At 39.7% G+C, this 67542-nt stretch overlaps 2 protein-coding genes across 2 annotated transcripts; one reads left to right on the plus strand and one right to left on the minus strand.

Annotated features, from left to right (window-relative positions):
• Positions 1–9774: 9774 nt before the first annotated feature.
• Positions 9775–35819, minus strand: mapkap1 (MAPK associated protein 1). Its single transcript, XM_073478372.1, has 12 exons — positions 35669–35819; positions 33187–33680; positions 28464–28553; positions 26615–26763; positions 25710–25882; positions 25403–25579; positions 23887–23996; positions 20209–20316; positions 17510–17650; positions 15210–15347; positions 13028–13125; positions 9775–12338 (listed from the first exon to the last, which is right to left on the minus strand). The coding sequence occupies exons 2-12, from the start codon at positions 33467–33469 to the stop codon at positions 12216–12218; spliced, it is 1590 nt and encodes a 529-aa protein (XP_073334473.1). The 5' UTR covers positions 33470–33680; positions 35669–35819; the 3' UTR covers positions 9775–12215.
• Positions 35820–40386: 4567 nt separating this feature from the next.
• mvb12ba (multivesicular body subunit 12Ba) lies at positions 40387–60027 on the plus strand. Its single transcript, XM_073478547.1, has 10 exons — positions 40387–40476; positions 44897–45019; positions 49019–49126; positions 49343–49439; positions 49670–49799; positions 51333–51476; positions 52628–52722; positions 54517–54572; positions 54903–54962; positions 56715–60027. The coding sequence occupies exons 2-10, from the start codon at positions 44909–44911 to the stop codon at positions 56799–56801; spliced, it is 888 nt and encodes a 295-aa protein (XP_073334648.1). The 5' UTR covers positions 40387–40476; positions 44897–44908; the 3' UTR covers positions 56802–60027.
• The last annotated feature ends 7515 nt before the right edge of the window (positions 60028–67542 follow it).

Genomic DNA, 67542 nt, shown 5'->3' on the forward strand with positions numbered 1-67542 from the left:
GACTGGACAAATGTACAAAGATAAATGACTGCTTGTTATCATGATAGCAAAGTTCTGTACCTTTGTCACATGAGCAAGTTCCATTTGCTTAAGAAGGCTGTGGGAAAAAGTAAAAAGCTCCAGAGAAGATGATGTAGTAAGTAAGTGAAGGTTGGCAGTATTACTTAAGGAGCAGCATTAACACTGAAGGTGATTACAGGGATCAGTATACCTTTTCATACCACTGTACATGGTATGGTATAAATTTAGGTACAAAACCTAAAATTTTCATCTACAGTACCAATCTTCTTTTCTCCTTGTCTGGTTTAGTTTTGTGTTCCCTCCCATCTGTTCCCTTTCCCATCTCTTTCCTGTCTCTCTCTCTCTCTTCAGGGACCTCAGTGGGACTTGATGGAGCCCCAGACTCTGGTCCCTGTTCCATGAATTGACCTCCATCAGTCCTACAACCATGCATGCTCCACCTTTGATTTCTCAAACAATAACTCATTGAACTTCCTCAGACATGGGCTTAGTTACAGATGTGTGTGTGTGTCTGTGTGTTTGTGTTTGTGTGTGTGTGTGTGTGTGTGTGTGTGTGTGTGTGTGTGTGTGCGTGTGCGTGTGTGTGTGTGTGTGTGCGGTGCATGTGTTCACTGAATGTAGGTCATGACAGTGAAAGAATGTAAAGCAGTAAGGGTAAAATAGTGCAGGCCTCATTCCTCTGGCTGGTCATCGAGCCTCTCGGCTCAGCATCTTTTGTGCCTGCTGGCAGTCTGACAGGACTGTGGAGGCTCAGATAAATGCAGCACATTAGTGCACTGTAGTTCATTCAAGAGAACAGCTCAACTGTATGCACAGTCAATGCAAGTGCTCTGAGAACCAACCAGTGAATGTGTGTGTGTTCACACAGAATGTAGGTCATGTGAGTAAAAGGGGTAAGTAGACTGGGCCTCAGAGTTTTGGCTTAGCATCAAGATGGTCCCTTTACTAAACTGTGGGACTGCTGATAGACTGGGCTGGATATGGTTTATTATAATTTTCAATGATTGCAAAGACTTGACTAATTACTCACAGCAAAATATAAACACTTTTGGTTCTGCTCCTGTTAAAGTAAAAGCACTTTCTTTTAAAGCATACATTTGTTAAAATCTGTGTTAGTACTTTATTTATTAATTTCTTACTGCAATAGCTTGATGGGCAGGAATAGCTAAATGTAGCAGTTTATTCATAAAGTTGTCTATATGTAGTAAAGAAATGATACTGCTGAAATAATACTCAAAGACTGACTGAAGTCATGTCCATTATTTTTTTTAATATAATTCAGGATATGCAGTCTCTAGAGGTTGGTGATTTGAACTCGGCACTCCAGAAAAAAACATCCAACGACAGAGAGTGCACTGGAGTGGTCATCAAAGTTGACATTCCAAATCGGAAACTTGGGCAAGATTCAGCAAGCCCGACTTCTTTTTTAATTTTAAGTATGCAGACAACACTGTCTTGATGTCTGGGAGTGCAGTCATGGGTGTACAGTGTGAACAGGAGGGGGCTGAGCACACAGCCATGGGGGGCTCCAGTGCTGAGCACTAACGTAGAGGAGGTGTGACTGTCAATCCAAACTCTCTGGGGTCTGCTTGTGAGGAGGTCCAAAATACAGTTGCAGAGTGTAATATATGGTAATATTTTTTTAAATATAAGGAAATAGGCAATAATTAGTATATTTGTCTGTATATAGAGAATAGATAAGATTTACTTAATAATATATTGCGTTATTAAATATATATATCAGTACATATAATGATGACACTAATTTCATACACACGCCTGTGTCAACCCTTCATGTCACTGTAATATTTAATTACAAGGTGAAAATATTGTCATTACACTGTTTAATTGACACAAATAATACAAAAAAATGACTAAAATGACTTAAAACAAAGGCAGCACTCCTGATTTCTTCAATGATATGCTCTCTCAAAACTGAGAGTTTGTTCTGTAAAGTCACAGATGTTCCTTTAAATACAGCAGCACTGAGCGTTCACTTTCATCATGGTCACGCAGGGCGAGCTCAAACACACCACAGAACTTAACACAGCCTACTATTTCAGACAAGATGTGCCTGTTTTCTTCAACCTCCTCATTGTCTTCTGCAATATTTACTCTACCAAACATGCCAAGATGCACAACATTATCCATGTGGCTCTTAGCTTGTTCATGCTTTTTACTTTTTCTGCAAAGGGCTTTAAATTGGTCATACCTGACTGGATCCATGCTGGTTCAGTTCCAGCTGTTTGAAAAAGGAGGCATGGAAAGCAAAATAAAGCGTCGACCTCACTGCATGCGGTTAGCCACGACTTCTTAGCAAACCAGCCTCATGAAAAAGACGGGGTGTACTGTCTTCCTCTGTCTTGTGCTTGTTGTTTTATTACGATGTCCGGCTGGTCGGGTCCGAGCTTCATTCCAAGCTTTTCCTGCAGTGTTGTCCTCTCAAACAGTTTTGTTTTCAGCGACTAAAGTGAATTTGCTTTCTACATTTCAATCTTTTCTACGCAACTCACTCCATCATACAAGGCTCCTCCAACACTTTACCAACTTCTATGTCATCTGCTCCTATGTCAACCCCTTTTCATGCTGTTTATCTTGGCCTTGGGGTGGTGAAAGTCAGTGTCCAGCAAGCTCCTATCTCTTGTATTACAACACGTGAAGTACACATGTACAACTTATAACGAGGAGCTGTGGCCAAAGATTTCTGCACCTGGGGCTGGAATGCATCACCTCTCAGTAACTTTTTTATTGATGCGCAGCCATTGGTTCATGTTGATCTCCAAAATTTGGTTAAGATAATCTGGATAAACTGCCAGCCTTATGACCAGATCCAATTTTGATAATGGATGATTATGTAAAATCCTGCATTATATTCAATGACATTGTTTTTATAATGATTTGTGTCTACCAAACAGTGTACGGTCTCTGCCATATTGTTTGAAAAAAAAAATCATGGTCATGGCTTTAAAACAGTGAACTAATTGAATTAATTGAATTAATTGCATGTCACAAACTCTGGTCTCCCACATGACATTTTGACATGCTACACAGCCATCCACCACCTACGTCTCCAAAGCTTTCCTCTCTGCTTGCATATAAAGGACAACCTATGTCCTGTTTTGGCACTGAATGTTGGTACTTGACATAATTTGTAAAGTATGGAACTACTGAGTGTCATTCCTAGGCATGCAGGACGGTTAAAATTTGTCTGACTGCTGTTGTTACTTGTCACATCAAACTTTGCTACTATTGTGTGTCCCATACTTATATATAATGTTATCACAATGGATAGAAATGATGGACAAAACCACATAAAAACTGCAACATCCTCAAACAGAACCTTGTCAGTATGCATCGCTGGCTTTTCTGCCAATTCCCTCCAACATCTAATCTTGTTAGTGCTGGTTTGATCAGCTGTAACACACACTCAAACACACACTGGGGTATTCAAAAATGGTGCTTAAATGGCTCATTGTCAAATTTCTACCAAGAATATTTCCCTGCTCGGTCTCTCCTGCTTCCACATGGCCCATTCATGCTGCAGCTTTCTCACTATGGTGGGATCTTTGTGCATGGTGTGCAGCTGCTTTGTACTCTTCTCTGCTTGCCTGTATATTACTCGCCACTCTTTCATATGACACAGATGCTGTATGTTGTGTGTTGCATGTGTGAACAAGCAAATGTGGACAATATCACGATCTGATTCTCTGGATATTGTTCGCAGCGCATATGTGAAAGTGGAGTGGTCATCACTTGTAAAGGATTGGACTAGTGTCTCTGGGTTTATCATCTTTAAGGTTGAGTCCAGTACAAAGCTCTACAGCTCTGGATAAGTGAAATCAGCTAATGAGCTAATGATCAAGATGGGCCAAGAAACCTTGGTGGTCCCTGATCACTGGCTCATTACAAGCCCTTCATTTGCATAATCCTCCTTCATTATACAGCCTCAATTCCTGTGCTGTGACCTTAAAAGACTCTGAGAGGAACGGTTGACTTTAAAGGAAAGTTCAAGTTCAGTCATTATCTACTCAGCCCCATGCTGATAGACAGTTGGGTTAAATAATTCTGTAGACTCCGGAAACATCTGAAAGTGAACACGATGAAACAGTAAAACACAGCAGTAGCTAATGTTGCCACTACACTTTCCACCAACATGGGTGAATAGATATTGACTAAATTTTCATTTTCATCCCTGTAAAAGCCTTGGCTATTACAACTGACTGAGAAAAACTGAGGCTCGGTTAAACCTTCACATATGTTCAGCAGTCAGCTCCAACTTTACCACTATAACAGTATTATTGCTGCCTGAGACACCTAGTTGATTTCTGGTTTGTAGATCTCAGATCAGTTTGCTGACTTTGGATCAGAACCTGTTAACTCAGACATTCTGTGTGTTATTGAGCAGCGTGTCTATACATAATATTACTGTGTGACATTAGATGTGTCTCTCACAAACCCATATATTGGGTTCATACTGGCTTTGCTCACCAGATGGCAATGTCACTGTTTGAGAAAAGAAATGATTTCCAAGATAATAATCAGTGCAGGGCTCCAGTGTCACTGTATCAAAACTGAACCCACTGTTGGAGGCAAGACAAAATATTACATATTCGTGAGTGCATATGTCATAAAGTAGCATAGAGGAACAATATAAATTCCTGGTGAAGATAGAAAGCACTAAACTGAATTACATTAAGTTATATGATAATGACTAATATAACTATGCTTAATAAATACCACAAAGTCAATATAAATATTGTAAATTAATTTAAAACCATATGAACAGGATCCAGGTGGCAGTTTTTGTTGTTTCTCACTGAATGAGTGATTATTTGATATACCTGTCTAATAAATGACAATACAATTATTTCTTGAAGCCAAACTTGCATTTTAAAACCTTCCATCCTTTAACTCCACATTATAAACAACAAAGAAAGGAGGCAAAGACACACCCCTGTAAAATTACCTGCATAGGAAATACAACTATCAGCATGTCAATAGGCTTCTGCACAAGTAGGCCTGTGTGTTCATTTTTCTTTAGAGTATGCCTTTCAAGTTATTAAGCAGAGATACTCATTACATAAAATAATAGTCATTATTACACCATGTCTTAATAGAGACTACATTCTATGATTAGGCCAATCGATTTCACTGTCCATTCTCTTTCCATTATCAACAAGAGTTCATTTCTTTTTTTGATCAACCAATCACAGCTTTTAAAATCATATGTCACATTCAGTCTTGCTCTCAGTCTTTAATTGTTTAGTGCTAATTCAAAACAAAAGTTATCTCATGAAACTTTCCAATTTGAGCATGTGTAGACTATACTCTTTAATTAATTTGTTTACAGACAGCCAACATTTCCCCTATGAGCAAGAAATGAACTGCCTTTTAACAGGCAGAAACCTCGAGCAGAACCGCATTCAGTTCTGGCCAGCAATCCACCTGGACCGGTTGGGTTAAGACTGAAAGTCATTTTACTTTCACATCCTTGTATTTATTCTATTAATCTGTGATGTTGGGCCATATGGGGGCAGGGTGTTGGTGTTGAGGTTAGGTCATTTATTGATACCTCAGAAAGTGCTCTACTTCCCGAGGAGGGAAGGGGGCTAAATTTAGGTGCCAAGTTCTTGTCAGCTTTCACAGAGGAGTGATAGGAAGCATTCTGTCTGTAAGGCTCTGCAGAGGGTGATTAAAACCACCAGAACATCACTGGTACCATCTACAGAGCATCAGTGACATCCGTGAAGTGAGATGTCTGCACAGAGCCCAAAGATACTAAAAGACAAGACCCACCCAGCCTCAGTCTGTTCACCCTGCTGCCATCTGACAACAGATACAGAAGTATCTGCTGCTGTACCTCCAGACTACAGAGCAGCTTCACTCCTCAGGCTGCCAGACTCTGAACTCATCCTCAACACTTCACCATAAGAATATATTGTAGCATAAAGGTTCTACAACTTACATTTTATTGTACAATCCAGTTTTTTTTTTATTTTATGAAGCATTTGTACACCTTAATACAAAGATGTGTAACAAAGATGATATTCAAGTCTTTGTTAGACAGCTGACAGAGGAAACTAGGGCAGAAGTATGACATACTGTACTGGAGGTCTTCAAAGCTCGATCCGAGCCCAGAACATGCCTCAAGGCCTCAGCATACATAACAACAAACAGAGTGTCAAAACTACTGAAACAAAAACAAGTCACACAATCCAAATCTACACACTTCACCACACTTACAGACTCAAGGTCTTATGTTGTGTTCCAGACAACTCGGAACTTGAAAGTTTCTGACCTCCAACGAGAAAAAGTACAATGCAAGGCCACTCAGAGTTGGAATTCCTACTTGTAAACTCAGGGCACATCCATAGACCCTGGCTTCATGAGGGAGCAGTGGTCTGACCTCACACAACAATGGCAGCACCCATGGGGAGGGGGTAGGATGTATTTGTAGACTATTTGTATCAGGCGAGTGAATGGAATATTAAGATAAGTTTGCAAGACGTGTTACCTCATGTGTCATTTTCCCTCCTCTGTTTCGTTTATATGTGTGACGAGGCTGCACTGCTGAGGGTTCATTCTGTGTACATTTGCCAAAGTGACTTCATTTTCTTAGGGTCAGCCAAGTTTTTGGGAACTTTTTGTGTCGTGCACCTGGAACACTTCGATGTTATTCGATTTTTCAACCAGGAAATTCCACCCTCTCACTTCAACACAAATGGGTGTGGTCCATCATCAAGTCCACAGGGGCCTCAAGCCCACAGGGGCCTCAAGCTGTGTTCCTGTCAAGGGAGTCTGATGTTGAAGCAGACCACACTTACCATATGTATTTTTGTAAAAATGTGTTTCTTTGTTCTTTATTTTTCAATAGAAATTTCCTCGAAGGGCTGATGAAATCTGAATGTCCACTGCTTCTTCCTCATCAGATGACTAGTTAGTTACACATACATACACATCCAAGAGTCACAACATGACCAAAGCCCTAAGCTTGGAAGTGGACCTTGATTTGAGATGGTCTAAGAAAAAATATATTACATTGTAAGATTTCTTTCTCAAAACCATATGCTGTAGTCCTGACACATACAACTGCCTTAGAAATTACAGTCGATATTCAGTTTGTTTTTTATGACTTCTGGGACCCTTGATACCAAGTGTTATAAAAATATCTGTTTAAGATGTTCTAAAAATGAGTTTTTTCATTGTTGCAAGTTGGACAGTGGTTTAAAAGGGGGCAGTCGAAGGCCGCATATCCTCCAACTGCTTTTGCATGAGGTCCACAGGATCATGACCTGCTAATTCTGTTCTTAGGGGGAACTAAAGCTGGCCAGGCGACACAGCGTCCTTCAGGACACTCTCCCTCTCATCACTCCCCTGCTCCATGCTCTCTGCACAGCAGGGAAAACACAGTGTGTCTCTCACCAAAATTGAAATAAGAGAAACACATACAGCAATTTAACAGTAAAAAAGAACATGCAAATTATGCAAGTTACTAAAAGTCAAGCAGCACAGTTCATATGTGGACTACGGTGGCCGGGAGGTGCAAACCAAGATTACAAAATGTGAAACACTTTTACAAAGCTTGAGACAAATTTACATTTTAGAAAACATTTTTACATATCATAAAACAAAATTACATTACCATAACACATTTACAAGTCCCGAAACAAATTTACATTTCAGAAAACAAATTAACAAGACACGAAACACTTTTACAAACGCCAAAACAAATTTACAAGCGGCGAAACACTTTCACAAGTCCCGAAACAAATTTACAAATATCAACCATCAACCGGAAAGGGAATGTGCCAACTCCAGGGTTGAACCGGAAGTGATAACGGGGAACAGCCAATACGAGTTTTCCGATAGAGTTCATGGACAGCCAAGATGGACAGCGATCCAGTGATGTTTTGCCTGTTTTGTGGACAACGTTTGAGCCATTTAACGCGGTTTTGTTTTTCATGTGGTTAGTCTTTAGAGTTTTTATGGGGCATGGAACAGACGGACGGACCAGATATGCTGCAGCAGTGCATACGGTATTTTAATGAGGGACACTCGTACGCTGTCATCGTGGATATGATGTCCAGCTTACACGGTGTTCACATCAGCTTGAGGTCTCTGAAAACCAAACTGAATGAAGCCGGGTTATATCGCAGAAAGGATTACTCCTCTACAAACGCCATAACCAGGGCCATCCGACTGGAACTTCGTGGACCTGGACAACTGTTTGGCTACCGCACGATGTGCACTGTGTTTGTTTAGCACTATCCGGCTGTTGAGATGTCCCCTGTGAGTCTGGTCCGTCCGTCTGGTCCATGTCATTTAAAAACTCGAGAGACCGACCACACGAAAAACAAAACCGCGTTAAGCGGCTCATGTGTTTGCCACAAAACGGGCAAAACATCACTCGATTGCTGTCAGAGAATTTCTAATATTGTCGTGGTCGTGGACTGGCTCTGTCGCTGTCATGGGTCGCTGTCCATCTTGGCTGTCCATGAACTCTATCAACGAAAACTCGTATTGGCTGTTCCCCGTTATCACTTCCGGTTCAACCCCGGAGTTGGCACATTCCCTTTCCGGTTGATGGTTGATATTTGTAAATTTGTTTCGGGACTTGTAAAAGTGTTTCGCCGCTTGTAAATTTGTTTTGCCGTTTGTAGAAGTGTTTCATGTCTTGTTAATTTGTTTTCTGAAATGTAAATTTGTTTCGGGAGTTGTAAATGTGTTATGGTAATGTAATTTTGTAAATGATATGTAAAAATGTAAATTTGTCTCAAGCTTTGTAAAAGTGTTTCACATTTTGTAATCTTGGTTTGCACCTCCCGGCCACCGTAGTGGACAGCACTGCTGTGACAGAATCAGTGAAGAGAAAAAGGCAAACCTTAGAATCAGTGGTCGGCCTGTGTGCAATAACGCCCCAGACCCATAGGCGGCGACAGCGCACCAAAAACCTGACGACTGTCAATCAACAGCGAAAAACAGCTGAGCAGAAGCTGCAGTCAGTCCGGTACTATGGAGCACTGCAATATGTGATTACAGAAAGCATACAAAACAGTCTCACTTACTTCCAACGCAGTATGCTCTGATCACTGTCTGCACGGGACGAGCACCATCGTCACCTGTCTGCAAACAACGCGGACAGACTCAGGTGGAGGTGCCAAGTGAGGCAGCCAACCGTGAGGAAGGAGCGAGGTAAAAATACATCCATGGGTAAAACAGAACAGACTGACCGAAGCTCTCACCGACCAGGAGGATAGAAAGCGGCTGACGGTTCACCTGGTATAATGCTCCTGATCACAGGGTCAGAGGGTCACAGGGTCTGAAATGAAAGAAATCATCATTGTAGCTTCAGTTTACTGCAGCTGCACACAACTATGGATTGGGGTACAACATCCGTAAAAAGTAAACTGAAGCTACAATAAGGCTTTATTTCATTTAGTTACCTTTACAGTGTAGTCACTCCATGAAGGGATCACTTCACAGCAAGTATGGATGGAAGCTTTAACAATGGTAACCAACAACACTTTCAACATATAGAACATATGTGAGTGTCGTATTAAGATGGAAATATCCAGAGCCATCCTTTAAAAGGTGTCCTGTTTTTATTTAGTGTTTCCCACGAATATGCATTTTATGTTCTCTGTTAACACACAGACACAGAAGATGTGACAGGATGTCAATCTTGTGAACCAAATCTTGGCGGATCAGCCGGTCTGCCCACCACTACACAAAGAGTCAGAAATCACACAGTGACACGAGAAAGGTTCCGTTTTATTCAGACAATCCTCTGCGATAGAACTTAAACAAGCATAAAACTGACGTGTGAAAACAAATGGCCTGGCCAAAAACTACTTTGTCGTGCCAGTTAGGTGGCAAGTAAGAAACTAACTGGCCAATCAGAGCAGGATACATACAAGATTTACTCCATGCAAACACACTTGTGAGCTTCAGGCTTTCCGTCTCTCTGCATCTTTGTTTCATCATTCACAAAGTAGATTCTGAACATTTCCAGTCCTGCATTGTTTACTTGCATGTTGAATACCTGGCAGTGTTGAGAATTGCTACATTTCCTCGTGTGATACTATTGGTGATTTAAAAAAAAAAAAAAAACTCCACAGGGTACCTTTAAGGCTTTAAGTCACTTCTGCCCAATTGTGGATTTTCTAGCTTCAAAATGGTGCAAAGGTGTGAACCAAAACTCTGAGCCTCACTTTAGTGAGTGATGACACAGATGATAGCCATGTTTTTCTACAGTCACTGTCAGGTTCACTGCTGAACAAGAAAGAGCACGGCTATAAGCAGGAACAAAAGATAAATACAACATACTGTTTAACCAAGGCATTCAAATGTTTTACGGATAAAGTTCTATCTGCGGTCTCACTGACCACCTGTCACACACCCACTGAGATCTGTTCCTCACCATGTCGTTTTGGCTCATTCTGCAGCTGCTGTGAGTCCACAGATTGAACTACTGGGTCTTATGAGTTACCTCCCTGTGTGTTGATTTATCCACAAAGAGAAAACCGACCATTTCTCTTAGTGGGCACTGTCTGTTCAACGCTTTCATATGAAGCATCATTTTGTTGAAAATCCTAAAAATGTGCCATAATCAGACCCTTCCAAACTACCCTGCATCAACACTGTTAATACACAGTTGCCAGTTTATTAGATAAGCCTTGCTGAAACTAATGCTGTCTATTAAAGCAGCTTTGCATTAAATCCTACCTTCATGAAAGTTATGATGTTGAGAATGTTTTAGAGAGGTGTTGATTCAGCTCCACTGTCTACTATTTTGTCTACCCAGTTCATATCACTGAGGGTACGCTAAGTTAGAGCTGCTGAAATTAATCCACTACTCATCTAGTTGTTAACAATTAAATTAATCGCAAACTATTTTGATGATTGATTAAGCAGTTTGAGTAGTTTTCAAGAAAAGAAGTCAAAATTCTGATTCCAGCTTCTTAAATTTGAATATGTTCAGGTTTCCTCGATGACAGTAAAGTGAATATCTCTGGGATGTGGACAAAACAAGACATCTGAGGACATCATCTTGGACTTTGTGGTAGACTGACATTTTATAGACCAAAAAACTAATCGATTAATCGAGAAAATAATCACAATCAAAAACAGATGAATCAGTGATGAAAATAACCATTAGTTGCAGCCCTAGGCTAATGAACAGAAATGGCAGCATAACTCATACATTTTGACAAAACAAACAAAGGTTGATTCAACACCTTTCAAATATGGTTTCAACAAAAACTGGTCATTTATTGCAAGAATGTGAAGTGAGCTGTCTGCACAGAGCCCAAAGATACTAAAAGACAACACCCACCCAGCCACAGTCTGTTCACCCTGCTGCCATCTGACAACAGATACAGAAGTATCTGCTGCTGTACCACCAGACTACAGAGCAGCTTCACTCCTCAGACTGTGAGACTTCCCAATTCATCAACACTCCACCATATAAAATAGATCCTGTGTAGCATAAAGGAACTACAATTTCATTCCATTGTACAACCCAGTGTTGTAATATGACAAATAAATTAACCTTCAACTCTGTTGTATTAGACTTAATTAGTTTTAACTAGATGCACCTAATGAACTGGCAACTGAGTGTAGATGATGTTAAGGATTTGCTATCTGGATTCAAGGCAGAGGAGTATGTTACAAAAATCCAAACTGAGCTATTTTATTTCTATATCATAATAATTTCATCTCCTGAATGTAAAATGTTTATGTACAGTACATTAAAAATGTGAAACTTTTCTTTTCATTTTGTTGTGTTAAATCTCATAAAGATGGAGGACAGAAGCAAATATTTAGCATGTAGCTTTGATTTGTTTGTTGGGTGTACATAACCAACTGGTTGAAGCTGTACAAATCCATCCTGAAGGATGGAGCTTAAATTCAGAGGCAGTGTACGAACAAGAACTGACGATGACTTGTCAGCCAAAACTCTGTCCCACAGCAAGTCTTTGCCTTTGTATAGAGAAACAATAAGGAGCCTTCCGGGTCTTCCTGGTCCATTTCCTGCTTGTCACTCTTTTCCTCTCATCTCCTCCTACTTGACTCTCCTGTGAGCCTCCACTTCTGTTTAGCCTTTAGTCCCGATGTATGGGACTGTCAGGCCTTGTTTATGCGTCTGTCTGTACATGTACAGACAGACAGGTGGCAAAGCAGCTTCAGTCTGTCTACTGGCCAGTCTTTTTCTCCTTCTGGAAACTGAAGCTGGTCCGGCGGCTCAGTTTTCGTTGCTTCTGGGCAAAGTAATCAGCCCGAGAGGTGCTGGCCCGAGACTCTAGGATATAGTTGACCTGAAAAAACAAACAAAATAAAACATTATATGTGTAAAAATATTCATCTGAAACACACAGCTTCAGGCTTTCACCACAGATATAATAAAATAACAAAGACATCAAATCATCAAAATGATCTCCATCACGGTGTCACACTCTGAACCACTATGTTGTTGTAAGCAGACAGAAGGACGTTTCAGTTTGTTTTGAATCAAGTTTCTATTAATGTGTCAAAAACATAGCTCCTCCTGCCACTTGTGTATTAACAGATAATGAATCATTTACTATGTACAAAATATAAAATATGTCATATTTTGAATAGAACTAATCACAGTGTTTGTTTACAATAATCTCTGGGTAGATGACCCCTGCATCACATACTGATTGTCTTTTTTCATCATGTTATTATAAAGTGTATTCATCTCATTCATCTGAAATGCATGTGTGATGCTTTTCTATCTCATTAATGAAAACACTCTGACAAACAAACTAACAAAGGCTGTAAATGAATACATACAATATTTAAGAGGAATTTCTCCTGTTTGTCCGGGACATTGAAATCTCTCGGGACATTTGGATGGAGAAACTCTGCGCAGGTGTATTTATGAGCTAGACATGTTTTTCATGCCCAGACTAAGTCTCAATTGTTAGAACTTCATCCTAAGAAAAGAGAAAGTGGCCACTCACAGACATCAGCCAGAACTCACCTTAAGCACTATTTCATTGACAGTAGCAGCATCAGACTCAAAGTAGAGGGGCTTGTAGTCATGGTTGCTGAGATAAGTGAGCTTAAATATAGCGTGACCTGTAAGACACAGAGGGAAAGCATGTTTAATGAGACAGAAACAGACAACAGAAAAGATGTACTGATCGCGCCTATCAGCCTGTCTCTCCCTTTCTGCACATCTGCAGCGCAGCTGTAGCTCAGGAGGTAGAGCAGGTCATCCAGTTATCGGAAGGTCGCTGGTTCGATTCCCCTGACTGCATGTCGATGTATACTTGAGCAAAATACTGAACCCCAAATTGTTCCTGATGAGCATTTTGCACCTTCTATCAGTGTGTGAATGTGTCGGTCAGTAGACTGGAAAAGCGTTATAGAAATGCAGGTCAGATAGCTGCAGGATATAACATTTCTAAACTGACCCAAAAAGAAAAGCCATCCGGACACATTAAAACTAATTTCTTAATGAGATGAAGTACAAGTTCAATCTTGTAAAGAACCTGTTTATCATGGCAGTCTTGACTTCCAATGATTTCCACAGCTCTCAGTTTTCTGTGATGAACGAGTGGAACACAAACTACTTTGTCACAAAAAACATTCATGAAGTTTGGTTCAATAATTAATTTATTATAGGTCTTCTGAAAATGTGACCAAATCTGCTGGATCAATAATATACATGCAGTAACTTAAACAATCAGTTTAGTTGGTTATAGAAAGTTGTGTGAATCAAATGTTCTTTGTAGCGTGGCCTCTTAACTTCTTCTGTCTGATTCTGATTGATAACAGCTGCTGACTTTTCTGGGCCCATTTTAATAGGGCTTGTTTGATACAGCCAATAGACTCAGCCACAAGCACTACAATGGGAAAGTCCAAGGATTCAAGAAGATCAACTGTACAAACAACTGTTTGTAAGTATAAAGTGCATGGCACAGTTGTGTCACTGCCACGATCAGGAAGAAAACACAAACTATCACCTGCTGCTGAGAGAAAACTGGTCAGGATGGTCAAGAGTCAACCAAAAACCACCAAAAAGCAAGTCTGCAATGAATTAGAAGCTGCTGGAGGACAGGTGTCAGAGTCCAAAGTCAAGTGTGTTTTACATCAACACGAGCTGAGAGGCTGCCGTGTGAGAAAGAAGCCCTTGATCCAGAAAAGCTGGACTGAAGTTTGCTGCTGATCACATGGACAAAGAAAAAACCTTCTGGAGGAAAACTCTGTGGTCACATGGAACAAAAACTAAGTTGTTTGGCCACAATGAGCAGCAATATGTTGGAGGAGAGAAGGTGAGGCCTTTAACCCCAACAACACCATACCTACTGTCCAGCATGGTGCTGGTAGTATTATGCTGTGGTGAAAATGGCCGTGATCACAGAAAAATTAGAGCTGTAGAAATCACTGGAACTGAAGACTGCCATGAAATACATGTTCTTTACGAGTGTATTTAAACTTTTGACTGTGACCATAATAGGAAAAAAGACTGGCATAATACAGTAATTAATATGAAAATACTTTGACTTAAAAAAAAAAGTGAATATTCAGGATGAGATAATATTCATGACTTTATTGGCTCTGTCAGCTTTAACGTGATCAAATGTACCAATAACCTGTTGAACATGTTTAAAACTAGCAAAAACAAATGTCACAGATATTTAAGATGACCTGATCAGGATTTGGGCCAATCCACAAATATTTGAATGGGTCAGCATTGACTAAAATAAACCAATTAAAAAGTATCTGCACACCCAAATATAATTAGTAAGATATGGCCAGAATTCAAAGGTAGCTCCAAAAATATAGGTGTCAGGATATCACCAGATTAACCAATAACTGCTGCTCTTTGTTAGCCATCTGTGGCAGAAGCTAGCTACTGTTAGCAGTTATCAGTTTGAATGAAGTGTGTTTTAACACAGTACATAGACGTCTTTTGACATAATGTAAATGCTGTTGTTTCTTCAACAGGACTTATGTTTTGATGTTTTTGTATTTCAACGTGTAGTTGTTTGTAGCATTTGTCCTAATGTAGCTCTCATTGGAGCCTGTGCTATCAAAGTATGTGGATGTGTGCAAACAGAAAAACAACTGAGGGAGAAAACTGACTGCATCAGCGATGTGGCCTCTACTGTGAATATCATGTACAGATGAGAAAACTAAGTCACTGGTCCACTCACTGGGGCTTCTCTCCTCTACAAGGTCACAGGCACAGAGGTGGTCTGAGTCGATAGAGATGGGTTTCTGTCGAATCCAGAACTTTGTACTGGCCTTCTGATTGGTGACAGGATCAATCTCCACTTTCTCTCCTGAAATGCCTGAAGAAAGAAGTTGTATGTCAGTTCATGAATAGAAACAGATTTCATACACATGATTACCACTAACTGTTGGACTACAGGTATTTCCTATATTCACGTAATGATCATGCTTGATCACAAGACTTTCTTTTGCTATTACCACAGACAAAGTTAAGTGTATTTGCATGTTATGACTGTTTGATCCAGATAGAAGCAGCTGTAAATGCTTGTACACTGGGTGACACAATCACTTTTGATGGACCATCACTTTTTGGCACGACACCTGGCACCTGTTGGTGGGTTAGGAGGAGAAGCGGTCATTCTCTCTCCCTCTCTTGTTTGGGACTCAAAATTAACTGAGGACTAAGATGACACAAAGTAAAAATAGGCGACTGACTTCTTCCACGCTGCCAGGAGACAAGTTCGTCTTTCCGATGGAATCATGATGGCACCGGAAAAGCGATACAGAGCAGGGTTAGCTCAGACTACATCCAGAAGAAATTAAAACTTGTTTTAAAAAGTCTTCATCAATAACAATCTGAATAAGACATGTTTTTTTTCTGGAACTGATAATGGAAGTTGCTAAGAAGTTAGAAATGTCACTTCTGTCTCATCTCTGTTGAGGTTTGCACGTGTGCAGCACCAATTAGGCCACTGGCAATTCTCAGGTAGTGAAAGAGAAGCCACTAACAATGTGAGAGTGGTCACTTTTTAAAAGCTTTTACTTTAGTCTGACTTTCAAACTCTGAACGATGTTTAAGTGTTGCTTGAACATAGAGGGATGTAAAAGTATAATAAACCACAGCCCTCAACTTCAACACAGGTCATAGCATTGCACCTGACGGAGCAAAAATATGCAGTCACCTTGTGACTACTGCAGAGTCATTTGATGAGGGAGTGAATGCTGATTGTACACATTCACATTAAAGACAAAAGCCAGACGTTAACGAGTGTTAGGTTTCTTGTCGACTGTGAAAGAGGTATTAGAGTGGACCTCTACCATCAAGTGTTCTGCCCTGGGGTCTCCTCCCAGTTGGCCATGTCCAGAAAACCTCCAAAGGGAGGCTCCCAGAACCGCCTCAACAGGCTCTTTTTGACGCAAAGGAGCAGCGGCTATACTCCAAGCTCCCTCCAGATGTCCGAGCTCCTCACCCTATCTCTAAGGCCGAGACCACCCTGCAGAGGAAACACATTTCGGCTGGCTGAATTGGCGATCTTGTTCTCATGGTCACTACCCACAGCTTGTGACCATTGGTGAGGGCTAGAACACAGATGGAATGGTATATCGAAAGCTTTGCCTTCCGGCTCAGCTCCCTCTTCATCACTAGGGTCCAGCACAATGCCCGCAGTACGGCTGATGCCGCAACAAACCGCCTGTCCATCTCACGCTCCACTTTCCCATCACTCCTGAACAAGACCCCGAGGTACTTAAACTCCTTTGCTTGTGGCAGGAGTTTATCCCCCAATCGAGAAGCTAGGCCTTAGACTTAGAGGTGCTGACCCTCAGGCCTATGTTGACTTTTTACCTGGTAACTGGTAACTGTTAGCTTTAGCCTTAGTCTTTCAGCATCACTACATTGTGCCGAGTTAACATATTATGTACGTAGCCATTGCGGCATCCTACAACAACTTTATTTCAGTAGTGAGCGACTAATCACATAAAGTAGTGTACAGTCAATCACAGGAGATTTATCATAGTTTCATCTCTTCTCTTCAAAAAGGTCTCAAATACAACCAGTAAAGGGGTTAACTAATGCAGGTTGGACCAACCTTGGGATACGTGACTGACCATTCAGACAACACATACAGTAGGTGAGGTCACTGGCTACTTGACCAGCCAGATAACAGGCAACCTGTTGCCTGGCTTCAGTCTCCTCCACCATTGCTGTGATCTTGTCTTTCAAAAACTTTGATTTTCTCTTTTGCTTAATAGCTGTTCCTGAATAAACCCTCATTTGTGCGGTATTATATAAGGATAAATCACAAGGTAGGTGCTGTCAGTATAAGTTGATTTGAGATTTACAGATCACAGGTGTCTAAATTACAAATGGGATTATTAGAACCTGCTTAAGCAAGGTATTCAAATGCTCAGCATCTTTTATGAATCAAACGGAAGAACACTGTCAAAAGCGACACTGAGACTAAGTTCAAGAGTTTTAGAGCCAACAGTTAGCAGCATGTACCTAGCTGGACATCAGTGGTGAAGCGCAGCTTGTGGATCATACTGATCTTGAAGGACTTATAGTGGTGACTGCTCAACATGTCTTGGACTGTTGTGATGTCAATCGGAGGGTCTTCCTCTGAGCTCTCCTCGCCCCTGGAGCCTGGAAACAGAAGGAAAAAACAATTTTAAAAAAACCCCAAAACAATATAAACTTAAGTCTTGATTTAATACCAAGATCTATAAACATTCTTGATTCAGCCCTCTATGCAGTTTAATTTTTATGTGACAATCAATCTGCCATGTTTATATTAGTGATAGTGGTGCATTTGTTTCATTCCATCAAAACAAATGCACCTAACTTTTCTTGAGCTGCAGTGACACATGACAAAGTGTACGTTACTCCAGTTTGACGAACTGTACACTGGAAGAGGGGGGACAGGTCATCGATATAAATAAATATATTCCATCAGAAACAGCAGAAACAAGACAAAGAAAGAAAAAACTTCTTGGGAACCATATCGCAGCCTCTTCTGTGGAACTAGATACAGGCTGTCGCACTAACACAAATTTGAAAAACCACCTCAAGTTTTTCATTAATAATGATTTTATCATTAAATTGAGGATCTTTGGGGGATTCTTGAGGATCACTTGGGGCTGCAGCAGGCTCTTACCTGGTGGAGGTGGAAATTAATGGTATTGTGGCACAGGCTGCATCTAGCTACAGTTTATCAGTCGGACCTGCCTCGTTTGATCACAATATTATCAGCCCTGTCAATCTTTGAGGGAGAATCAGTGGTTGACATACCCTCTGAAGTGTGTTCTTTCCTTTTCTGGAGGCTTTTCTACATCAGAAGTCATTGGACGTAGTATGTTATGTTGCACTGACTTCAATACAACGACAGCCTGGCCACAAAGCAGAATTTGGTGACGTAATGACCCTTCCTTATATTTTGGGTTCCTTGTCTCAGGAAACAATCAACATCCAAAGTTTTCTAAAGAGGGGTTGGCAGACTTAGTTGATTATTCTTCAGTTTAGCAAATTATTCAGTTGCTGTTTAAATAAAAAGCAGTGTCTTTTACCAGTAGTTAATGATCAGTTTGTTTTTACATTTTGCATGAAGACAATATGGACTGCAATAAATATTTTTCATTACTTAAAGGGACAGTGTGTAATATGTAGTGACATCAAGCAGTACAGACTTGGCAGAAATGTAATATAATATTCATAAGTATGTTTTACTCAGTGTATAATCACCCGAAAATAGGAGTCATTAGGACCTCATATCTTAAGGGAGCGTGTCTCCATCCATGGAGGTCACCATGTTGCACCGCCATGTTTCTACAGTAGCCCAGAACAGACAAACCTGGCACTAGTGAGGGCCTTTTGCGCTGCTGCCAAAAATGACCAGGTTGGAAAACGAAGAAGAAGAGCGAGTGGCTGCTGTTTCCTGCTAAACTTTCTTGCTTTTATCAATCAAATCTTTTATTCTATCTGTCCCCTTTTAATGTCACAGTATGGTAGGTGCATGTATGTATTTGTAACTTTTGTGTTATTTTTACCATTCCTGTCTCTGTTTTTTGTATTGTGTGTTATTGTGAGTTGTGCGATTTATGTGAATTGCTACAGTAAAATTTCCCTTGTGCTTCCACCCAATATGAGAAGTTTGAAACCACATAAAGGATAAAGGATGGATGATCATACTAATTTTGTACAAGAAAAATCAGAGGAGAGTGAATCGTTGCCGAAGAAACGCAAACTCCAAGAAGCTAAACGAGATCGGGACAAGCGACGGCATAAAACAATAATAAACAATGGAGTTGCCTTTCCCGGATGGAAATCTGTGATGATAGAGAAATGTTTGCAGATTGACACCAAAGTGTCCTGCTCTCTCTGCTGGACAGGTAAGAGTAACTTTGAAGATTACAACCAACTGTAATAAATATTTATCCCACTGCTAATGGTGCACGACCTAAATAATGCACAATGTATATTAGCAGTTCATTAGTTTCACTGAAAACACATGCCGGCATGTATAACGTTAAATATTTGTACACTGTAGCCTCCGTTTGTGCCTCTCAGTGAGCTGGTGGTAACGTAGCACTAGCAAGATTTATTTAGATGTATTCCTCGTTTGTTGCAGTGAGACAACATATGGAGCGATAACTAAGATATTTAGAGCTGGGAGTGTGTCAAAGACAGCCAAAGTAATGACTTAGTGTGACAAATAAACTGAGGAGAAGTCTGCTCATTACAGAGTTGATAAATTCTGTGACTACTTTTCACAGTCTACATAATTTCTTTGTATGTTCCAAAGTATTTTTTTTTTGGTTATATCCTATAGTTTCATAGACTAAACAACTAAATACATCTTCACCTCATCACTTGAATTAGTAGAAATACTCTACTCTATTGTGAAAGAGTCCATATTTAGAAAATGTGTTTCTTGTTCATGAGTGCCACTGTAGCTTCTGAAGCTTCTCCAACGTATTCAGAAAGGGTGGGGTGAACAAAGGAGTGTTGCAATCTAGAACCTCACCGCTAGATGTCGCTAAATACTCGATATATTACACACTGGACATTTAAGAGTCATGGAAAAAAATTGTGATCTCATGTCTGAATGGACAAAACCATGAAACTATCATAAGGTGTGAAAACACTGTTTAAACAGTTACATGTACAACTCATGTAGGATAAGAGGTGAAGGGAATGTTACTCACTGTTTTCTCTGACTAGGCAAAACTCCAGGGTGCTCTGTGTCTCCAGTGTCGCGTCCAGGTCTACTGCAACGTTGGGCTCTGTCTGCTTCTCCAGACGATACATGGGTCCTGTTGGAGACAAATGAAGACAGACAGCAACAAACCTTAGCTTCTCGAGTTCAAAGTTTTAGGTGGGTGGAAGGACATTTTAAACATTTAAACTGGGCAGACATATTAAACACAATGCATTTCCATGCTAGCATCAGGTAACAAGCACACATACATATGTTGCAGGGGTCCTCAACATTTTTCAGACCAAGGTCCCTGTAGCTGATAGAGAGATGGAGCAGGGACCCCGTACTACATTCTATAACATTGTGTTGTATATTAAACCTGGCCTACAACCACTGCATGAGAAATCATTGGTAGACTATCGTCAATCTTGTGTAAATTATTATCATTGTTATTTATTTTTGACTTTGCAAAGAATAAGCGGTTACGGATAATGAATGAATGAATGTATAAAATGGACTGACTGAGGACTCAGTCAAAGCAGCAACCATCATTTTACTTTTTGTTTTTTGTTAATCTCCACAGCTTTCTCTGTCAATATAGCACGCACTGAGGGATTTATTGCTGTAACTGACTACATTTACATCAACATTAATTTGGCATGCACAGAAAACATGCACAGAATACGTGTGTTCCCTTCAAGTGCAGATTGATATGAAATTTTGACTCAATGTTAACAGGATTACACAACTTTAGCAAATGTCACGAGTCTGCTGCTTTGATTTGCTTTCTATACAGAAATCAATGCACTTCATATGTGCAGTCACAAGACGGTTTGCTGTATCTCTCAACACAGTCTCAAGAGCATACCAGGAGATACCAGGAGACCGGCCTTTACACGAGGAGAGCTGGACAGGGCCGTAGAAGGGCATCAACCCAGCAGCAGGAGCGGTATCTGCTCTTTTGTGCGAGGAGCACTACCAGAGCCCTACAGAATGCCCTCCAGCAGGCTTCTGGTGTGCATGTTTCTGAACAAACTGTTAGAAACAGACTCCATGAGGGTGGCATGAGGGCCCGACGTCCTCTAATGGCACCAGTGCTCACAGCCCTGTGGGCCCTGGGTTCCTCCTGGTGCAGGACAACACCCTGCCTCATGTGGACAGCGTGTGTATTTAGTTCCTGGATGACAAAGGCATTGATGCCATCGACTGGCCCTCTCGTTCCTCTGACCTAAATCCAATTGAGCACCTATGGGACGTTATGTATCGGTGCATCCAACGCTGCCAGGTACCGCCACAGACTGTCCAGGAGCTCACTGATGCCCTGACCCAGGTCTGGGAGGAGATCCTCCAGGACACCATCCTGACTCATCAGGAGCATGCCCAGACGTTGTTGGGAGTGCATACGGGCATGCATGGGGCCATACACACTACTGAGTCACATTATGAGTTGCCATGATAAAATTCAAGCAAGTAGGATCAGCCTGTTATTTCCATTTTTTACTTTTTATTGGTGTAATTTTGAATCCAGCCCTCAGTGGGTTGATGATTTTGGTTTCCGCTGACCGTTGTTACGTCACTTTGTTCTCAAATAAATTATACAATGTACATCAGTAAATTCATACTTCATACTAAATTCTACTTTTTAGTTCCTTAGTTCTTTCAACATCCCGCAGTCCATATTCTATCAAGTAGAGATGAACAAAGGCTTACACAAAATATGAACTGTACATACATTAGCCACTCACACTCATTTCCCCTGAGCTCTGGCACCTCATTTGCAGTTCAAACACAGCCAATCATTTGAGGCCCAGATGTCACCACAGCCTTATACTAAGCACAAGCACCATTCAGTGCTCCCTTATCCACTGGCACAGCCCACATCGGTTTATATTCCCCTGCAGCCTTCAAGCACATAATATTTCACAGCCTCTTTCAGTCAGGCGGGTCTGCTCCTTTCTTCCTTGTTTCTGCCAGGGCATGATACTATATTGGCACTGTATCTTTAGGTATTTTTTTTACCAATGTTTTCCAGCTGCAGGCAAACATTGAATAACATGCTTTACAAATGACCCAAGCTGATCTTGCAGTGGATTATACAGAGCCCAATGACGGTCATACAATCCAAAGCATTAAGTGGCTGACTTTTATTCCATCATGTGTAGCACACAGAGAAAAAAGTATTATGGCTGTATAGTATAGCTGTTCTAAAGCTGGTATACATAACAAATTACATCACATTAACACTACCTAGCCCATCATTCTTTTATTCTGAAGGTCAGATCCATAACTGAAGTCTACTTGTTCCAATGACTGTGACTTGACTGAGTGCTCCCCTAAATATGTTTCACATCCAGTATTTTTATCTCTATGCTTAGTTGAACACAGTTTATAAATCCATCACTTGGTTTAGCAGTCATAGAACAGATTTCTACCATAAGGGACACTAGGGACTAGATTTTACTATCATTGCATTCATGATATTAATAATGATCAGTTTTATTTTTGGTAGTATTAGTACACCATACTTTACATTATATTGTAATATATTATATCTTATTATTATTATTATTTTATTATTTTTATAGCCTAAACAGTCCCTATACAATATTTGCCTATACTATACTATAATACCGGTGTGTATCTATCGCGAGTTCTGTTGATCTTGTCTGGCGCGGCTTCCATAGTGCAAACGGCTGTGAGGGAGACTCGCGTACACGCGGGAGCGTGCCTCCAGGCAAATATAGTATAGTGTCGCCACTTCAGAACACTTGGATTGCAGCGGACGAGCAGTATGGAGGAATATTACAAAGTTTTTGTGTAGTTTTATGGGCCTTTTTGTCTCGGACACCATTTACGCTCGTTATATGGATTTTTGCTGCAGGAGGGTATCCCCGCAGGTCTCCAGCTGCACTTTGAGGAATAAGAAACTACACCGAACTTCTCATCAGCATGAGGGTGAGTCGATAATGACTGAATTTCGTTCTAGAGTGAACTATTCCTTTAAGTGGTGAGCTGGTGAGGAACCCGTGCATTATTAATATATCAATATATTAATATTATCTTTAAGGGCGGCTGCAGCTCAGGAGGTAGAGTGAGTCGTCCAGTAATCAGAAAGTCACTGGTTCGAATCACTGGCTCCCCCGTCTGCACGTTGCAGTATCCTTGAGCAAGATACTGAACCTCAAATGGCTCCTGATGAGCAGTTGGCACCTTGCATGGTAGCCTCTGCCATCAGTGTATGAATGTGTGTGTGAATGAGTGAATGTGACAGCTGTTGTAAAGTGCTTTGAGCGGTCAGTATCCTGGAAAAGAGCAATAGAAATGCAAGTCCATTTACTTACGGCAACTCTGAGGGGACACACAACCTCATATACAGAAATACATAGTAAACCCACCCCCCATAAACAAAGTCATCACCCATCACAGTGTTTCACTGTGGACATCACAGTCATATACCAATCTCGTAGACATCGCAAAACCCTAATAGGTGTCCATTAGAACTAAAATGAACTTGTAGTCCATAGTGCACAAGAGTGTACCTAAAGCCACAAATGATAGATGAGAGAGAGCCAAAGACCCATAAAGACAACATGTACTTACTCGTTGGTAAGACATCACACATGTCTGGTCTGTCTATAGCTTACATGTGTACATTACAAAGAGTGTGCCATAAAAGTGGCATTACCTGAGCCTTTCTGTGAGCCTTTCCTCTTCTTGAGTGCTTTCTGTAGAATTTCCTTCATAGTTACCTTCAAACTGTCCACAGGGATTAGAGAGAAACCATGAGCAGCGTTTCTAAAATGGAAGAAAGCAGAGGAGGTTAAGGATGCCTCTACCTGGAGATTGTTCTCAATTATCCAGACAAATAAAACTGTGGTAAACAACCCTCCACTGGACCTGGTACAGAAGAACTTCAGACAAGTTCTTCCTAATGCCTTCTTCACCTCTGACTGAATAGACATGTGGGCCCACAGTAAATTAAAAATAATGGAATCTCTTTTTTGTGTTGCTGGGAGCAACCTGGGAGTGTGATCCTGATCCGGTGTGTGTTATGAATATTCAATCTACTCTGTTTAGCTTTGACTACAGCAAATCTCTTTGACTACTCTCTGGAGAGCTTTTGGAGTGATCACAGTCACTATACATTATACTGGTGTAAAATGAAAATTAGGCATTCAACAGAATAGATGTTACTATACAATGTAGTTGGAAATAATATTATTTGCTACTAACTTGCCACAAAGTAAGTAAATGGGATATTTTGTAAGCTGGATTTTGAGTCCCCTAAACAGGATGCAAGAAAAACTATACACCGATCAGCTTCAAGGACTAACGTGAAGTGAATAACATTGGGCCCTGACAGTGCCCTTGACATGAGGAGGGTCAATCTCGACCTCTTTCAATGGGCTTGAAACAGCCACTGATAATGCTCCATCTTCAAAAACCTTCTCTCAACTATTACTACACCAACATGGACAACTAAAGGTGCTCCAGTCAGGATTTTGGGGGCCGAAAAATCAAAAGGATGGTTCTTTACTTTATATAGTCTATAGTTTTTGGTTACTCGTGGCATAACAAAGCCACCATAAAAATGTTGATTAAATAAATGATTACATTTATTTTAAACATTCAATTAAACATAAAATCTAACAAAGAAAGAGATTTCAAACAAACAGAAAACTTATGTGTAAACTGTAATTAACAGAATTAAGACAATAAATAAATAAATAAATCTGATAGAATTTGGGGGACATTCTGTGTCTCAGTTGTCTGAGTCTTTGTCCCTGAAGCCACGACTGCACAACCTGGTCACTGCTTCTATCTTGCTAGTTTCTGAACATCACTTTGTCTGAAGCCCTATGATTGGTTTGTATCTCCATACACAGTTCACATTCTGATAATAGAAAGACTATACTATGAAAATGTTTGGTAGCTACAACACATTTTCATTCATATGTGCCAGTCACAGTGATAAAGGTCGGCAGTATATGATTATTAGACCACTAGGCCTATTCAGGGCCTGTGAAATATTATTTCAGCCCTGATATCAGTAACTCTTTGCAAACCTAGTACATACAGTATAAACACAGCGTACATAACAGTCAGATGGTGTAGTTATATGTTACTGCACACCTGGGAAAATGATGATATAAACTATATTTACATCTTCCCCTCACATTGATGATTATGAGCCTGCTTACATTCTGACAAACAGCGACTGTCTGGAAGCAATGCCAGGTGAAGAGTATTTCTCCACCAGCGCCAGAGTGCTGAAACCAAACTTGTGGATTGGCTCATTGGAGTCCAGTGGAGGAAAGTCAGTGTCAACCTCGCCATCATCCTCAGCAATGTGGAGGCAGTAGGCGTTCACATTCTCACTGTGGTGAGATGTGACAGACAAGTGAGGAGAGAGAAGAGTTTATTAGATGGAAACTGGCATTCAGTGAAACTGGCATTCAGTGAAACTGGCAGTCAGTGAAACTGGCGTTGAAATGTGTTTGTACTCACTTGAGTTTAGGTTCCCGTCCTTCACTTGTGTACTGCCAACAAATGAGCCCAATGAGGTCGTGGACACGGGCATTGGCGATCGTCACTACTGTCATTGGATGTACTTTCTCCTGAGCCATCTGCATCGAGAGGTAGACGTCTATCTTTTTTGTAGCCGTTGTGCCAATGTGGCCCTAAAAGGTGAAGAGATAGTGAGTACGACATGCACAGGAAAACGCTAAATAGAGAGAGAATAAAGGTATAGATAGGGACAGTTTAAGCATAGCATGTCATTCATGTGGATGCTTCTTGACACACACCACCCATCCAAACACTGTTGTGGACTAAGTACACCACCTCATGGCAATAGTACTCCACGGTGGCAGTGCCCCCCAGCAGGACAATGAGCAGAGACAGCCCAAGGAACACAACAAAGAGCCCAAGAGCCTTGATCAGGCCTCCAAATTCCCCAGATCCAAATTCAATCGAACATCTGTGGAATGTGGTGGAACAAGTCCAATCCATAGAGGCCCCACACCCCAACATACAGGACCCAAAGGATCCACTACAAACATCCCGGGGCCACCACAATTGCGCTACTGGCGTGAAGGTGTGCCTTCAACTAATAACACGCTTGTCTCAATCCACGCAGTAGCCTTCTATCAGAGAATCACGGCTAACAAAGTGGCTCCACTAATTTGGTTACAAACAATTAAAGTACTGAGATCTGAATACACTGAGTATCAGAAATGTCTTTTTTTCAGGTTCTTTCAGGACTCACAGACATGAGTTCAGTATCATTTTGAGGGGGAGAAGGCTGCTCGTCACGGGTTGGCTGCAGTCACAAACGATTGTGACTCGAGTTTAAAAAATACATCATACATCATCATTATCAAAGAGATAATACAAAATGTGGAATAATTCACCTTGCCATCAAATTTGGAGTACTCATTGAAGGGGTTGTTGAGTTGCTGGGGACACTGCTCCAGTCTCAGTGAAAGGGTGGACTTGGTACCTGTTGTCCGCGGCCTGTCTTTAAAGTCCCGTTTTTCAAACAGGGACCCCAGATCCTCCACTGGACATTGAGCAGAACAACATGCAACAAACACTGGGTTATACTGAAGTACAATGAACACAGCAATTACTTTTTTTCTTTCTGCTGTTATCCAGCGCAGCAGCAGTTATTAACTGAGTTGCGACACTCCCATAGACTCCTGTTGGAAATGGAGCATGTGGAAGTGAAGCGTGTCATGGGCAGTCGATAGTTCCAAACACTGAATAGTTCCAGCACTGAACCCCATTCATTTTCCATGTTTCCCAAGCACGCTGGCTGGTAACATGATGACATCTGGATTTTTATGACATTTTAGCGCATTAACTGACCTGCCATAAATCTACACAATAATTTTACATAGCCAGCTTGTTTATTTTCCACTACTGACAAAACGTCTAACCACAGAAGCACAAGAAAAACATGAATGTATGCATTCTGTTAATCAGTGGTGGAAGAAGTCCTCAGATCTTTTTCATTTAACAAGAGTAATAATTCTACAGTGTAGAAATACTGTTAAAAGTAAAAGTCCTGAGAATTGAAGTAAAAGTACTATGGCTGATTTCATAATGTATGTAGCTGAATTATAAACATTGATGTTTTAATATGTACATTAATGGTGCAGCTGGCAAAGGAGGAGCAGTTTACTATATATACTGCTGGCTGTCTTGTGAATCATCTATCAGTCATTGTGACCATCTAATTCTTAATATTAAAAATATTACAAAATGTATTGGATTACATTTTAATCCGAATGTGCAAAGTAAGTTATCATAACTGTAGTAGCAAATAGGGATGCAACAATATTCAATATTTTATCGAACCGTTCAATACGCCCTGTTAGGTTCAATACACAAAGGCAAACAATACAATACAATACAATACAGTACAATACAATACTACAATAATGTTTGCTGTTTAACTTGATTGGATACTGCATATGTTTTTTATGGAAGGCAATTAAGATAAGTGTTACATTTTTATAATAAGGTTTGTGGTTTGACTATATCTGCTTTTAATTATTTTTACATGCAATATTGCCTTTGCTAGTGTGAGTAGTTTTATATTAAGATATCAAAACCGTACCGTTACCATGGCCCAAAAACTGTGATGCATACCGAACTGTGGGAAAACTCTACCGTTGCATCCCTAATAGCAAATTGACAGAAAGTAGAAAACAGAAAATACTAAAGTAAAGTGCAGGTAGGCTACCTCAAAACTGTAAGTACAGAACTATAAGAAGTCTAACAAATAAATAGTATTTCAAAACTGTCCCCATGTTTTTGGGCAACGGCGCTGTCTGTAACTAGTGCTGTTTGAAACTATTGAGAGCTCCATGAACCATGTGACTGCTTGGCGGCGAGAACAAAGAGTCTTACAACTCTGATATCAAACGACGCTGCTGTTATCATCACGCAGCATATTTTATTTCACAAGTCTTTACATTTCACATCTTGGAATGAAAAAAACATCTTCGTGTCTTATTGTGGTTTTAAGATTTTTTACTTAATATTTTATAAAATATCATAGAAAATAATTTTAAAATACAGATTCCTCAGAAGCTTTTTTACTCAGATTAAAGCTAAAAAAATCACTACAAAAAGAAACATTAAAAGGCATGTGTAAAATGTAGGGTTTAACAAGTAAGTAAGTAAGTAACAGGTAAAACTTTGCTTTTTTAAATTTAGTTTAATGTGTATTTCAAAAATAGTAAGAAACGCTACCTGATTGGGAGGATGACCTCTCTTTCCACTGAATGTTTTTACACTTGATTTGGTTCTGCCGTTCCTTCCTTAACCTCTCAAGTCTTTGGGCTGAAAGGAAAGAACAACTTTTATATTCAGTCACATGCATATGAAGTGTTGAAAGAGAAAAAATCATCATCACAAAAACCACACCATGGAAATACCAGGACACTATACACTTCTGTTTAAATGTACAGTAAATTTCACTGGGCCAGTGTGAGCATTATGAGAAGAAAAGGACACACTGACTCTCTGCCATGTGATTATTTGATGGATATGACCCACCCCTATAAAGACAGTGATATACACACATTTGTACAGTATACAGACAAAGAACAACATCAATTAAAACTGGTATACTTTGTGAAAATGTTTTTTGTTCATCCCTCTTATCTTACCAGCAGCCCCAGGTTTCTCTCGGCTGTCTTGTTGGACTCCTGATGAGACAGCCACCACATGTCAGTGCTCAATCTCAAGTCTGAAAGGCTCAGAGGATTTCAGCTTTCTACCCAAAACCCAGAACCACGACCAGCACTCCACCAAACTGACTACAAAAGTCAAGAGAGCCAAAAGGAAACATGCTGTCTACCTTTGGACTCCCTCTTTCACCAAAACCACATTTACCTTCCAAATAAAAACACCTAAATGTAGCTTTTCATTTGATTCAAGCTCACTGAACACAATTTTTACAACACGTCATATTACACACCCACATCCCAGCTTAAAATACAGTACGCTCATTTGATGATTTGATGTTGATTAAGACACCAAACCTGGCAATTTAAGGGGCTTACACAAGAACACCAGGTGACGAGCCTAAATTCTGACATTCTTCAAAAAAGGAAAGATCTACTTGCTGCATATTATAAAAAATGATGTGTCAATGGAACATATTCACACAGCAGCCATTTTCCTCTGACATCAAGCTCAGGGTGGGAAGCTCAAATGTCACACCGAAAACCAACCTGTTTTCACCTCCTCTCAGCTCGTAGTAAACAGTTGCGTAATTAAGCACAAATGGCAAATGTCAGAACAGAGACAGTGGTTCTGCTTCACTAAAGCATGTAATTAGTTTACAAAAAAAGTCACATAGGACAGATTATAAAAAAGGCAAAACAAAGTGTCTTAATGACAGAAAAGATGATAGATGACCTGGACATTCAATAAGGTAGTTGTGTGTCAGGTTGGTCCACTTTGATGGAGACTGGGACTGAAAGGACACTCATCATCCACTATTTCTCTACTTTTGTCTGGCCATCATAAAAATCCATACGGTATTCTTATTTTATGCTATTTGACTGGTCATGAGTACTCAAAGTATAGGGGCTGTTTTCGCCCAAAAGGGGGCGCCACATAACATAAGAGCAACTACACGGATGAGCTGCTATATATGAGAAGAGTCTGTCTTCTTGAGCAGTATGACTGCGACCTCTGCTGTTCAAACAGAACAATGCAAGGAGACATAGGAAAATGCATCCATACTGATTTCTCATGTTAGATCCATGAGCTTTGAGAGCAAAATAACGTGATAGGTTGGTAGGTATCGTCACAGTCCCACGACGGTATCGCAATATTGCAAAATTCAGTATTTCGTTACATCCCTAGTTATCAAATATGTTGTGTCACTTCGAAAATATGGCCTGATGTCCATTTGGATTTGAACTATCCATTACCTTTTTAGTTGCTCATCAACCAGGAAGCTGTGAAATGTTAACGATTTGTTAGATTCCCCATGTTTCTACTACTTGCCACCTGGAACACAGCTGTAAGGCATTTCACCTTCCCAACCTGACTGTGAAGTCACAGGAAATTGGCAGCCGCGTAGATATGGGGGAATGGATCTTTTCTCAGTAAACAAATAATAACCAAAATAAACGAATTCGCTATCTTTCACACAAAATGTGTTACTTCTCTGTTCATTCATTTCTGGTCATCAAAAATTCTGTGTAATCTGGTTGCCTCTGTCGACAACCGCTTTAGCTCTGCTGGGGGGAAAAAACATTGCTACATCTCTTCCTTATGGTGTAGAATTGTCTGTAGGAATGCAATCAAACCTTGTGGGTGAAGCCGATAAAATGTACAGTAGACAGCAGATCAAATATAAACTCCACGGTAACAGATTGCTAATACTCGATCCAGTATTTAAGGCTGTATCAAAAGCATTTTGTCAATACTGGTATCGGTATCTGAACAACCATAATCACAACTAGCACTGTTATCTTTATTTGTGAATTGAAGCCACGATTGGCCACGATTCACAAATTTATTTTCTCTCTACCATGACTCCTTCTTGTTGCAAGTTTCCAGCTGCATACAGTCGTGGTCAAAAGTTAACATCCACTTGTAAAGAAGAACATGTTTATCATGGCAGTCTTCAGTTCCAGTGATTTCTACAGCTCTGTTTTCTGTGATGAACGAGTGGAACACAAACTACTATCAAAAAAACATTCATGAAGTTTGGTTCAGTAATGAATTTATTATAGGTCTTCTGAAAATGTGACCAAATCTGCTGGATCAATAATATACATACAGTAACTTGACCGATCAGTTTTGGTGATTATAGAAAGATGTGTGAATCAAATGTTCTTTGTAGCGTGGCCTCTTAACTTCTTCTGAGTGATTCTGATTGATAACAGCTGCTGACTTTTCTGGGCCCATTTTAACACTACAATGAGGGTTTTTTCTGGCACCAAATAGGGTGGTGGTGGTAGGTGCTGCGGCCCGAGAAAACTTTTGATTAATCATTTTCATAACATTTTAAATTCATGCCAATTAACAACAATTTCAGATACCTTACTAATCAGTTTATAACAACTCAAAAAGATGGCAAATGCGTCCTTTCAGTAAGTATATTTTATTTAAGTGTGTTCCGGTGGTTCTTTAAATAAAATATAACACAAATAAAAATATACTAATTTACAGTTAAAATGCCAAAAATGTGAACTATCCCTTTAAAGCAGCAAAGTTGTTTGTTTTTTTAAAGAAAAAAAAGAAAAGAAAAACAGGTCACAAGATACAAATTAAGCCTTTAAACATCACAACCATCAAAATGTGGCCCCATTAAAGGGTAGCTGCATTGCACTAAAACACAGTTCACAACCAGAGGCAGAACATTTCAGCCTTCTCAGGTTCATCCACTTTAATGGAGACTGGGACTGAAAGGAGACTCATCATCCACTATTTCTCTTTTTTTTCTTATCGATTGTTGATCGGCAGTGACATAATATAATTGCTTGCCTGACTGGCCATAGTATTTCGGATCCTAATACCTAAAAAGACACAGTTTTCTTATTGTATGCGGTTAATTTAGCAGAGTCATTAGAATTTGTACTGACCACCATTCAAATTAGAAGGAAAAAGGGGGCGGGGACTTGATGTAAGGGCAAAGTCCCCATCCATCTACAATATGGGCAGACTAGAGAGGCATGCAATATAGATCTACAACATGCAACATTTAATGTAGAACCACAATTTATTATTATTATATTTTTGTTTTTCCATCTACATGAATGAATGTGAAAAACAAATGTGACTTTAGGGCCATTTACACAATCCTGCAAAATCCTTCAATAAGATCATTGCATTATTTGAATTTATTCATACATAGCCTTTTTTAAATACATAGGCTGACAGACTCTAAAGGATGTAGCATAGCCCAGTAGCTTCAGCACCGTAGTACTTGCTGGTTGCTGGTCTTATAATGACAGGTGATTCTGAACATCAGGTCAGGTTTTGGAATGCAAAGTTTGGAAAGTCTACCTGTATTCCAGGACACATTTCATTAGGCACTGAAAAGGAAACTTGTAAAACGCATCAATATGCATTAAATAGTAGGCTAAAACATCTTGCCTGTCAGTGGGGTCGTTTTGTAAGCTTACGCTAATTTTAACCGAACACATAGCCTATAATCAATTACTGGCCAAACAGTTGGTGGATTTTTTTGTATTTGGAAGCCTGGGCCTCTAATGCCTGCTTCCTTTTCTCGCTAAGCTTTTCAAGTCCAAGTGTATGTTTGTGCTAAATTTGACACAAATCCCTCAACGCATTCTTGAAATATTGTCCTCACAAGATTTGAGGTCACAGTGACCTTGACCTTTAACCTCCAAAAAACATCCTTGAGTCAGAGTGGACATTTGTGCAACGTTTGAAGAAAATTCATCAAAGAGTTCTTGAGATATCATGTTCACAAGAACGGACAGATCGCTATGGCCAGTGCGGAGGCATAAAAATGAGAGCTGTAGAAATCATTGGAACTGAAAGCTGCCATGACATACATGTTCTTTACAAGTCTATGTAATCTTTTGACCTCGAGTATAGATGCATCAGTTTGACAGCATTGTTTTGCACTGTGCAAACATGTCGATACTAGAAATTAAGAAACTTAGAGACATATGATTGTGGTGGATCCGATAATTTGGAACCAATTCTTGATTCCCATCCTTAGTGCTACTCACCTCATAGCAATTATAAAATGATCACGGTGAACTGCAGTCTATCCCCATGCTTTCCAGTTATGCAGCAATAACCTTCTTTAGCACACAATTTGACTTCAGCATCACTCGATCACTGGCCCAGATTAGACACACAAGCCCCCTTGAAAACAACAGCAGAACAGGCTTTCTGACTGCCCCAACCACAATGACAGGTGTAGCTGACAGAAAGCCTGCCCTGCTAACCAGCCAGAGCCTGGAGATGCGCCTACCTGTGTTAGAGCGCCGACGGATGCCAAAGTCCCAGCTGGAGGTGATGTCCATGGACTGGGAGAGGTCACAGGCATGATTGTCCGTGACGCTGCTGCCCCCCTCACTCAGGGAGCCCGACCCTGTTGACCCACAGCTGCTGCCGGGCACCAGAGCCAGCTGGCACTTCTCTAGATCCACATCCTGGTCTATTAGTACCATCTCACACATTCCTGTATCATCACTGGTCACATGAGACTGTCTGATGTGGGCCAGAATAATGGCTGGATTGTCCAAGAAAGCCATTTCCTCTACTTTATTAAGTGTGGCTTATAGCTTGGATGTTTTGTCTTTGTATCACTCTCTTGCATGTATGCCAGATAATCACTTTCACCTCCTTTCAGTCTCTCTCCGAGAGTGTTAAGACAGGCGCTGAAGACAAGTGGAGAGCACTCATCTTTTCCATCTTCTATTCTTGCTTATTCTCTCTGACCCAGGGCAGGGAAGGTGCCAGTACCTGTTCAAAGTGAGATGACAGATATTATATGATGCAGGCTAGAAATGGTGAGTTAAGCTTGAGCGTTAACTAAACGATTCTAAATGGTTTAAAGCCTAGTTACTTATGATGGGGCAAAACTTCAGTTTGGCGTGTTAGAAACATGTAGTAGGGACCTTTTCATGCAACCATCACTTTGATTTGACGTCTAAGGAAGGACCGTTTCTGTAGCTTCAAGTGCAGCACTATGACATGCCTTCCAACATGTGCGCTGTTGTCCTCACATGTTAACAATATGATGCTGCCCCCTCTCTTTTATGATCAGCTTTTCATTCTGTTTTCAAATGTAGCCATTCTGATCAGGTAATACACTTTTGATTTCAGACTGGCCAGACAACACCTTGTACAAAGTTCTGTTCGAGCATAACCTGATCATAAATCTATGGTAGGGGTAAAAAAAATCAAGCCAAGGAATAAATGTAATTCGGTGGTCAACAGCATATTTAAACATCAAAAGCATACAGTAGTAGGATCCAAAAGTCTGAGAAAACTAGCTAAGATACTTCGATTTTGCATTTGATTTGAATGTAATACAGTTTTTTTTCCCCATTAAAATGATAACAGCTTAACAGTTAAGTGAAAAGGTGAATCTTTGAAAAAACATCCATGGATTTCAGAATATCGTAGTATTTGGTATGTCCCCCTTTCTCTTTAATGACAACATGCATTTGAGTTGGCATTGGCTCCGCAAGTTTCTTACTTTCTGTAGGCTTCATAGATTTTCAATTTGCCCAATGTGGGTAACACAGCCCTATGAACAGCCAGCCTAGAGTCTGAACATATATATGAACCTTTATGCCTTAAAGTGTAAATCTGTACTGGATCATTATGAATGGCAGGGAGTAGACTGTTCATAAATCCACACGCTTCATAAGTCATCTGCCATTCAACATGTTACAACATATTTAGATTTAGTATTTGATACATTATTCTTATTCCTATTATTATTATTATTATTAGTAGTAGTAGTAGTGTTTTATACTATTAGATAGCATCACCAGCCAGGAGCCACTCTATAGTCAAAACAATGATGGTGAAACATTCACGTTTTGTCACTGACTCCCCAAGAGGATGTTCTTTTGACACTTGTATTGACCAGTAAACAAATATTCTTTTACAAAACATTGGTTTGACTGGCCTTAGTATTTACACTGTGAACACAACGCTGTTGTTAATTTCAACACGGAGGTGAGATCTATGAGCAAGGGCAAAACAATCCCATTCCAGGGCTGCATATTAGCATGACTGAGATACCCAGGTTAGCATGTCAAAAGCAGCATGCTGTGGCACACAGTTGCGCTAGGACTTCATCTAACGTTAGCAAACAAACACCAGATACACAGCAACACATCTGTACAATCATATCTTATGTAGCTCACTGTGTCGGGGATTTCCGTCCATTTTTAAGAGTCAGTTCCTGCAAAGTGCTTCTCCGACTGATGCTAACTGCAGCTAATGCTGAGCTGTAGTAACGTCAGGTTGTCAAGTTTGCTTCACTTGAAACAAACCATTATATGTGTACAGTTTCATGATTAGCTTATCTAACGCAAGAAGTAGTACTTCTTTGCGTGGCAATATTCTTAAATACCTACACCGACCAACCTGGGTAACTAGTGATGACTCCCAGTAGCTTTGACGTTAGCTAGCTGATTTAGCTATTGTGTTCCCTAGCGTAGCTCGCCATCCTTAACTTCGATAACTTGCTAACTTAAAACTCCACTATTAGCTAAACTAGCGTTCACCTCACCTCGCCTAAAAGTAGCAACAAGGTATGTACTTGGCATTCAGACTGTAAATGCATTTAACCACGAATGTCAGTGCAAGTGGCATAGCTTATATCTACTTAGCTTGTAAGCCTGTATAGGCTAACATCACTGAAGCTTTCATAGGGTAACGTTAGCTGGCTCTGGTTAGCCTCCCACAGTAGTCAGTTCATAACGGCGTCCCACCTTTAGTAGTCACATTCGATGAGAAATAGAAATGTCCGCATTGTCCCATTTTATCCGTACATACTCCCAGCAGTGATAGTTACTGATTTCATGAGGAATAATGCACTGTGACAAAATCATAATACAACTGCAACTCAATACAATCTACTGTGCTCAGTCTAACGGTAGCAGCCTAGTTTCACTTCCGGTGCCATTTCTTCAGAATAAAAGTCAATTTAGTTTTCGGACTAATAGAAAGTAATTCAACATTATTTGCAACATTTCATGCTGATGTCTGTTCTTCATAAAAAATGTCTGTATTAATCAGAGAAACGCTTGACTATATGTAGGTAGGTGCAGATTAACCTTTTAAGGGACCATAGCACGAAAATGAGCTGTGGACGTGTATTGACCAATATGTGTCTCACAGCATTGTATTGTATAATTACTTGCTAATCACTGATTAGTGCAAGGTTAAGTTAATAAAGCACTGTAAATGCATAATGTTAGCAAAACAACACCAGATGACCAGCAACCTATTTTTATAATCATACATACTAGCAGGGCCGTAGCCAGGATTTTAGAAATACTGAGGTCATGCCCCCAACCCCCACCATCCATCAACAACATCTTGAAGACTAAAGTATAAATCTGTGCATTTCTCTGCATTTTGGAAATAATATCAGAGCCCACACATACATGAAAATTGGACTCAAATTCAGACAGAAAACAAAGAAGATAAGTAACAAAATGGCCAATTTTGACTTAAACTGATTAAACTTATTTCTTTGCTAAAAAGAACTCATTTACATGGGTAACACTTTATAATAACCTTCATTAATCAATGGTAAATTTATAGTTTAGTAGGTTTATCTAAGTAATTTCCCTTTAAAGAAACAATGAAATGGTTCAAAACATTTATTAAGCAATTGTAAATGTTAGAAGCTTCAGCTGCAACTCTATAATGGCCATCCAAATAATGTCTAGAAATGAACTGCACAGTATTTATTAACCATTTACACAGTATTATGAACATCAATTGCAACTTTCCTAGAAACATTAGAAATTGCTAATAAATAGTTTTATATTTTTTTATAAGAATTTCATTGGTTGTTAACAGTGAAATTACTATTAACTAAAGTTTAATTAACTATAATACATATTATGGTTTTGCATATTTGCATTTTGTATTATATATAATTGTTTATTTCAATGATATGACAGACATTATAAAGTGTTACCAAATATATGTATCAAGATATCAAAGACCCAGAAAAAAATAGCAAGGACATGACCTCAGTGTCCTCAAAGGTAGCTATGACCCTGCATACTAGTTTCTATTGTGTGTGGGGTTTTATTTATTTCATGAATTCATCATATAAGCAAAAGATAAACTGTAATAATAAAGGATTTGACTAGCACACTAGACTAGCACAAGTAAAAGTTTGGTAGAATTTATTAAGACTTTTATTTATTCAGTAAAATCTTAAATCTGCATCTATACAATGTTTTACCAACCACTGAACCATCAAATGATGTTAATTGAAAACTCCTGGGAGCCTCATTTATCAACATTGGGCCTCATGCAAGGAGTGATATACGAACACATTTTCTCTTATTAATGTTTGTATCCATGATTTTCTCTTATTTTGTCTGTAACCGTTGATTTCTGGGATTCAGCAGTGTTTTCTTATTTCTGCTCTCCTCTTTGGTCAGAGGGAGTTGTTGAGAGCACTCTTACCAAGTAAAGAGAAAAACGTGGAAGATCACATGTTTACGTTGTTGTATTTACGTTTAACAATACTATAATTTAATAACAATTTAATAACAATAATGTAATTAGTAACAAGGTTTAATTGTTACATTCACAAATCTGAATTTACATGCTTCAGAGAGTGGTGTAGATGTCCGAATAGAGGGCCCTTCTCCAGCTGCTGTCGGAGGCTTCTGCAGAAATGTCCTGAGTGCATCTGCACAGTTCTAGAGTAGATCAGCCGGATTATTACTGTACAAGCAAAAACATGTAGCCCCAGAGGTTGCTGCTTGTTTTCTACCAATCTCCCTGCATTGTGTTTGAGACTCCTACAGTGGAACATGACATTGTCCATTGCAGATTTGCATACATGTAGGGCCTCAAGATTAGCTACCTAACTGTAGGCCTTATCATGTCACTTTGTTGTGGTTTAATGGTGCATATTCCTTTTCCATTACTTAGATTACACTGGACAAAAATATAAACACGACACTTTTGTTTTTGCTCCCATTTTCAAGTTTGCAGTAAAAATCTAAGACTTTTCCTGTGCACACTGTGTCCAATAGAGCTGTCGCCTGTTAACTGAATATGTATTTCACTACCATAAGTGATAAAGTTGTTTCCAAGAATTTGGCAGGATATGAAACCACCCTCACAGCCGCAGAACACGTGTAAACACACCAGCCCAGGACCTTCACATCCAGCCTCCTCACTTGCATTATCATCGGAGACCAGCCCCCTGGACAGCTGATGCAACAGCTGTTTGCACAACCAAAGAATTTCTGCACAAACTGGCAGAAACCATTCTAAGGAAGCTCATCTGTGTGCTGCTGACTGTCCTCACCTCGCTTGTATGGCATGTATGCCATGATAAGGTACTGAGGCATCCACATCTGCATTTGTAGTAGAACAGCCAGTAGAAATGCCCTTTGTCTGAAACGACCTGTGATTGGCCAAAGACTCCAGTCACAAGCTAGATTTTCTGAAGCCTAAAACAGAGCCATGGAGGTGCAGAAGTCTACTTTTCTCTCTGACAACTTGAATTACAACATGCCCAAAGGGTATAATGGAATTTATGCCCAGTGATGCCAAAAATGCCTTCCCCAGCTTTCACTACAAGAAATAAAATCAGTGAGTCAGTGAGTTTTTTATTTTATTTTTATCAAACACTGACTGATACATCTTACGCCTCTGTGCCATAAACCTCTTGGTACCCAAAAGTGTTTGTAATGAAAAACCTGAAGTGTGGTCTGTTTTCTGCACGTTTTCAAATTAGGAACAATGATTCAAAGGAATCTGAAATGTGAACGGTTATCGTCGATCACCTCATCAAGAGGTTATTAGGCTGTTCCAGTTATGTCGAGAAAATATGCATTCCAAGTGGCTTTTTGCTGACACTTAACGCGTGTAGCTTTGTAATTTTGTGTCAGTGCTACCCTCTTGTGACCAGGGAGCTGAACTGTGAGTGAAAGCACCAAGGTAGGGACTGGAAAATAAAAGGAGAGACTTTAGAACCATTACATTACCTGATTCAGTAAAAATCATTGATCAACAAAACTATTTCAGAGCATGGTAAGAATTGCAAACAACTCATTTTTTCCCACAGAAACACGCTTGACTATCTTACATCTCTAGGGTGCTCAAGCTCAGACAGGACCCTCTAATAAGGACCAATTCATATCCTCCTCCACTGGTCAGCTCAGCCCATAAGCAACCATGTTTAACCTATTTAGTGCAAATTAGAATTCCACTAACTTTTCTCTCAATGATCAGTTGACCCATCTCAGGGAATGATACTCAGTGAAAACAGTTGTAGCACTTTGTCTGCTGGAAGAACATCTGACTGCTATTTTCAAACTCGCTGTTTTGATAATGTCAGTGTTTTTCTAATGTTGTACCCCAAAAGGTTTGTAGGATTCCTATATCCATGGTATGCCAAAGTGCTATGTGTTTCTTATTCATAACGGCAACTCTGAAGACGTGCCTTATATTAAGCAGCTGTAGATGAGGATTCTATTTTTTGTGCAGAGTGATGAATCGTTGGCAGTAGAACTGAAGTAGAACTGATTATGACAATACTAGTTCAGCGGACAAGAGCTCCTATAATTTCATCCAGGGGACCTGGACAATCAATGAAGTTACTGTATGAACAGATACATTTTAGATGCAGTCAGTCCACTGACACAGGTCCTTCATTCTTCCTCCTGTGTTTTACATGAGAATCACACTGCCCCATTCAAAGTCCACATGTCAGATAGGTTTAACATAAAACTGTCCCTACAAATGTGTATTGAATTTGCTCATATTGAAACAGACCTGTCTGTTTCATGACTGACTCACCCACTCTTTTTGTACTGGCTATGTAGCCCATTAGTTAGTAATCAGTAGTTAGTTGGTGGTAATCCACAGATTACAGTGCACAATTAGCCTACATTTAACAAAATAAACAATATAAGCACAATACAGTTAAACCACATACTGAGACAATAAGGGGGATTAAACTAGATTTTAAGACCCCTGCACAAGATGGGACCTAAAAATCAAGTAATAATGCAGGTTTTATCTCAAAACCTCTCACATTTTGGTTCATAATGTAATTTAGTGGTGCATACAGTATTCATAAGAAAATGTGCAATTAATGAAATGATTACAGGCTCATGCTCCTGCAGCCTCACATTCATCTGTTTTCATCTGTTACAGATTTAGTTAGTCCTCGACTGACTGACAGGTTTTTATCAAGAAATAAGAGACAGCGTCCAAACACACTGAATACTGCATCATTAGGCATCGCTGGCCCGGGGAGGGAGGGAGGGGGGGAAGGCTCCTCCAGTTGGCTCACTGATCACTCCCCCATCCCCAGTCCCCTCCAACAGCTCCACTAATGGCACCCTCCTGAAACCGCTAGCTGCAGAACCACCATGCAAATATATACAAAGCAGCTTATGTGTTGGATTCGTTCGTTGTTCCGAGCAATTTCATAAAGATGCACGTGTCCCCAAAACTGTGAAAAGCTGTGAGAGAGGACACAGAGGAAAATAAACGACGACCGATCGGATCCAACTGTTAACCTCGCTAGGTAAGTGGACATCTTCAGCTAGTTAGCTAACATTAGCAGCTAGCGCTGCTGTTTATTCGGTGTGCCCAAGCGCCTGTATTGCGTGTAAAGCCGCTTTGTCTTAAACGGTAAGATAGTACCGTGACTTGGACATGTATTGTGACTTCTTATGTCGCCTGGCAGATAACGTACTCTCCGGGCTTACCAGGAACACCCTAGCCAACATTAACGTCTGACAGCGGTGCCCGTTTGTCGCAGCTGGTGTTTGGTTACTTCGAGCGTGCTAGCTGGCTAGCTTGTTAGCTGTGTCTCATAGCTAGAAGCTATCGCTGCTATGTTTCCTTTCAGCGGGTGTTACAGCTGACAAACCACGGTCTGTATTTAGGGAACTAGAGTGACAAACGCATGCTGGTAATCGTTTTACCTTAATGACATGTTACTCTGACGTGGGCAGGGATAACTAACATTGTAGAAATAGCAAAGCGAGTAGATGCTTAACCCGACTAATTATGTAGCTACTCGCACTGCAATCTGTCAGACCACAGAGCAGTGGTTAACTTGCCTTGACCAGTAATGAGGATGCGAAACCCAGTTGATCTGTGGTTGCAGTTATCGATGCCTTTCTTTTCAACGGAGCGACTTGATACACAATCATGTTATATTTATGTAAATAATGAGGGTGGTGGTGAATTCGGTATCTAGCCAGTTAACACAATCAATGCTGTATTCAATAGATTGCTTTAGAAATGTTTCATGCTGCTCTTTACTCTTGTGTATCCAATGGGCAGGAGTATAATAGTGGCTTAAACCAGTTATAAAAGTAGCATTTTCAATAAATATGTCAAATAAAGCCAAGCCAAGTCTCACACATACTCTGATTTCACTATAAACCAGCACAGTTACACTCTCCTACTTTGTAAATGGCAACACATGATTAGCTTTAAGGTTAGCTGACAATCAGGTGAGTTTCACTGCATGTCCACCCTCTGCCAATAAAGTTAATCTAGTTATATGTTCTCCAAGTCATGAACATAAAGATCCAACCAAACATGTTTAAGGTATTTTAAAGCAGCTTGTAATGTCATGTTTTCATATTATTTAATAAATCCCTGTGTATAGACAAAATAAGAAGTTTAACAGCATGAATTTTAGTGCGCAAATCTTGAGATGAAAGTTCTCTTTTGACATTTTCATTGACTAAATGATTTAATGTCTCATTACTAATAATAATCTGTTATTTGTAACCAGATATTTGTTGTTCACTGGTGAAGCTTCGACTCTAAGCATGACGCGTAGCTTTAAGAGCCTGGTTTAATGGACTGACATCAGATGAGAGTCCTCCCCTCTCAGTTTCACCTGCTAGATATAACTCCATAACACAACACTACCCTGTAGGCCAGCTTTACCACGGTTAAGGACTGCAAGTTGGTATCCACACATCCATTTCCTTTTACAGGATCGGCTGAACTTATTGCTGAGTCTTAAAACATTCAGTATACATATTTGCCCAAACCTTGATGCTTATGTTGAACATTTTAATTCTAAACATAAAGACAACAATATGATTGGTGTAGGAGCTACCTGAGAAGTTCAACTCTGGGCGAAAAAAATCCCTTTGTTCTGCCACCCAGGTGTGAGGATGTGAGAGAAGATCATTTCATTAGGTTTTGATGATTTCAATTTTGGGTTTAGGAAATTGTGATGGTGACATTTTTCATAATTTCCTTGAATTATGTTTTAGCCAAGAACAAACAGATGATCAATAGGGACAATAAGTGGCACATTTGTCAATATTGAAAGCAATTATTAGTTGCATCCCGGTTGTTAAGTCACGCAATTCATTGTGCATTACTATCATGAACTTCCCTATTTATTTAAATAACCGTGTTCATATAATTATGTAACATTCAGGCATCAAGCTCTTCTTTCATCCCACTACATTGCTGCCACAGCTACATCACTGGGTCTTAGTCATACAGGAGAACTGAAAATGTCATGAGCTCAATGTCCAAGAAAAGGAGTCCGTTTATCAATCCTTTACCCTGATGAATAAAATCAGGTTTATCTGTTACATGGATGTTGTTAAATAATACAAGTTTGGATAAATCAGAGGTGGCCACTGATCTGCATGTAAACACACACTCAGCTGTAGATACGTATCTGTGCTGTCTGGATGTAGAAGTGTGTCAGGTTGTTGGTCTGCAACTTCCTGGGATCAGTTTTGTTCTTTAACATAACTTTAGACACGCTAATGTTTAGTCAGTCAGGACAGTCAGTCAAGGCTCTGAACAGAGGACTATGGTAGTCAAGGAGATGCCATGCAGGAGGCCTCTGTTGTCCAGGCAGCTTCTCAAGTGTTTCGTGCCCTGTGTAAACTCCACAGTTCTTATTAATATGCTGCTGTGTTGCAGGATACCACAAGACTGGATAGTTAGGCTTCAGTCAAACATGTAAGAATCATTTTGACAGATAGTGCGATTGCGATATAATACATGATTATTATGGATGATTACATTTTACACCAGTTTTCTTTGTCATTGAAAAACTAGTAAAATCACAATGACGTGGCACTTCTCCCAGTCTCACTGCCCAGTCTCAGTTAAGGCCAACAAAGTTATCTAATCCTCAGACTTGACAAGCTGGATTTTTGACTTGATATCACAGTTTATCTGTCTGTGCGGGTGTGGAAGTATGTTGTTTTAGTGTTTTTTCCTAATATGATGTCATGCAAAGGTAATGCTCCCCGTTGAGGTTTTGATGTTGCATGTGATGAAATTAAACTGAAAAAGTTGGCATTGATTTTTTTTTTTTTTTTTTAGTAAACAGATTTGCAGGGTCTACTATATGTTGTAACATCCAGGCATGTTTAAAGACATAAACATAATCTGCACAGCCTCAGAATGATATGAAGTTCAAAATGAGCTCCACCTCAACCAACAACAGTAAAATCCTGCTTTTACATTAATGCAGGAGAAATATGACTTAATAATAATAATAATAATACTAATAATAACAATATTGTACAAGTATTACAGGCACAAGGGACCTTTTTTCTGCATTGAGTAATTTAATTAACAATTGCAACAGCCGTGCGTGTGTGTGATGTTACTAGGTTTTCAATATAGTGAGTCCCTGGGACTCATTACAGAGTGGCGTAGCGATGATGTAGTTTTGTAGGCTAACCCAGAAGTTAGCATTGCCCTGGCTCCTTCGACAATAGTCTATGGGATTTTGAATTGGATTTTGGAAAAATAATCTCTGTGACAAACACAAGTTTATGATACTTACACATTTTTTTCAGCAAGATAACCTTCACAGATGAACACCACTTTGTGATTTTCAAAGCGTAAATTAAAAAGCTAATGTTAGGCTGTAAACAGACTACATTAAGGTCACATGACTTAAACGTCACCACCACTAAGCATCTTACTACAGTTACTATACATGTTTTCTATAAACTGATCAATGTACAAGTTGTAAAGTCAGATTTAGAATAGTTTGTAACTAAAGTCGACCTGTAAAGACGGACCAGTGAGTAGATGAGTCTCTGTGATTGCTGTGCTCTTTATAATTAAATTATGCAACATTTAGACCAAACTTGTAAATATCTTCAGCTCGTGGTAACCACAAACTTTATCTTAGGCATTTAACCGAAAACCAATCAAAAAACCCGTAGACTGTGAGACAAGGGAACTAGATGTGCAAAAATGCTAACTGATTTCTCAGTTTTAGGAATACAAACTACACCACTCTACTTCAATACGGATTTGTTGTTCAAACATTATCACATATTGTGATAAAATATTGTGCGTCCCCCTTGGACACATAGATAGTGACCTCACTGTGTCCTTTCAGATTTTAATGTGTCAGAGAAGCAGGATGCATTGCCCAGCAACATCACTGGTGTGTGTGTCATCATGGCAACATTTGGAGACACCTTGTGTAGCGGGAACTAACACAGAAGCGATTGAGTATCATGCCAGGTGTTTACATGTCTGTCCGTCTGTCTGGGGTCGAATTTTGTCACTGCGATAGTGTCAAAAGCTCTAAACCCTGCAACAAGAGATACAGTCACCAAACTTCAAATCATGATCAAAATAAAGGCCAAGTTCCAAGATAGGCTTGGACTGAGCAAGGGGGTCGTAAGTAGGAGCAAATTCCATCAATAGCACTTCCATTAAAAGTGAATTAAAATAATACAATAAAGCCAGCCGCAATACACTATGCCACTAACCAAAGACTTAAATATCTGATGTTGTGATGATTAATATAGTTTATTTTTATATGTATATAAATAATATAGTAATATAGACATTTGTTTTCCTACACTGACCTCAATAAAGTTGTATCAGCTTCATCACCCAGGTGGAGTGTTTATCTCAGTATCAGGCAGAGGAACTGTCTCTAATACCTTAAGGTCTCATGGTGCTTTCTGTTGCAGAACTCTACAAAGATGCCTGAGGTTCGGGAGCTTTCTGAAGCTTTGCCTGAGATGCCCATGGACCCAATCACTGGAGTTGGCGTAGTAGCCTCCAGGAACAGGGCCCCCACTGGATATGATGTGGTAAGTCACTGAACACAACTCAGGACAGACAAACAGCCCCAAAAATTGTCAAAGCTGTAATCATGACACCATAATAACAAAAAGCCCATTTTGATGTATTTCAAGACTATCTAATGAGCAAAAGATAAGAGTCAAAGTGATTGCTGAACCAAACATGCCATGACTCCAAAAACCTAAACCCAGAATGGCTCGACTCAGGTACATTCCTATGTAGGATGTTTTGATAATGCAATATATACAAACCTGTGTGTGTGTGTGTGTGTGTTTTTGTTTGCATGTTATGCAATTTTAGCCTTCTATTTTGGGTCATTGCATTGTTTATTTGGTGGCTATATCTGGATCCACACCAAAAGTAAATGGGGTCTACTCTGGGCCGAGAGACATACTCCATCCGAGTTTCGTGGAAATCCATTTAGTAGTTTTTGTGTAATTCTGCTGATGAGCCAACCAACCAACAGAAAACATAAGTGCCTCAGAATGGAGTGGTGAACAACATAAATATATACAGTGGTGGCCAAAATTATTAGAACACCTGACAGATCTGAAAATATTGACCTTTTTTTCCCCTCCAAAACATGATTTCATTTCATAATGTTCATGAAACATGCAGATGGTTGCTCTGAGCACAACAAATATCAGATGGAGTGAGTCCTACTGTTTTTATCCACTTTTAACTTTAATATTTGGTATGTCCACCTTTTGCAGCAGTTACAGCAGCACATCTCTTTGGCATAGTGTCAATATATTTCCTGAGAACTTCAACACTAATGCTATCCCATGCCTTCTGCAACTCAAGTCAAAGACTTTCCTTTGAATGTACAATAGATCTGTCCAGTTTATTTTCCAACTCGCCCCAAATTTGCTCGATGGGGTTGAGGTCCGGACTTTGAGGGGGCCAGTCGATCATTTTCAATGTTCCAGCAGATTCCTTCTGTCGCAGGTAGTAGTTCCAGCAACAGTTAGAAGGATGTTTAGGGTCATTGTCCTCTTGGAAAATAAATCCAGGCCCAATAAGACGACTCCCAGATGGTACTCCGTGCCTCACCAGAATGTTGTTGTATACTTTCTTATCCATGATGCCATCAATTTTCACCAAGTCACCTTTTCCTGAGGCTGAAATGGCACCCCACACCATAATACTACCCCCTCCGTGTTTAACTGTTGGCAAGAGACACTCATTTTTATATCTCTCCCCCTCCCCCCGTTGAACATACACTCTTCGCTTGTTGCCAAACTGTTCAAACTTGGACTCATCAGTCCACAACACCTTATACCAATCTTCCTCTGTCCATTTCTTGTGTTCTTTTGCAAATTTCAGGCGTTTCACTCTATTTTTCTCTTTCAGTAATGGTTTCTTTGCTGCTATTCTGCCAACAAGTCCTTTTTCTCCCAGTTTTCGACGCACAGTTCTTGAAGACACTGTTGCACCATTAGTCATTGTGGTGTTGATCTCGTCACGCAGTTCTCGTGAGGTCTTTCTTCGGTCCTTAAGACTGAGAATTTTGAGATGCTTCACTCACGCGGTCTAAAGTGTACTTTACAGTGCTTGGACTGCAACTCAAGTCCTTGGCTATGCGGCGGTAACTCCAGCCACCATCAAAAGGGGCCTTTATTCGAACCCGTTGCTCACTCTTTAGCTCCTTCTTCACCTTAGCCATGTTCAAAGAGCAACATGTGCTTCAAGACTACTTCTTGAGGCTTTGAATTTATACCAATTGGTGGTGTGGCCTCAGTGACAAAACCCTGATGTTATCAATCACTTAATGAGCAGGATAGGCCTTGTATTTTAAAAAGACTCTTGCATCACCATCAACTTAACCACGATCACACCTGACAATGATTACACAAGTAATTTGGCTTCTTCTGTGAAGGAACATGATTGTGTGACATTGACAGTGTAATAGGCCTAGCTTGTTTTCTGTAAGGAAAATGAGCTAAATCACCTTATGATGGCACTATTCTATGGTTTATAGAGCTTAATGATGACTTTGTAGATATTTCATACGTTTTATGGGTATTTTAATGGCCAATTCAACAAAAACAACTGAAACCTCTTAAATATGCCAGGTGTTCTAATAATTTTGGCCACCACTGTAATTTGGAATAGAATTGTTCACTGCAGGTTGTACTGATGAAGTTATAATAATAATTATAATAATGATGATAATGATATTAAGTTTATTTGTATATCCCTTATCATTACAAAATGCTTCACAATAAACACAAACGCACAATAATAAAATACAAAGTAGTACAGTAAAAGAGAAATAAAACAAATAACAATGGATGATTAAAACCGTAAAAACACCAAGATAAGAAGTGAAAAAAGGCAATGGTTACATTCAGTTAGAGCCGTGATAAAAACAAGTCTTTAAAAGTGATTTGAAAGAGGACACTGGTGTAACCAGCCGTAGATCCTTAGACAGGTGATTCCACAGCTGAGGAGCCTGAATGGAAAACACTCGGTCCCTTTTTGTCTTTAAGTGAGAGCTGGGAACAGTTAGCAGGTTCCTGCCTGAGGATTTTATGCTGTGCACTGGTTGGTAAGGGGGCTGCAGTTTCGATATGTATTTCTGGGGTCAGGCCATGAAGGGCCTTAAAAAGTAGTAAGTAAAATCTTAAAATCAATGTTAAATGTGTTTTCTTTTCCTGGTTTTTGTTAGGAGTCTCGCTGCTGCATTTTGTACTATTTCGAGTCTGTTGATTCATTTCTGATTAATACCCTACGACCGTTACAATAGTCCAACAGTGAAGAAATAAACTCATGAATGATAGTTGTGATTTCAGTTTCAAAGAAAGACTAGTAAAATGCCCTGTAGATGGTAACAAACCCAGCCCAAACAATCAAGGGAGTTGCTGTGGTTATCTTTACTGTGTGTAACAAGAGGAATTCTTTAAGGGCGCACTCACATTGGCCCACACGTGTCCATGTTGTTTACCCGTGCTTGTGTTTGTGCATGAGCAACCGTACTGTGCCAAAGCCAAGAAAGTGTACTTGTGCTTAAGCACGGTATGGAGCGCTAGTCAAACTCACTAGTCAAACAAACTGGACTTTGCGGGTCAAATGTGCCTGGGCATGTGTGACCTGAAGATTTGACTGAAACCACATGCAGCAGCTGCTGTCGCACTACACAATAAACCCTTCATCTCTGTGTACTACTTAAGGAATTAAGAACTGCGCTGACTTTAGACATTGGAATCACTTTCCTTATATTGTGAACGTCATCTTTACAGCTGCAGTGGATGTCTTTTAATTGTTATCGTTGTTATTATCGTTATTATTATTATCATTATCATTATTATTATTATACTATTGTCATGTAACAGTGAAAGCCTGTTAAAGAATCCAGATGTCCTCTTCATGTTATTTTCCTTTGATGACAAAGGTCAGAGACAGGTTAGCAGAACCATGTGACACCCAGATATTGTAATTGTTGTCTGAGGCCCCTTCCACACCGACTTTCAAAGGCGGGAATCTTGCGTCGATATTCCGCCTCACTGTCTGTGTGAAAGTTACAGAGGCAGAATGATTCGTCAGCGGAGGTAGTAACAAAAATCACAGAATTTAATGAGTACAAGTCACCGCGACAGTCAGGTCTTCAGTTAACTTCCCCCCAGAAAACAGCATCCCTCTCCGAGGTTGAGAGCCAGACAGGGTCCTCTATTTACTGATGGCAATTATGTGATGTAATTTAGAGCAAAAAACTTCTCTTCTGTCACTTTCCACAATATATGGTGGGTCAGGATCTCAATCACAACACATTATAACAGCAACCATATGATTAGAAACAGTCGGCGGATACATTTTTAGATGTACAGGTGGAAAAACACAGATCTCAATGTTACAACGTGTATCACCACACCTCTTTTGGTTCCACTGCTTGGTACAGTTTGGACAAACAAAGGCAGTGTAGAGACGAGCCTTCGTTGCAGCGTTATAGCAAAATCCCTGTCTGAAAAGGGTCTGATCCCCTCCTCTCTTCACTTATTTGTGTCCAGGTCTCTACAACAACAGATGGCCTGGATGCTGACCTGTGGAAAGATGGCCTGTTCAAATCCAAGGTGACCCGTTACCTTTGCTTCACCAGGGTCTTCTCAAAAGAAAATGTAAGTAAACGCACCTCACCAATTAGCTGTACCGCTTACAATCTTATCTCATACATTTAGCATTTAAATGAACAGTTTGGTGAACATTTTGGCTGATTTACCCCCTGCTTACCTCCATTTTCTCCTCTCTTTTTTTCACTCCATTGGCCTATTTTTCTCTCTCCTTCCCTTCATGTGTCCCCCTCTCTCCTCTTTCCTCTATCCCTTTCTCTAAAGAGCCATTTGGGCAACGTTCTTGTGGACATGAAGCTGATCGATATAAAGGACACTCTGCCTGTGGGTTTCATTCCAATCCAAGAGACTGTTGACACTCGTAAGTAATCTAGTCAAGTAGACAGGCACTGATAGCATCACTGTGGTAAATGTGTTTGAAAGCAATTAAATTATATTCAAATCACAAAAAATATGTCTGGCTATAATAATAGGAACTATCATGTTAATCTGAAGAGAACCTCTCTCTGGCATTAACGTATAGTCAATGAGCAGACTCTCTACAGTGGAGTGACTCTCAGTTCGTCTGTCTGTTTCATTTGTGTCCCACAGAGGAGCAGGCTTTCAGGAAGAGGCGACTCTGCATCAAGTTTATTCCCCGGGACTCCACAGAGGCAGCTATTTGTGACATCCGCATCCTGGGACGCTCTAAACAGGCCCCTCCCCAGTACACTTTTATAGGGTGAGCAGCTTGGGACCATATGATGGAACATTAGTTTTGGTTGTTGACTTGAAAAGTAGTTTTCCGTACAAGAAAAAGTATCCTTAGTCAGAATAGTTTATTATCCAGCTGTTTGGACTGAAATTATTTAGACTGTAGTTGAAACATGTTTCACACTCTTCTCAGCTGCAGTTTCAACTGGATCTTCACACTTTTTCAGGCAGTTTCTCTTGGAAGGGTGTTAGATAGAAAAACACACTATAGCCCTTTCACACAGAGACTCAGCATTATTTCCGCAGCGAAGGCTTGCCTTTTCTCTGCCTTTGTTTGTTCACACTGAACCAATCGTGTAAGATGCCAAAGACACGACTAGTTACCACATTACTGTTGTTTGGTCCTGTAACATTGCTTTGTGGGATGAAGTGTGGGACATTTCTCTTTTATTTAATGAGTGAAGGATCTGCTTAGCTGTCAGACAGTGAACACCATCAGATCGACACACCCCTGATCCGCGCCTCCGGGTTTACCATTCACACAGACGCCGGCTCCCCTCTGCTGCGGCTCTGATACTACCTCTGGGGGCAGATCGGAGCCACAGCAAAACTGTCCCCCCGCACTGAAAGGGCAGTGTGAATGGGGCTTATGCCAGTAGGTGATTCAGGTGTTTCAGGTGGTGCATGAAGAAGCTCTGAATCTCTTGAAATCGATGTATTCAAAGAGAAGTTTGTGTGCAAATATGACATAGTGGACAGGCTCGTTTTTGTCGTGTGTAGACTACAGTTGGGCTTTTTTTTTTTTGGATTTGCTGGTCTGGTCTGGTCTACGAGCTTATACCAGTTAATTTTATGTTATTGTAGGTTGAGCTGACAAATTTATAAGGTGTAGGTGGGGAGAGCTAGCTGCAAGCAGTTAGATAGCAGGATGGCCGGTTAGCTCAGCATGTGCGGATCAATCCGGAAAGAGTGATAATTGTGATCCCAAGTGTTTCTGTTGTATGATCGATTCTCATATAAAAAGATAGATATTCAAATTTGGTAATTTGGGTAAAGGTGTGTTTTGTCAACAGGGACACAGTATAAAGTAACTACACTATCACCAGGATCTAGTTCAAATTATACTGGGTTCAAAGGAATTACTTCACCTTCTGCCTGTCATAGTCATATGTGAACTATGGCTCCATGTGCGCTGTGCCTTTTGACAGGAGAAGGTACAAAGTCTCTACATTGTATTGGTACCAACCTGGGAGGAAATCAGTGGTATTTTGCATTTCTCAGTTCCCCTGAGTAGTGCATCTGCCCACTTGTGCAACAGCACTGCTATACTTCTCTAACCAACGTCTCACTCCCCCCAGACCTGTTCAAGTTATAACACTATGCTGTTAATACAAACTCAACACTTCCTGTATCTGTTGAGGCAATGTGATTTGTGATTTTGGGCTATATAAATAAAATTGGACATGCTTTATGTTAAATGTGTAACTTTTCTACATTATGTTAAAAGTCTTTTTTTTTTTTATCTCTTCTGTTTATTAATGCTTATTAACTTTTTTGACAGAGAGCTCAACAACATGGGAATCTGGTATCGTATGGGGAATGTACCTCGGGCCCAGGACTCCACACACACTCCAACCACCAACAACATCCAGAATGTGAACTCCTGCTCCAGCTCCACTCCAGTCCCAGCAGCTCCTATGCCCAAGTATGTCAACCCAAATGATGTCTTTGTGCACGTGTGTGATTACATGTGCCAGATTTATACACACTTTCCCAGCTAGCTCACATGTATCCTGCATTTACTCACATGGATAAGACTCTTTGCTCAGTGCTGAATTATGGAAAGAGGATGTTCACTGTCCTTGGCACATTCTTTCATCAAGAGAAGGGAAACCGATCTATCTTTAGATGAACGTGAAGGAGGAAAAGGTGACGCTTTCAGCTGGAAAACAAAGAAAAGCACTGTCTGATTGCTGCCATGTTGAACCGAAAGGGGGAAAGTTGTCTGCAGTGAAGTTGAATATCTACAGTTTGTTGTCCGATCTACTGTGCCCAAAAGTGCAATGAAAACGGCAAATAGGAAACCACAACAAAAAATTCAAAATCAAATGAATAGGGCTGTCAAGGAGTTTAAAAAAAAAAAAAAGAAGTAACTAATTACAAGTTTTGTGATTAATTAATCAAAACTAATTGCACATACTGTACCAATATTTACTGTTTATTGTTTATTAAGGATCCCCATTAGCTGGTACCTTAGTAACCAGCTAGTCTTCCTGGGGTCAACAGTGTAAGTATTTAAAAACATTTCAATGCAAATGTATTTTGGTAGATGAGTGAATCAATGAATAAATGGACATGGGCCGTTTATTTAGATCAAAGCCGAGCCGAGGTGATAAAAACCCAGGTCTACTACAGAGTCAATTGACCTGGGTGTAAATGCCCAATGTACTCATTCCCATTGCACACAAAAGCCCGATCTTAGTGGGTTTAAGTGGGGTTTTTGACCTTTCCCATCCTGGAGACGTTCTTGGGTGCCAGAGTGTCTCTGGGCTAGGCAGAGCAGACAGGCGGGTGTCCTTAGAGGTTGGGGTGTTTACAAGGGAAACTAAAGCTCACAATCCACTGTGTCAGATCCGCCACTGACTTTTAGTTTTACATTTCACAACCAACCACAAGAAAAACCCACACACAACCTATAAACACCAGACAACTGCTTAACATACACTTAGAAAATAGGACACTATCTAGGACACTATCTAATTCTTGTCTTATTTGTGTTGTGATTAAACATTAAGGCCCACTGAGCTCTCTGCTGAACTAACCAGATGCTTCAATTGTTCTTTTTTTTGTCCCAAGGCATATTTCTATGACTCTCCCGGCCAGCTTCAGAGGGAAGAACACTACTAGGCCAGACTATGAACACCAGAACTCCAACCTGTATGCAATCTCAGGTCAGCAACACTTTATGAAAATTCACAATTACAAATGTCAAAGTCAATGTCCTGCCACACATGTTGTTGTAATTGTGTTTAAAAATACAATTTTACAATTTCCCATATTGGTTTCAACGTAATCAGAGACTCAAGAAGATCAAACTGGGAACAGCAAGACTCTGCATGGGTACAAAATCATTAGCAAAGTCTGAAAACCGTAGATTTCCAGTTAAGAGTTCTAACTAGAATGCTAAATATAACATTATATCAGAGCTATGCCCATGTTGTGACACACAGTGTTTCCCATTATCAATCCAGCCATAGTGATATAATGAATTTAATAGACTTTTTTATACTAACTATAAAAAATATAGTGTTTTACAATATACTCACTGCTGCTGTGAGTTGTAGATGATAAGATTTTATGAGACTTGGTTATTTATAGTCTCTAACTATAGCTTCATCATTAGAAAAGAATAATTCACATTGTCAAAATGACAAGTATCAGCAGGTTCAGTTCTTTTGATGTCCACTGTAGCATGAACAGGTACTTTTTCATATCCTGTGCTGATAAATCTGGAACCTTTTTGATTTCAGAAGTGCCACAGCAGAGCACAGTGCCATCGCACACTGTGTTTACTTTGATCAAATCACCTGCAAAGATAGACAGTTTACACAGGAGACATGGGGAGACCGGGGCTCAGTAATCCTGTTCATCATTGCCTCCTTTCCAACTTTCTTTTCAGCAAAATTGGTGTTTTATGTTTTATTGTTGTTGAGATACATTACCATGCACATACTGCTGCTGTTGAGATAAGATGTGACTAATGACAACATAATATGCAGACTAATTTTGACAGAAATATACTTTTTTTTGTTTTATGTATTTCAATCATCATTGCACTTATTAACTATAGGTTTTGCCTGTTCACATCCCATCAGTCTGCTCTGTCTTTGATGTCATCAGGATTGGTTTGTGGCACAATGAAATGAACAAAATACATTATAATTTGAAACATGGATGTTTTTATACTATCATCAAACTAAACATATCGCATAAATGCGTCTTAATGGGATTCCACTGCTTTTCTTGCTGGGACCCGCCCTACTCTGTCTGTGATTGGCTCCCCTGATATTCTTAACCTAACCAATCACACTCCTCATGCCTAAACCTTACGGGCCCAAATAATGGATTCTACAAATCACAGACAGGCACAGCAGGGTGCATCTTAGCAAGACAAGCAGTGGCATCCATAAAATAATCACACCCTACGTCAGCCTGATTGGTTCAGATTTTTCTGAGTGAAGACGTCTGTAATGTGACTGGCTGAGAGCGTATGTATTTAACAACACATCTTCTGATCTGTATGGACCCTTTTCACAGCAGACATTTTGACTTGTCAAAGCAGTAAAAGTACAGGTGTGACCAATAATGTTAACAAGGGCACCATTCTTTTAAGTGTCCCTGAAAGCCATGCCAGTAAGCGAGCATGCACAATACCAGAGCTCTGGACCTAGCTCACCTAAATGGAATGCAGCCATCATTAATGTTTTTCCTTGTTTGACAAGTCAATATGTCTGCCATGAAAAGGGTCTATTCCACTTCAACCAGCCATTTTGAAGTTTGTGTTGCTGCACTTACATGAACCAAAATGTCAGTCACACAGTGAGTGTGCAGTACGCTTTTCTCAGGTCAATTAAAATAGGCCCTTAAGTGTCTCTTTTTCTGAATAAATGTTTGTTTTTGTCACTTCTTTGCTGCTAGTGTAAAAGACACATTGATGTAGCATTTATTTGAACTTTGTTTTTCAGCAATGGATGGAGTGCCCTTCATGATCTCTGAGAAGTTTGCCTGTGCCTCGTCCGACGTAAGTTGCCTGAGTGAAGTCTTTAGTGTTTTGGCAGCAGGTTGACCTGATGGTGGGTCACAGGTTTTATCCTCCTATAGGAGAGTTGTCCAGTCTCGTGCTTTAAATACCTTTGCTCCAGCACTCATGTTTAAGATAGTTATGTTTAACCTGTAAGCTGGTCCTCTTGTTCGACTGGTCAATATTCTGTAAAGTACAATGAACTTGAAATATTTTTGATAGTAACAGGCTGAAAGAAAAGAACTGTATAGGTAACACCAAAGTTGTCGACATGTACTTGTTTACAACTGGACAACTAACTAACTAACCATCACTGCTCTTCATGTTCAGCTGCAGCAGGTGGATCTGATGGGTATAACAATCAAGTCACTGGCTGAGATTGAGAAAGAGGTGAGTAGACAAATGTAATCGAGTTGGAGTAGTAGGATTACAGATTAATTGATATTTTCATAGCTTTGTCCATCATTTCTATCAGTTATGATAACATTGTAGCCACCAAAGTAATTGCTAAAAAAATGGGAACATGGCGACAACACTACAAAAAGTCTGACAGGTGTACAAACCTGAGCAGTCAGATGATCTGACAGGCTGGTAATAAAGCAGCAGTTTATCATCATTATCTAAACCTCTTTATTTTGAAGTCAAACTTCGAATGAGCACACATGAAATGTTGATCATAATACCTCATTACTTGTTTGACTTTGTAGTAGTAATATTGCTATAAAGAACAAAGTTGTAATAAACAGGACTTGATTTCTGCTCTGGTTTGACTTGAAGAAAGTGGAATCGTGGCTGTTAAAATGAGAAACACTTCCAACTAGAGCTGAGTTTAAAAAAAAATCATGTTTTTCTATTCAAATTGATCTCCATTCAAATGATCTGATTTGGATTCATAAATCCAGTGATCATTTTTTTTTTAATTTTTAAATTCGCATGGATAAGGGTCTGAAATCAGCACTCGCCAAGTGCAAAGTGCAGGTAGATTTTCAGTTTAGTGAGTAAATCTCTGAAGGCTGTCAGCCACACTAGCAAGTAAATGTTTGTTTCAAAACATTCATGTGATAAGAAAACAATGCAGACAGCCTCTACCACTTTTTTATGTCAATTACAGATGTGCTGCTTCCGTCCTTTAAAATGGGAACTGAAAGTGAAGGTTGAAATACATAGGCCTCCATCTGTCACTACTTTCTTGTTTTTTCACTACAGCATATTTAATAATTGAATGCCAGTATCATGACAATCACACCATCAAGTGAAACTATGAAGTAGTCGGTGTTGTAGAGGCAAGGTAGATTATATTGTTCAGTGGACACAGTGTGTGCTCTACAAAGCCAAAAGGCTATAGAGTGGCTGTGTGTGAGGGAGGCAGTGCACGCTGCCAACTCACACGGTTGGAAAGAAGTGGTCTGTCATAAAAATTGAAGCCAAAAGACACCTAGCTATTTAGTGTTCGTACCACAGGCTGATGCAAGGGGACATCGGTGTTCAATCCCCCTTGATGAGGGACTTGTTGCAATAGATGGAAAGTTCCTCCTGAGTGGGGTAGGTACCAAGGTGGAGGCAGACACGGATTGTAGTTGCAGTTTTTAGGCCCTTGTTTGAAAGTGAGTGCATTGAGAACAGCAATTGTTCAGCCATTCTGTGTCCACCCATACAGGTGTATTTTTATTCATTTAAAGAATGGATTTTATCTGTGTTTTTTTTGTTTTGCAAATGAACTCTACATACATAATACATGAGAGATTTAATATTTCAATTTATTTCACACAAAGGTATGAATTTCAGTTTGAATTTGAGTTTCATCATCTGCTTTTGGAGTCAGTTATGCCCCAGTTTATGTGTGTGTGCATGGGTCCTATATAGGTTTCTGTGGAGCATGCACAGTCTCTTGTCATGTTTGTATTTTAGAGATCCAAAGGTTGCATAGAAAGTAGTGTACACCGATTTTAGTGCCTACACACTTGAAATGTACCTGTAATGACACACAGAGTCCACCAGAGGTCAATATGTTCCTTAATTTGAACTGTATCATTGTAAATCAGAGAAGCTTTGTTGATGATTTGATGAATTTGATGTAGAATGAAATGTTTTCTGCCAGATCATATTACAGTCTTAATGTTTGACCCTCCTCCCCTCTGTCAGTATGATTACAGTTTCCGCACAGAGCACAGTGCAGCAGCTCGCCTCCCTCCCAGTCCAACACGGACCTCCCTGAGCTCTGAGGCCTGAGGATCCTCTCCTAACATCTTGCTAACAACACTTTCCCCTATGGACCCCAGCAGGAGAGACCTGTACACAACTACTGAGGACCTCCGCACAACTAACAGTCCCAAACACCTGTACTGAGAAGAAAAAAACAACAAAGATTCTGTGGGTCTGACTGAAACCACTGTAACATTGACGAGTGGCTTATGAGAGGGAATGTCCCATTGTTGGACAAAACAGACCTTTTGTTGCTCAAGAAAATGGAGAGAATTTTCACTCATATGATTTAAAAACACATTTATTTTCCCAACATACTTGAGTGTTGTTCCCTGTAATACAAATAACCACTCCACATCTGAAGGACTTGTTCTAGACAAGATAAATGGATGAAAAGGATACTTAATTCTGATGGAGGGCACCTGTTAGGCCTTTGCTCTCTGATGTAGAATGAGAGTCTGAGAGCAGCCATCATATTTGCCTTTCTTGTTCATGACAGACCCGCTGCTCTGTCATTGGCCACAATCGAGGCACCTGGAAGGACCATCATCCCACTTCATGTGTTGGAAATACAAAAGGAAAACATCGTCTCATGGGATTTTTTCTAGCTTATACTGGTCTTCTTGATGGGGAATGATTCTTATTGTTCTCTAGATGTTACTGTAATATACTGGTGTGTCTGTGAGTGCACTTTGTGTTGGGAATTTCAGTGTGCTTCCTTTTTGTTACAGATATTCTGTTAACCACTCCTTCACTATCTGTATGAGCCAGCTACTCTGCCTGCAAATAGAACCACTGTTACTGCTTAAAGGTTGCTAAACCCTGACACAGGTTACTGCTGGACTACATCTACCACTATTCTTGTGATTTTTATCCAACAGTAAATGTCTTTATTTTTTAGGGCTGGGTATCATTTTTCCACATTAGTGATGATATGCCACCTGATTTGGTACTAAAACAATCCTTTTTAGTACCATAAGCCTTGTTTCCACCGAAGTAGTTCCATCATAGTACCCTTTGTACTGTACCTTGATGCAAGATCTTTTTTTGTGTTCAGACCGTTCTTATATTGTGCGCAAAGTTGTTGGTTGTGGTTGGTCGAGCTTCGGGGGTCACCACCTTTTTTTCCCAAACTTAACTGAACAGGACTGCTTGGTGGAAACAAGGCCATACTTGAAACTATGAATATAAAACTTTTTTCTTTTTTTTTAAAGGTTTTTTAATGGAAAGAGGAACCCCCATTTTATCTCAAACACCACTCCTTCAAATGTTAAACAAATGCATTAAAATCTATGGCACAGTACAATTAAAAAAAACCTGAATGCATTCTAGTTTAATTTTTGGTCATCCATTTTAGTTTTTTACAACACATCTGTCTACATCCGACTACTGTTGGTCACAGTCTCAATCTATTCAAATGAAACCTCAAATAAAAGTAACGTATGTAAACAGGGTTCTATGAATACCTTATATCTAGCTGCAGTTATACTAGCTTCTGCAACTGTGTACAATCTAAAGTTCAGTGTCCAACGTCCAAAGACGTTGAAGCAGAAACCTTCATAAACAGCAAAATGAATGATTCATTTGTTAACACTACCCCACAACTACAACTCCCATAAACATCACTGAGCTTAATGGAAACTTTATTCACAAAAACAGAAAAACAATATTAGAATGTTTTTTTTCCATCCTTATTTTGACACATTTTCTTAGATGCCAACTTCTGGTACTTGATTGATACCAAAAAAAGTTTTGAGTTTTGATACCCAGCCCGAGTTTCTTTACATCGTCAGAGCTATCTCTACTGTTTAAAGTTACTCTTCTAAGCACAGCGCTTACAAACAGGAAGAGGTCACAGTATAAGTGTCCCAAATTGTTGTCTGTTCTTTATCATACAGGAGCAAAGATAAAGTTGTTATGCTGAAGTGCTCTTTTTTTTTTTGGGTACATTGGTTACATGTGAAAAAGCTTTGTGCCTACAGTGTATTTATCCTCTGTAATAATGGTAGGTCTTTAATTCAGCTTGTGTCCTTTAAACAAACTGTTTCTTTGAGCTTGATTCTGTTTTCGTAGTCTGATAGCTTTCATTTAGTTTTTTTTAGTTTTTACACAATTTAACATGTAAAGACCACTATCACTTCAGAACTTAATATGGAGCTCAGCTTTATTGACACTGTTGGGACTTTGACACCAAAAAGGGCTGGAGGGAAAGAAAAGGAAGGAAGGGGCTGGCATGGAAGCAGTTTAGGCAGGCAACAACAAGTTCTTTGGTAATGGAGATATTTCAAAAGACTCAAGATGCGGTTCAGGAACCAGCTCCAACACTGGCTTCTCATTGGTGGAAAATTAATGTGAAAAAAGTGTCTTGTTAAGAAGAATATCCAGTTACTTATAAAATGTCAAAGTTAAGCTTGATTGTGACCTAATGTTGTCATGTAATCCCAATTATTAATTACAGTACACTAATCTTTATTGTATCCAGTGGAGCCTGACTGTACTGAATTTTGACACAAATAATCCATATACTGAGACATTACTCTGAAGATCCCCCCAGCACACTGTCTCTGTGTAATCATTGTGACTTTTTCTGTGTTCATACAGTATTGTCTTGAAAAGCACCAGCGACTTTGGTGAAGAACAATGACCCTGTGTTACTTTGCTATTTTCACTCCGTTCGTTTCATAAGACGAACCATTTTAAAAAATGCTTTGTTATACTTTTTTCCCGCAAGTGTCTGCAATATTATCAAGTCATAAATGCATGGATTAACTCCTTTTTATTTTATTTTTGTTTGTCTAATTTATTAGTTATGTCAGTATTGTGACCCTCTGTTGTTTTCACAAATGTAATGTAATTGTCAATTGCACTGCTGACATGTCTGGTGAGGGTGAGAAGATAAACGGCTCATGTTTCATGTGATGCTCTGTGTATTTGAGCTGAGTGTGTCGGGCTGCTCTGTGCAAAGCTACACACAGCTGGGGTTATAACTTCATGCCAGTTTTGCTGAATCATTTAATAGCTAACTAATAACGTCTGCATTAACAGCAAATAACAATCCTGCTTTGATATGTCTGTTTGCATGCATGGTGACATGAGATGTCAGAGGTTTCAATAGGACACTTATTTTTGTAGTTTATTGATCAAGTCACAGATTTTGTCTCATAAATAGAGTTTATTCACTAATGAATGGACAAAATGGCATCAGTTTAATTTTTATTATAAGGAAGTTTTATTAAACTATGATGAATTGAAATTGTTTGGGTTTTATTTTGGTAAGGATGATGATGTCAACTTCAAGTCTGATCACTTCTGGACATTTGAGACTGATAAATATGTTTGAGCGTTTAACAAATCTGTATATTGTCCTATATTTTAAAAACAAATACTTTTATGCCTCAACACCGGTGTCAGCCGCTGCTGGGTGTTTCAGCCCGTTATCACTCCCAACACATCAGATACAGTATTTAGTGGCCATACGCTTCTAAATGTGACTCTGCAGGTACCCTTGTAGTGTCACGTCTTAAGGCACCCCTCTAGTGCAATTGTATAAAGAGCAAGAAAAGTCCAAGTTCTGGGATGTTCAGGGTGGCATCATATGGAGACTGGGGCTCACATCCACTTTGGGTTAAAATAACTACGTTCAGTCTCCGAACTTAAGTAACATTGCCTAAGTGACTTAAGTAAAGTAAACTTGCATACATTATCTTACTGACACATCATAACTCAAAAACAAGTCACTCTTAACCACAAAGTAGGATCTTTGCCTCAACCAAACCAAACTGCAACTCTTTAACAATGTCAATAAAAGACCAAACGTCATAATAAGTGAACGGTTAGTAAGCAAGCTTTATTTTAAAAGTCAAACCAAACATTGCATATTATGTATTACTGCTAACTTGATCACAGAGATGATGCTAGAGGGGTAAGTAGAGTATCATAGTTTGAAGCTTAAGGCTGCTGACCGAGCTGCTGTATTGACGAGTTGGGAGTGATCATTTTGCGACACGTGTTCATTTAGATAGTTGTTGCAGAATGTTTACAGTAATCAACTTAACAGGAAATCATTTTTTACCCAAATGAAGAATCTTTCATTTTTCAAACATTATTATCTTTACTAGTTTTCACTTTCTTGCAACCAAATGTTGACTCTGTGTAGTATTAATATAGTTCTGTCACATCTAGAAGTTATTCGGTCCGGCATAAAGAATACTTGAGTGCCACAGTTATTTATAGCTTCAGAGTATATATAGATATAGTAAATATATACTACGTAGTAAATATAGCTTCAGAGCTAAAAAACACTTCTGAGGATATTTTGACTGTAGATTTCCTCAAGAATGATTGAATTTCCTCCTTTTTTATGTGAAAGTGTGTACGCAGTAATTGCTGACATTTTATGTGTGTGTGTGTATATATGTATATATATACATATATATACAAGTATATATATATATAAGTATAACGTGTGTGTGTGTTATACTTCATCATGTAATAATTTTTTGAAAATAGCACATTTTTCATATTTTTCACTGGCTTTAATATTCCATTCGTTGGTTTAATTTTAATGGTAGATGTTTGTACTCTGCTGACCTGATGTTTTCTAGGTGATAGTGATCTTCATACTGACTCTATGATGCATACACTAATGAACATTTTTGATCCATAAGTTCAACTTCACTGCTTCAACTTTTCCGGCCATTATCAACACCATAGCTCAAGAGTAGAAGGGGAGATTTTAACCGTACAGTATTTCACATTTGGTCAGATACTGAACTGGTGACACTAATCTTGGGTGTCGACCTTCAAACTGCGCTGACTGTAGAGCTCTTCTGTGCTGCCGGGTTAAAGATGTGTGTGAAGCATCCACATGTTACAATTTGTATCTTCTTTGCAGCAACTGTCATATTTGTAGGATTGTAGTCGAACGTAAGCTCATCTGTTTTGTTCAGGTGTGATGAAGCTCTCTATTGGTCCTCGTTACTCCACTGTAAAAATAGTCAGCAACAAATAATATCTTTAATTAAAGTCCTTCAAAGTCATCAACACATACATGAGTGTTGGACAGACATTGATGTGAACTGCAACTGGAATGGTTGGCGAAGGTAGTTGACCATGAGGCAGTAATTGTAGGTAATTATTATTTTCACCTTCATCTGCTAAGGAAGGAGTTTCTCGCTTTAATTCTCAGTTTAACATACCAATATGATTAAGTGACTTCACAACTAGTTTGTAACAAATTGTCATCCAATATGTAACTTAACACAAGTGTGACATGGAAACTTGAAGCCTCCAGCACACATACACTAAGAAGGAGACAGAGGTAGCAAGTGTGCTTTAACCTTCAGAGACTTGCCTGACTCTCCTGTATTCATTTTGTTTTTCCTACCATTTTCATAGTATTATCCTCACCGTTTTTCAATGAAAAACAGATGTAATGGTATGTTTCATTCACTAACCATGTAGTGTCCGAAAAAGTTCACAGAACAGTTGTTAAAGCAGTTATTAAATAGAGGACACTGAATCTAAAGTGACTTTTTTCAGAGAAATATATTATCCATTGAACAACAGCAGTATTTTGGCTACAGCCATCACCCGTTGGCCCAGCGGAAGAGACTACGTGGGTGTCCTGGATGAATAAATGCTGCAGAATGTGATGCTGTATTGATGTTCAAAATGGAGCCCCTGAATGCCCAACAAGATGTAGTACCAGTGAAAAGCTGACAAAATCTACTTTACATGAGTTTTTTAACTAGTTAATTTCATTTTTGCCTTTAGATCAGAAATATCTTGTGCAGAAAGTTCATCTTTTTGCCCGATGCTTTTATCAGGTAAGAATCTGAGTTCAACTGAGAAGACCTTTGCTCAACTAAGACCTTTCATCGAGGGCCACCGTTAGGACATATTACAGTAGTAGAAGGGTCTTAGGATAACAAAATTGTCAGTAGATTTGCATAATTCAACAATGTGGTGGATGTAAAATTGTTCCCTTTAAAGTAAATTTAGGACTTTTCTGTGTCCCATTTAAGGTTCAAAGCCCAGTTCACAGTGAGCCTCAGAGCCAGCGTACGCCTCACAGTGTGGTTATCCTCCTTTGCCTTTTATCTGTACATGTTGAAGGTTCTGAGAGCTGTTGGTGGTTTATTTCTCCTGCAGTGTTTTATCTCTCTCTCTCTCTCTCTCTCTGTGTGTGTGTGTGTGTGTGAGTGTGAGTGTGTGTGTGTTCACTCACAAACATGAGTCAATTAGCTCTCCAGCAAACAAAGTGCTCGTGTCAGACAGTGAAGTGGCTGATAGACATCTGGAGCTGCACCACTACACCACCAGAGAGGGCACAAGTGGAAAAACTCAGTGTACATTTGACCATATTGATCATATGTTCTGCACACAAGAAAGGATTGGTCTTGTTCCAAATCTTAGAGGCAGCTGTTTGGTCCATCTGAGTAGTTTTGTTCACATACCTTCAGCGTATACTGCTTCACAAATGCTACTTCTGAAAAACACTTTGATGATCAGGCCATTTTCTTTTAGTTTCACCTCAGTTGGCTTTGCCTGCTGCATCATTCTTTACTGTAACATTTGAGAATATATGCTGTTGCTGCCTTGTAATTCTTGGACTTCTTGCTTCTTTTCCTGTTGGCCAAGGTTATCATACTTGGCTCTGTGTTTGGTGTCAAAGTGTCACCATAAATTGTGTTCCTTTGGCGCTGCCACTGCATGGTTACAAAGAAGGAGACAAGGCGTACCGCCTTGTCTCCATGAAGCACAAATACATTTTCACGTTCCCATCTCTCATTAAATCACCTTCGCTCTGCGTCAGCGTTTCTTTTCGTAGACATTTTTACTGCTACTAGTTAGACTAGAACGCTACTGCTGGAAACAGCTATGTGATTTTTACATGCAATCGAGCATATACTGACTCTTAGCAGCTAGATGTCTTCAATGGACAGATAACAAAATCAGGATGCATTCTGGGACACATAGTTTATGGACACCACACTTCTGTAAGGCAGTATAGAATTGTATTGCACTTTACAAACTCTTGCGGGTTACATAAAATGAGGTGCTGGACCGAGTTTGACACTCGTCCTACAGTACTGAGATGAGTGTGAATGAAATGGACTGTCATCATGAGTAATTAACATGTCAGCAATTACTGTAAGATGAGGGCCTGTGTTGGGCTGATGATTAATGGAGCACTGACTTGTTTTCACATTAATGCACAGGCAGACGGGCCTGAGGGAGCGCAGACAGGCTGTAGAGTGATGAAAGCTTGTGCGGAGTGTGAGGTCAGCTACAAGGCTGGGCTTTTCTGTCTTTAGTGGTTTTTGTGCAGTTTTTGGAAGTTATTTCTAGATTATTAAGATATTATTAAATTGTTATTTTCGAAAGCTTATTTTTTAGTTATGTAATTGTATTCTTACCATTTCACTTTGTTGAATATCACTTTTAAAGATATAATATATATAAAACATAATACGAATTCTGCATCAAAACCACTGGACTTATTTCTATATGTTTTGTTGAGTTGTGAACTTACATTATCCCAAATGTTTCAAACATTGTTCATAAATCCACATTTACTCAAGGTTACATCTCCTGTTGCTGTAACTTCCAGAAGAGTGATGAAGAATCACACTAAACTCAACATGAATAAAAATGAAAACAATTCCTTGTTTGTGAACTTTTGGGCTTCAGTCATGTCAGATAGATTTTCATCGTTGATGGTGTGTTCAGTAACTTTCATGACAGCAGGATCATTTGTGTTTATTCACTCCAAAAAGCCTGATTACTTTACGTTTACATTAGCCCTAAGGTAGCAAACAATGTGAAGGTGTGTGTGTGTGTGTGTGTGTGTGTTTGTGTGTGTGTGTGTCTGAATTCAATGAAGCTCCAGAAATGTTTTGCAGAGTACGAAACTTCAGACAACTTTACATAGACGGGGGGAGGAGATAATGGCAGAATTTTCATTTTCGGGTTAACTTATCCTTTAAAGCAGGGAAAGAGAGTATTGATGCTAAATAAATTTAATAGATATTATATCATAATAAAATAATAGTAATCCAACAGTAACTGCTTATTTCAACAAGTTATCAGCCACTGTCTGAGCTGAATCACCATATGAATGATGCTAAACTGGTAATAGTTCAGTAGACTTCACAGACCACCAGCACAACATGTCACTTCTGTTCATTTTTAATGAAGAACATTCACCTTCTACACATTTAAACCTAACTACAGCAGTCTGCTGCACAAAACTACCCAGAGTGCTTTGTGGTGGTGCCACCACAACTGCTTTAAGATGATGCCTAATTTTCCACGATCCTTTCCATTGCTCAGATACATCACTCAGACAGCGTTATAAAAACATGTACACGCAGCCAGCTGCTGCTGATTTCCTAACAAACTGTTTTACAGCTCTCTTTGACATAAGCAGCTTGTTAAAATCACACAAATGATGGAAGTCAATGTGTGGGGCACATGTCATCAAAGAGTCCTCACTCTACTCTGACTTCTTATCCTGGTCTATAAATGTGTTACATTACATTTACAGGCAGTGAGTGCATCTGATGGTTAACATCAAACCTCCTCTTGTCTGCTGTTTTATACAGCAGCTGCTGGCAAATCAGCAGAATGAGCTGTTAGGAGTGCATTAATCAGGCTTCACTCAGAACTAGCATGGCACCATGGTCTGATGAAGCCACTATAGGCCCTGGGGCAAGCTGTGAACCTCTTGTGACCTCCAGATAAATATGTAGATCAAGTGCTGATGAAGTGGATTTCTGTAAAACTGCTTTATCGCAAGCATAATTCACTCCAAGTTTCATCATGTTTATCATGTATTCACATATATATACAGTGTTCAGTAAGGAAAAACTCAAATCAATAGTGCACATACTGTCAGAGAGTGCTTGTGGAGATGAAGCAGAGCTGAAAGGAGAGTGAATGTTGGATTTGCAGTCATACAGCTGAGTGGGTGATGAGAGACAGCCTGAAAAAAAGCCTGTTTTTAATGTCACATTTTAAAGGAGCATTCCTTTAAACTCCTGTAGTTTTGTTGAAGAAATGTTTATCAGAAGAGAAAGATCTTCATTGACTGATTCATATGTGGCGGACCCTGCCACCTTTCTAGCTTCAAACAGTGTTCTGGGACCTTATTTTCCTCTGAGAACAGCTCGTTTATTCACTTCTGGAAAAATACATATTTTTGAGTTTGTATTATTACCTCATTAATATTGTGAATATTACAATTCTGAGTTTGAATTTCTTCTTCAAAACTACATAGTGCTCCTTTAACTTCATCTTCATTTGAAAAACGTTAGGCCATATTAAAATATTTTGTATGTACACAAAGCCAATAAAATATACAGGTGTTAATTGGCATTGCCCTTTAGCTTAAATCAGCCTTAAACATATAAGATATAATGTGATGTATGTAATTCCAGTTTGTCATCCTTTTGTACTATTGAACTGCATTTCAGCTGGCCTGCTTCTCTCGTCCTGGTACCGGCTCTGCATTGTGAGCTGCAGGGGAGGATCGTTGGTGAGGTTCAGTTTTGGACCACAGGGCGTCAGGGTTGGCCACTGTATGGAGGTGGACACAGTCACCTTTTAACAAAATAGGAATGAATTGGTTTGGTTTTCAATATGCCCACATATACATACTCGTACACTGTTCAGAGTAACTGTATACATCAAATTGATTTTAATAATCACCTACTTCTTCAGATGGAAACATGACTGTGGCGAACATCTTGACTTCAATTTCCAAACAACAGCTTTTGGCTTATAAGCCGTTGATATTTTCCAGCACACATTAATTCACTTATAGTATTATTGATTTTGAAATGGTAATTGACATGTGATAGATAACACCGCTAATGAATATAGGCTATTGTCTGTGAAGTCCGGTCCGGTTCAGATCAGTGTGTGGTGACTAACATGGATCATCAGCTGACAACACATTTATCAAGACATTATAAATTATAAATCACTGCTGACAACACGTGTGTGATCTGTTTTCAGTTTTTTCGTTTCATGATGTGATATTGTCAAATAAAAAATGTACCAGCTGACACAACCGGCACAAAATCGACTTCTGAAATCTGTTTGTTTTTTTTGTTTTTTTTTATTTCAATTATTTTGTTTTCATTAATTGTATTCGAGAAATTTTGGCACTTCATTGAGAAACTTGCAAGTCTCACTGGTGCAGACAGGTGCAGACAGGTGCAGCCAGGTGTGGTTCGCTCATAATTGTCAGTTAGTCCAGATCGCAGTTGTGTCCTGTGTGTCGGTGCCAGCAGGTTTACAATCAGTCCATTACTCCTCAACAAGCTCCGAGCTGAAGGACACCGTGTCAGTGGTGATTGGACGTCACTGCCACCTGAGCGCGCGCTTCTTTCACTTTATATTTATTAATAAAAGCCTCCTCGCTCCTCATACATCACGAGGACGTGTCTGCAGCTCACTGAGAGCAGCACGAACAAAAGAGCAGACAGCTGATGACTCAGGCTTTTATTGCTTTCACACAGCTGATGTGAGGCCTGCAGTGGAGAGCTGAGCACTGTGCTGTTATCTGCGGCTGATGCTCAGCAGTGGACCGTGCACCGTGTTGTGTATTGTGGAAGATGACCAGAGCAAAGTGTCCTTTAACAGTGCGGCTCGTTCTGTACATTTAAAATGAGGCTGCGCGTGCACAGATTTCATCTCGGACCTATGGGTGAGCTCACATCAGTTCATACTGTTCAGATCCACAGCACCAACATCAGAC

The sequence above is a fragment of the Pagrus major genome, chromosome 12 (genome assembly GCF_040436345.1).
Source record: "Pagrus major chromosome 12, Pma_NU_1.0".
Taxonomy (NCBI): domain Eukaryota; kingdom Metazoa; phylum Chordata; class Actinopteri; order Spariformes; family Sparidae; genus Pagrus; species Pagrus major.

Bases quoted from the DNA above. Each gene is read 5' to 3' on its own strand.
- mapkap1 (XM_073478372.1), bottom strand. From the start codon at position 33,469: ATGGCTTTCTTGGACAATCCAGCCATTATTCTGGCCCACATCAGACAG. The intron at 15,348-17,509 runs GTACATGCTGCT...TTCTTTCTTCAG, and splicing joins CACCACTGATGTCCAGCTAG to GCATTTCAGGAGAGAAAGTG. The intron at 13,126-15,209 runs GTGAGTGGACCA...TGTGTCTTACAG, and splicing joins TGTAGAGGAGAGAAGCCCCA to GTCACGCTATATTTAAGCTC.
- mvb12ba (XM_073478547.1), top strand. From the start codon at position 44,909: ATGCCTGAGGTTCGGGAGCTTTCTGAAGCTTTGCCTGAGATGCCCATG. The intron at 45,020-49,018 runs GTAAGTCACTGA...ATTTGTGTCCAG, and splicing joins CCCCCACTGGATATGATGTG to GTCTCTACAACAACAGATGG. The intron at 49,127-49,342 runs GTAAGTAAACGC...CTTTCTCTAAAG, and splicing joins GGGTCTTCTCAAAAGAAAAT to AGCCATTTGGGCAACGTTCT.